At 45.6% G+C, this 72,089-nt stretch overlaps 1 long non-coding RNA gene across 1 annotated transcript; it reads right to left on the bottom strand.

The window, feature by feature from the left end:
- Positions 1-50,191: 50,191 nt before the first annotated feature.
- Positions 50,192-56,824, bottom strand: LOC311426430. The gene is made up of 2 exons (XR_014686747.1): positions 56,337-56,824; positions 50,192-50,831 (listed from the first exon to the last, which is right to left on the bottom strand). It is a non-coding gene; the product is annotated as an uncharacterized lncRNA (long non-coding RNA).
- Positions 56,825-72,089: the final 15,265 nt, after the last annotated feature.

Genomic DNA, 72,089 nt, shown 5'->3' with positions numbered 1-72,089 from the left:
CCACATCCTGCTCCCCATCCCCTTCCACCAGCTCAGGGTACTGGGTATCCAGAGAACAACCGGTATTGCCGCTAAAGACTGAGGCAAAGAAGGCATTAAGCACCTCCGCCTTTTCCTCATCTCTTGTAACTAAGTTTCCCCCCGCATCCAGTAAAGGATGGAGATTCTCCTTAGTCCTCCTTTTTGTGTTGATGTATTTATAAAAACGTTTTTTGTTATCTTTAACGGCAGTAGCCAGATTGAGCTCCAGATGAGCTTTGGCCTTCCTAATTTTGTCCCTGCACAGCCTCGCAACATCCTTATAGTCCTCCCTAGTGGCCTGCCCACTTTTCCAAAGATTATAAACCCTCTTTTTTCTCCTAAGATCAAGCCACAACTCCCTGTTGAGCCAGGCTGGTCTTCTTCCCCGCCAGCTCGTCTTTGGGCACGTGGGGACAGACCTCTCCTGCGCCATTAAGATTTCCCTCTTGAAGAGCGCCCAGCCTTCCTGGACCCCTCTGCCCTTCAGAACCGCCTCCCAAGGGACTCTACCAACTAGTGTCCTGAGCAGCTCAAAGACAGCCCTCCGAAAGTCCAATACAGCGGTTTTACTGGTCCCCTTCCTGGCCTCGCCAAGAATAGTGAACTCCACCATTTTGTGGTCACTCTGCCCAAGACAGCTTCCGACAATCACATCCTCCACCCGTCCTTCTCTGTTTGTGAAGAGAAGGTCTAGCGGGGCGCCACCCCTGGTAGGTTCACTAACCAGCTGCGTCAGGAAGCTATCTTCCATGCTCTCCAGAAACCTCCTAGACTGCTTTCTCTGGGCTGTGTTGTGCTTCCAGGATATGTCAGGGAAGTTGAAGTCCCACACGAGAACAAGTGCTGAAGATTTCGCAACTTCTGTCAGTTGCCTGTAGAACTCCTCATCCGTCTCCTCATCCTGGTTCGGCGGTCTATAGCAGACCCCGACCAGGACACTAGCCTTGTTGTCCCTGCCGATCCTAACCCAAAGGGACTCGACCTTGTCATTCCCAGCCTCGAGTTCTACAACCTCGAAAGACTCTCTAATATAGAGAGCCACACCACCACCCCTTCTGTGCTGCCTGTCCCTTCTGAAGAGCTTATAGCCAGGCATTGCAGCACTCCAGTCATGAGAGTGGTCCCACCACGTCTCCGTGATGGCAACCAAGTCGTAGCCTGCCTGCAGCACGATGGCTTCCAGCTCCTCCTGTTTGTTACCCATGCTGCGTGCATCGGTGTAGATGCACTTCAGCTGGGCCATCGCCTTATCCCCCGGCCTTGCTATTGTTCCCCCTGGCCCAGCTCCAACAATCCTTGCTTCAGCCCCATCCCCCTTCTTACCTAGTTTAAAGCCCTCTCAATGAGCCCTGCCAGCTCCTGGCCCAGGATCCTTTTTCCCCTAAAAGATAGGGACCCGTCTGAGGCCATCAGGCCGGGTGCTGAGTAAAGTGCCCCATGGTCGAAAAACCCAAGATTTCTGCGTTGGCACCAGCCCCTGAGCCACGTGTTTAACAGGTGGGCTTTCTGTGTCCTCTCTGTACCCCTCCCTGCCACCGTAGGGATGGATGAAAATACCACCTGCACTCCCGCTCCATCCACTAACCGTCCCAGCCCCCTAAAGTCTCGTTTGATAGCCTTCAGGCTTCTCTCTTCAGTGTCGTCACTACCTGCCTGGACTATCAAAAGAGGATAATAATCAGAGTGGCGTACCAGGTTGGGAAGCTTCCTGGCAACGTCCCTGACCCTGGCCCCAGGGTTTCTTAAAAGCTTCTTTCTGTATTTTTCCCCAAATAAAATTCCATGCCTTCTGAGCTTCATAAAGGGGCTTAGCTATGAGTCCGTAATCCATTATCCATAATCTGCACCACCCAGCCATTCCTAAGAAGGCCCTTATCTCATGGAGATTTTGAGGTTCCGAGATAGCGCATATAGCTTTTATTCTCTTGATGCCCAGACTTCTTTGTCCCTGAGAAATCTCACCCCCCAAATATGTTACAGTCGAGCAAACTATTTGTGTTTTTTTTTTCTTTTGAATCTTTATAGCCGCCCATTCCTAACTGATTTAAAATCTCGATGATTATTTGGGTGCAGAGCGACTCATTCTCTGTGGCAATCAAAATATCATCTACGTATTGTAACAACAAATACTGACTTCTGGGTACCTGTATTTATCCTTGCGTTGTCCAGATCTCCAGTTCCTTGGTCAGCTGGATTCTGAAGAGGGTCGGGCTATTCTTGAAGCCTTGCGGAAGTCTTGTCCAAGTTAATTGTCTTTCGTCCATTCTGCGGGTTTTCCCATTCAAAGGCAAATAATTTTCTACTATCTTTATCAAGAGGTATGCAAAAGAAGGCATCCTTTAAATCTATCATGGTAAACCATTTATATTTCTCTCTCACAGATGTTAACAGTATGTGAAGATTAGCTACTACCGGGTGAATGTCCTTTGTTATTTCATTTATTGCTCTAAGATCTTGTACCAATCTATATTTGCCATTCGGCTTCTTTACTGGAAAAATTGGAGTATTATATTCCGATTTACATTCTTCCAAAATCTGATATTTAAGAAGTTTGTCAATAATTTTCACTATCCCCTGCCTAGCTTCTATCTTAAGTGGATATTGTTTGATTCGAACAGGTTTGGCTCCTTCCTTTAATTCCACCTTTACCGGTTGTGCCAGCTTTGACTTCCCTGGTACATCTGTTTCCCATACTATTGGTATAACTGCATTTTCTACTTCTCTTGGGATAGTGACAAAGGGTTTATCTTTGATCATCAGGATTTGGACTCAGGTACCTTCATTATTAATTCTCCATCCTTAAAGGTTATTGTTGCATCTAATTTAGCTAATAGATCCTGTCCCAAGAGTGGAATCGGGCATTCTGGTACATACAAAAATTCATGGGTTAGTTCATTACCTCCAAAACGCAAATCAAGGGGTTGTAAGAATGGCCATTCCTCCTCCTTCCCTGTGGCTCCAATTATTGTAGTTGTCTTAGTTCCTAATTGTCCTTTCAAACTATTTAACACTGAATATGTTGCTCCTGTTATAAATGAAGTCTCAACTCAATCTGAATTTAGTAATATTCATAAAAGGAATATTCATAAAAGGTATAAAAGGCAAGTAAACAGCACTGGGTGTGCGGGGAGTCTACGCTCCACCAACAGGCACACACAAACATCAAACATTCTAAATATATAAAACATTGCTTTTACATACTAAACCTATACAATCAGAAAAGGTAACAAACAATCCTTTAAGTTCCATGACTTAACAGTCTCCATTTTTCCATTCCTTTTCTTGATTACAAACAAGTCTCCGTTTTCCATTCCTTTTGAACAATAAGTCTCGCTCCAAGTTGTCAAGCAACTCGGCCTTCAGGCCTTATGTATCCCATTCTTCCCATATCGAAGAAAAGCATATCCATCTCCTTTTCAAGGCCAATAGACCTGGGTCAAAAGGCACATCCAGGTCAGCAGGGGGCGTAACAGCAAAGGCCTTTGATGGCAGTAGCGGCGGGGGGGGCGATGGCGTAGCAGTCGGATCAGTAAAGGAGCCCGCAGCTCCCTCACTGTCTGGTAAACCACACGTTTGTGATTGTGGCCCCACATGGCTCTTTAAGGCCTCAGAGATTGCTCGCCAGTTGCCGAGCAATTCCACTGCAACCTCGTCGTTTTTAGTTGCAGAGTCCCACACCTTGACCTCAGTTTGGTCCCATATTTCAGGCTCATAAACTGTCCAATTGTTAATACAGAGAATAAGCTGTAAGGCTACCAGGACAGTCTTTGTTTCTAAGGACGTATGATTCCCCATAATGCGCAGCTGCTTACCAGCGAGAGGCAGTTGTGTGTGCAGGTCCGCTTCTTTCAGCTTGAGCTTCTCTCCAGCTCCGGTGCGCCTGTTTCCAGCGACTTTCAGTACGAGCTTCTCTGAGCAGTTTGCTGAGTCTGGCCAAACCTATCTTCATGAGGCAATCAATGTGCCTGTTCCCATCCTGGTCTCCATTCTGCTAGCCTGTTCCTCTTCTCATTCCTTCTTTCTGCTTCTTTATTGATCATAACTTCATCATGATATAGTATAAACTCATTTTAGGATAGAATAAAGCTTGTGGTTTGATATTGTATAAACTTACTTTAGGATAGAATAAAACTTGTGATTAAAAGTTAGCAAGGACAAAGTAAACAACATCTTGTTATCCGTAGACCTTCTGTTACGTTTAAGCATTTTGTTATTTGAAAACACCCCATTATCCGTTAACACTCAGTCAGGCTGAGACTTGAGATAACTTGAGTCAACTGTCTGTTATGTCCTGTTAACTGAGACATCCTGTTATCCGCCGACCCCCAGTTAAACCGAAAGACAACTCAGCATTTTTACAGCCTGGAAAACAACTGATTAAGAAAGTGCATTATGAAGAAGACCTACGGCCTTCCTCCCAAAGACCACTGCCCACATCCTGGAGACCCTGGCCCACAATTCTTGGAAGGCTTTGCGCAAGCGCAAGGACTGATAAGCTAATTAGCATACAAAGCGAGGGTAGGCGGGGTTAGGTAATGAATATGTATAGGTGCTAATTGAATATTCATTGTTTCGCTGTATAAATACGAGATAGTTTGTCACTTTGAACATGCACGATAGGCGGAAGTATCCCCCGTGCATCCAGTGCTGCAATAAAGAATATACCACTTAAAGAAATTTCGGCTTTGATCTTTAAATCAATCACAACGTGTTGCCTTTTTGTAATCTTGAGGGCAGGCTCCCCTCTTATACCCTTCTCTCCACAGCAGTCCTTTTCAAAAACAATTTTTCATTGGTCAAACAACTTTGCATATAACAGCAACAGCAAACACCCAGAAACTTCCATGCCTTAACGGCTGGAGAACAAGAAACCAGCTGGAGAACAAGAAACCCCAGACTGCATGGAGTCTCCTGAATCACCCTTCTTTGTTCCCTCTAAACTCTTTTACATTCCTGATGGCCTCATCCTTAAGAGTCTAATATTATCTCAACCACGGGGCTTGCTGACCCCATGGCCGCACTCCCACATCTCCCCCTTCTTTATTAATATCAACCATTTTCTCGACACGAATGACCACTCCATATATAACAATCCCTCCTCTTCTTTTGAATATAATTAATTCTTTTCTTGGCTTCAAATTTGGCCAAGGCCAATTGAACCACAAGAGAATGCCTTCGCAATATTCTCTGCAAGATTTATAAACAAGCTTTTAGCAATGGTTGGAATCCCATATCCAGAATATTTCACCCAACTCATTGTTCCACGGGGTGTATCATAATCGTCACTAGCAGCATCACACACATCAGATTCGATTGATCAAAGTAGATAACCAATCCTCTAGGTATATTTCCCACCTATTATTTCGATTGCTACAATTAGCATCCAAAGGGTAGCTATGCCCTGATATACTTCAAGTTCCTGTTATGGGTCCCTTTTTCACCTGACCCATCCTGGAAGCTTCAAATAAGTTCCGAATCCCTGGAACCCTCAAAGAGGTTCCGAATCTGTGGCTGTGCCTGTGTCTAGAGGTGTCTTGCAAGTGGTTAACCCACCCACGAATTCTTAGCTTTGGAACTAAATTCCATCTCAGTCACACCCCTACACACAGTCACACAACCGAACATACAGCAACTAGTATTAATTACAGTGCATGCTCCTCCTAATGAGGTTCTTAATAAATCTAATATTATTTGATTCTAGAGTACTATTTTTGCAAACTTATCCAACTTATTTTCTAGTTCTTCAATTATAGCTATTTACAATAGTGTTTTCTAATTCACTCACCCCTAACCAAGGTAAAAACTACCTTGCAAAGCTGTGAAATGCCAGAGAATTTTACTAGAGGATTATCTGAAGTCTGCTTAATTCTGCATGTGGTCTCAAGGGGGCTTTGGCTTTGTGGGTCTTCAATAATAGTTACATTTGGAATTATTGCCTCCAGGGTGCAAGCTCCCTTCCATCCTAGGGGCAACACCTTCCTGGCTTTATTGCCATATAGCCAGTACCACCCCTTGCCATTCGGTACAGGCCATCTGGTTACAGGATTCTCATGTTGTATCTGCTGTGCATTATGTATATTAGCATTCCCGTGGCTACCATATTTGGTACAGTATGGATTATTCCCTACTTCATGGATAATATTTCCACACCCAGGGTCAGTAATATCGCCCCTTGAGTTTCTATCAATGTTGTTTAAAAGGCACCTTTGATAACACAGTATATTGTAGCCAGGCCTACGTGTAGTGTGAGAAACACTCCGTAGCCAATAACTTAGGCTCAGGCGAGGATCTCAGTGAAGTAGTAATTTATTCGCGATTGCAATGGCGGGCACCCCACAAGCAGGAGAGCGCACCTACTAGTTCCAAAACACAGTTTATATACTTTTTGATGACAGGACCCTCCCCTGTTTCCCCACTGAGTGGGTAATCCAGGTTCACAATCTATCCGATGCTTCACAAACAATGCATGGCCTTCAGTTGCCGGCCTGTTAAATTTCAAATTTCTTTTTCTTTTGACGTTTTTACTGCTAGAAGTGGTAATGTTTCTTCACTTGACTTAACACCATTTCTGACTTGACTTAATACCGTGATTTTCACCTAATTGTCCTAAGGAGTCTGGTTGTCTGCATTTTACAAGGTCCCCTGCTAAGCTTTCTTATCACTTTAAGTATATCTCAATACCACATTCCTTCCCTCCAAACAATGTAACTCTGCAAAAACAACATTTCTATTCCCACAGTAGGGAGCTCAACTTCAAAATCTATTCCTTCCCGGGACTGAGTATGATCTGTCATTTTTAGAAATCTAGAGAATCCAGACACAGTTGCTGCTGGAAATAGCAATCAGGGACAAGGCCTTTTCAGTCTTTCTAGGCATCTGGGTGCAAATCTGTGATATATGGAGTAATAATTCGTGTCAAGAAGATGGTTGATGTTAATAAAGAAGGGGGAGATGTGGGAGTGTGGCCATGGGGGTTGACAAGCCCCGTTGTTGGTGATAACATCAGACTCCTAACGATGAGGCCATCAGGAATGTAAAAGAGTTTAGAGGGAACAAAGAAGGGTGATTCAGGAGACTCCATGCAGTCTGGGGTTTCTTGTTCTCCAGCTGGCTTCTTGTTCTCCAGCCGTTAAGGCATGGAAGTTTCTGGGTGTTTGCTGTTGCTGTTATATGCAAAGTTGTTTGACCAATGAAAAGTTGCCCCTCGCTAGTAAGCAGTTGCGCATTATGGGGAATCATACGTCCTTAGAAAAAAAGACTGTCCTGGTAACCTTACAGCTTATTCTCTTTATTAACAATCAGACAGTTTATGAATATGAGCCAGCAGTGTGCCCTGGCAGCCAGGAAGGCCAACCATATCCTGGGATGCATCAAGCACAGCATCGCTAGTCGGTCGAGGGAGGTGATTGTCCCGCTCTACTCTGCAGTGGTCCAGCCTCACCTCGAGTACTGTGTGCAGTTCTGGGCACCACAGTACAAGAAGGACATTAAACTGTTGGAGAGTGTCCAGGGGAGGGTGACAAAGATGGTGAAGGGCCTAGAGGGGAAGACGTGTGAGGAGCGGCTGAGGGCACTGGGCCTGTTCCGCCTGGAGAAGAGGAGGCGGAGGGGGGACCTCATTGCGGTCTACAACTTCCTCGCAAGGGGGAGTGGAGAGGCAGGTGACCTATTCTTTGTAAACACCAGTGATAGGACCCACGGGAATGGTGTTAAGCTGAGGCAGGGGAGGTTTAGGCTAGACATCAGGAAGAGGTTCTTCACCGAGAGAATGGTTGCACACTGGAACAGGCTCCCCAGGGACGTAGTGACTGCACCAAGCCTGTCTGAATTTAAGAAGCGATTGGACTGTGCACTAAGTCACATGGTCTAAACTTTTGGGCAGACCTGTGCGGTGCCAGGAGTTGGACTTGATGATCCTTATGGGTCCCTTCCAACTTGGGATATTCTATGATTCTATGATTATGATCCTGAAATATGGGACCAAATTGAGGTCAAGGTGTGGGACTCTGCTACTAAAAACGACAAGGTTGCGGTGGGATTGCTCGGCACCTGGCAAGCAGTCTCTGAGGCCTTATAGAGCCATGTGCGACCACAATCAGAAATGTGTGGTTTACCAGACAGTGAGGGAGCTGCGGGCTCTTCCACCAATCCTTCTGCTACACCATCAGACCCCCCGCCATCGCTGGCCTTTGCTGTTATGCCCCCCGGTGACCTGAACGTTCCTTCTGATCCAGGCCCTCTTGGCCTTGAAAAGGAGACAGATATGTTTCCCTTTGATCCGGGAAGAATAGGATACATAAGGCCCGAAGGCCGAGTTGCTTAACAACTTAAAGCGAGACATATTGTTCCCACGACTAGCCCTGGAATTCTCCGGTGTTTGTAATCAAGAAAAGGAATGGAAAATGTAGACTGTTACATGATCTGAGAAAAATTAATGAAGTCATGGAAGATATGGGATCACTTCAACGAGGATTACCAACTCCAACTATGCTCCCCAGTCATGGACATTAATAGTAATAGACTTAAAAGATTGTTTGTTAAACACTTGCCTTTTAAAACTTTGCCATGTTTATGTTTCAGTTGATACCTTTTCTGATTGTACATATGTATAGGCATACTTGGGTTTAGTATGTAAAAGCAATGTTCTGTATATTTAGAAAATTCGATGTTCGTGTGTGCGTGTTGGTAGAGCTCAGACTCCCCACGCACCCAGCGCTGTTTACTTGCCTTTTATAAATATTACTAAATTCAGTATTCGGAGTTGTATCTTCATTTATAACACTGACAGTAAAAGATCATCCACATATTGTAACAGTAACACCTCCTCTGGAGGTTGGAATTGACTCAAAATTTGTTCTAGAACTTGCACAAATAAATCGGTGGCCCTGTAAACCCCTTTGGCAAAATTGTCCATCTGTATTGTTGCTTCCGCCCCATTTCAGGGTCTTTCTACTCAAAGGCAAATATATCTTTGCTCTCAGGGTCTGAGAGCACCCCATTAATAACGCCGCTATTCCAGCCTAACAATTTATTATTTGAATGCCCAATTTCATTATCAAATCCTTCCCCAGCAAGTTAGTCCCTGCCTCGGGTGCATACAGTGATCATTCTATCCCTAGTCTCAGCTTGGTGTACCCCAAAAGTGGCACTGTTATCCCAGTCCCTTCTACCCCCATCACATTTCGGGTTTCATTAGTTAATTTAAGCCTTAATACTTTACAGGCCAGTAATGACCTAGCTGCTTCAGTGCATTGGGTTCACTTGGCAAGGTTCTGGTAGCGGAGGGGGCTGAAGTGTGGTAGCCCCTGTGAGAAGAATCCAGCAGCTGCCCCATGGCAGACAAGGGCCAGTTTCAGCTGGCTCCAAAGGGGCCCACCGTGGCTCAGAGCCAAGCCATGAGCAATGCAGTTTAAATCTCTGTGAGAGCACATCCAAGAAAAGGGGAAAAAAAAAGCTGCACAACAGCAGCTGGGAGAGTGAGGAGTGAGAAACCTCCCTGCAGACGCCAAGGTCAGTACAGAGGAGGGGGAGTGCAGTGCAGAGGCACTCCAGGTGCTGGAGCTGAAGCCCCCCCGCGGTCCACAGAGAGGCCCCTGGTGGGGAAGGCAGACCCCCGCAGCCCATGGTGTACCACAGCAGAGCAGATCTCCACGCTGCAGCTCGTGGAGAGGAGCCCATTCAGGAGCAGGTGATCGGGGGGATGGAGTGGACCCCAGGGGGTGCTGAGCCAGACCAACCCGCTCCTGATGAACAGACCCCATGGCACACACCCACACCTGGAGCAGCTCCCAAAGAGCCCATTTTTCGCTGCCTGTGGAGAAACCCACACAGGACCAGCCCAGGAAGGTTGGCACCCCACGAGAGGGACCCCACACCAGAGCAGGGGGGAGAGTGACCATGAAGGATCAGTGGAAACGAAGCACCACGGACTGACATCTTCTCAAAGCCTGTCCTTGCTAGGATTTAGGCTGAAACATAGGTAGCTTTCCTTGTCTGCCATTCCTTCATCTCTCTTCCTCTCCTTTTGCATCTTGGGCCCGACTCCTCCCCAAAGTCCCTCTATCTCCAACCCTCTGCCTCACCACCCAGTATGCTGTGAATACTATTTGTTTCACTCTCTGCTTTTCCTTCTCATCTCCCCTCCTGGCATGCACCTTCATACTACCTACACTGTTCACTCCATCCTCCCACCTTCTGGAGCTTTTTCTGTGTATCTGGCCAGGCTTTAATCACAAAATGAACTTTAAAGAGCTCTTGGGCTACCGGGTCCTCAGGATTCATCGCCGAGTACTTTCTAATTCTGACCCCGAGTCTCTCATGTGATTTCTATGCCGTGGGTTGTTATTATCACAGTTAGATGAGCAGATACTTCTGCTCTATCGGAATTACTCTTGGTCGGGGGGGGGAGGGTGTTACTTCTTTCCCATTCTTGCATAGCTGTCTGCCGAATCATTCCCCTCCTAAACATTCTTCTCCAGGGAATAACATACTCAAGACTGACATTCCCCCCCCCCCCCGGAATACAAATTAGGCCTCAGAAAAGGATTTGACTGTTCTGCTAGGCCCTCAATTAAAGACTTCATTTCCTTCTTAAAACTCCTAACCTCTCTGCTGGTAAGGGGGGAGTGGCACCAGCCCCGCATCAGCCCTGCACGGCCCCACTGGGACCCCCACCCCACCCCCCCGCCTCCGCTCCTGCCGCTTCACACTCCCTGGTGCGACTTCTCCAGGGACAGTGTCAATTGCAGTCCCTGCCTCCCCTCCTGGAGCTGCTGCTGCTGCTGCCTCCGGTGCAATATTAGGATTATAGGGAGCATAACTTGATTCCTCCTCTGAAAATGGAACCTTATTGTTCACGTGTAAATTTCATGCCTGAATTGTCATCAGACCCGTATTTTGGCCAAAATACTGAAGTTCCTCTTATTGGCTTTTTAGGACAGACAATTACACAGTCAAACAATGTTTAAATTATATGTATTTTAATATTTTTCCATAGATTTTGGGTTGTTTTTCCAAATCCTTGTCATTCTCTCCAAAGGGCGCAGTCCCGGGGTCTCCACCCCCACCCTGCTGACTCTTGGAACCCTTAATCCCCATCTCTTCCTGACATGCTGCTGTGGACTTTACCACCCACAGGGTACCACACGCCTTCACCTAGGATTGGGGCAGAGGTGGGGTGTACTGCCGAGCACCTCACTTCACTGTGCTCGGGGTACCATACACCTAAGGGCCCAAACTCTCGAGACTCTCTTTTGCTCGTCTCTCTTTCGCTTCGTCCCTCTCCAGCCAAGGGGACTTCCTTCCTCCCCTTGCAGGTCTACAGAACCTTGCAGATCAGGACTCCACACTTGCTTTGCACTAGAAGTGTGTCTCATTCAAGAGTCTCCCCGAACCCAACCCGAGGCAAGGGTTTCCCGGTCCGGGTTATCAGCAGTAATCCCTGTGCCTGTGCCCGATCCGGGTTGGACTATATCTGGACTGTGTCTGTGTATGTCTGTGCTGGCCTCCCTTCTCCCCAGAGCTTTGCAGAGCCTGTCTTCAGATTAACAGTCTCGGTCCTTCGCTGGCCATACCGAGACGACCCACCACCCCTGACAGGACCGCTGAAATCAGCGGGGTGAACCTTCCTGTCTGTGGTGGCGAGAAATCTTTGGCAGGCGACAAGATCCCGGACGAGCCCCCAAACTGTGAGAAAAATCTCAAATAATTTCCTTCAGACAGGATCTTCTGTGAAGCTATTTATTCTGTGAAGCGATTGCAATGGCAGGCATCCTGCCAATTAGGAGCGCATTATAGTAAACAAATCATAACCTTTTCTTCCCTATTACCCGCCGCCTCATCACCTCCCCTGTTTCCTCATTGGCTGAGTACTACAGCTTCACAAGCTACTTGACGCTCCTCTATACCATACATGTACAATTACTCTTTTTCAACCCTTTAATTTATCCTTTTTCCTTTTTTTCCCCTTTCTTTTGTTTTGAGAACTTGTGATCTTTGTTTTACTGTTCTCACACTGCTCATCCTGTTTTTCTCAAGCTTCCACCTTATTTTGGAACAGTGAGGCCTTCTACTGTCTACTTATCTACTTAGCATTTCTCCTTATTATGACTACACAACTACCTTGGAATACAGAAAATTAGTTCTCTACTGCAAAAACACAGCTTAGTTTCTCACAATATGCAGAAGTAAAAGACATACAACTGGCCCTAGAGATTGTCGAAAGAGAAAAATGACCAGTACTGTATCTCTACATTGAGTCATGGAGGGTGGCAAATGCTCTGTGGGGGTGGCTTCAGCAATGGAAACAGAGCAACTGGCAGCGCAGAGGTAAACCTATCTGGGCTGCTACCCTGTGGCAAGATATTGCTGTCCGGGTAGAAAACCTGGATGTAAAAATACGTCATGTAGATGCCCACATGCCCAAGAGTCGCGCTACTGAAGAACATCAGAACAACGAAGAGGTGGATCGAGCTTCAAAAACTGAAGTAGCTCAGGTGGACCTGGACTGGGGACATAAGGGTGAGCTGTTTGTAGCTCTATGGGCCCATGAAACATCAGGACATCTGGGGAGGGATGCCACATACAGATGGGCTCGTGATCAAGGGGTGGACCTGACCATTGAGGCCATCACACAGGTTACCCATGAGTGTGAGACCTGTGCTGCAATCAAGAGAGCCATGAAGGTAAAATCTCCCTGGAATAGGAGGAGTTGGCTAGGGTTTCAATATGGTGAGGCCTGGCAGATTGACTATATTGGACCACTCCCACAAACCTGCCAAGGCAAATGGTACATACTCACCATGGTAGAAGCAACTACTGGGTGGCTGGAAACATACCCCGTAAAGCATGCCACAGCCCGAAACACTATCTTGGGCCTGGAAAGACAAGTGCTGTGGCGTCATGGTACACCAGAGAGAATTGAGTCCGACAATGGGAGTCACTTCTGAAACAATCTTGTCACCTCCTGGGCCAAGAGGCATGGTATTGAGTGGGTGTATCACATCCCTTATCACCCACAAGCCTCTGGGAAGGTTGAGAGGTACAATGGACTGTTAAAGGCTATGTTACGAGCATTGGGTGCCGGGACGTGGAAACAATGGGACATAAATTTACCAGAAGCCACTTGGCTAGTTAACAATAGGGGGTCTGACAGCCGTGCTGGTCCTGCCGAAACAAAACCCCTGCACACTGTGGGAGAAGCTAAAGTCCCTGTAGTGCATGTGGGGAAGTGGATGGGAAGGCGGTGTGGGTTGCTCCTGCCTCGGGAAAAGGCAAACCCACTCGTGGGATTGTCTTCACCCAAGGACGGGGGTATACCTGGTGGGTCATGCAAAAGAATGGGGATATCAAGTGCGTGCCTCAAGGAGATTTAACCTTGGGAGAAAACTAATCTTTAATCCAAGTTATGTGTTGTAGGAAGACACTGCAGGATCAACGACAGGTCAACTTTGCTAGGAACTGGGCAAGTGCAGCAACGACTTGAGTTAAACTGGGGCTGGCATCCTGACATACAACTCCCCCTGCCTTGAGTGACCACTTTGGCAGATAAAGATTAAATCATCACCACTTCTTATGAACATTTTTTGAGAAAGACCTATAGAATGAAAAGATATACCTACCTATCAATCTGTTAAAGGACAAGGAACAATGGTGATGAGAATACTTATATGCTAAAGTATGGGGGACCTGAGAGTGACACAACTGTTATGGAATAAGGGGTGGAGGTTATACTGGGTCTGGCTGGAATGTTAACTTTCCCTGCAGCAGCTCATACAGTGCTGTGCTCTGCACTTGTAGTTAGAACAGCAGTGGTATCACACCAGCGTTGTGTCTGCTGCTGAGCAGTGCTGGCACAGCATCAGGACTCTCTCTAACCCTCCTAGGGGGGGTGGGTAAAAAGTAAGAAAGGAACATCACCAGGGCAGCTGACCTAAACCAACCAAAGGGATATGCCATACCGTATGATGTCACACTCAGCAATAAAAGGTGGAAACAGGAAGAAGAGGGGAGGGGTGGGCTCTCGTTGTGAAAACGTCGGTCCTCCTCCCGAACACCAGCTACGTGCGTTGACGCCCTGCTTCAAGGACGTGGTCAAGCATCGCTCATTTGTGGGAAGTAGAAATTTCTTTCCTCTGCAGTTCCACGCAGCCTTTATTTGTTTTGTTCTGTTGTGTGTTTTTTGTGTTTTTTTTTTTTTTTTTTTTTCCCTTGTCCCCTCCCTTTTCCCCTTTCCTTTTTTTCCCTTTAGTTAAATTGTTTAATTAATAATAATATTTCCTTATTAATTATTTTTCCCTTTAATTAAATTATCCTTATCTCAACCCATGAGTTGTTCTTTCCTTTACTTCTTCCCCTCCTCTTCTAAGGAGGGGTAGTGAGAGAGCAGTTGTGGTGGAGTTCAGCTGCCTAGCACAGTTAAACCACCACAGTTTCAAAGACCCATGTCCTGGTTTCAGTTAGAACTTGTTTTGTCCACTATAGTCCAATCAGCTCTCAACACATATATGTCATGTTCCTTCAGATTGGCGGTTCTTTGTGGCATGGCAGGATGGCTTTAGTTATCTCCCTGGGCAAGGCAAGGTGGCTTCTGTTATCAGGACAGGCTCTGATCTGGCACCATCCTTGGTCAACACATCCCCCCTTCCCCAATGGCACTACCCAGGCCCCTATACAGTGCCTTGTATAGTTCGCTGTTGCTCAATCACCACTGCATACGAGGTTCAGGTGATGCAGAGCTCATACTGTGGCCTAAGGCTTCACTAAATTTACTCTACTAACATGAAACGATAGTTAGCTGAATTCCTTACATACCAGCATCTTGTTTCCCTTTCATTGTCCCCCCTTCATTTTTATGAGTATCCCTGCCTTCTACAATACATATATTTCAAACATTCAGTTTGCCTCTGGATGTTTAGGTATAATCTCCACACACGTACATAGAGGATTATAGCAAGCAAGCACACTAAGACTAACATTATTATCAATGCAATGGTTGGATGTAACATAAGATTTAGAACCCCGGTAATGGTGGGAAACCATCCCAACAGTACTTCCCACCGGTGGTATCCACCATCTTTCTTAACCCTCTCCAGAACACGGTGTATTTCCTTTGTATTATGATGGACAGTGATTAAGATTTTCTGTTTGTTGTCTCATATATGCTCTAATAATTTGTGCAAATCATCGACCATATACGGTCCTTTCCATTTTGGGTCTAGCTTGGTTTTCTGTGAAAACATTTTAATTCCTACCTCATTCCCCGGTTGTATATCATGCACCTGTAATCTGGGTGGTACCAGCTGATACCATGGTGCATATTTATGATTGCTCTCAAATTGTTTTTTGCAAGTACATTACGTATTGGATTACTCATTCATCTCCATCCAACAGGCTGGTCTTAGCTGGGATAAAAGTTCCTAGTGTAGCTAAATGTCTACCAAAGAGAATTTTGGCTTCTGTTAGCCTAAGGGGTTGCCTTGGAGCATTCCAGACATCCCATAGGCCTAAGTTCAGGGACTCCGGACACTTTAATCTATGTATACATTTTTTCTCTATTTTCTCTTTTAACGTTTGATTCATTCACTCCACCTGTTCCAAGGCTTGTGGGTGATAGGGAGTTTGTGGGTCCCGTTCGATCCCTAATACTTTATAAAGTTGTTTTATGAGGCCAACTGTAAAATGAGTCCCCCTGTCTGATTCAATCGTTTGTGGGACTCCATATTGTGGAATCATATCCTTTAACAGAGCCTTAACTACCCCATTTAAGCTGGCCTTTCTTGTGGGGAAAGCTTCCACCCATCCAAACAATTGATCTACTATTACCAGCAGAGTTTTATAACCTTTTTTCTGGTGGCATATCAGCATAGCATAGGAAAGCCAAGGCACTGACAGAACTAAACTTGGCGAGGGGTGCAAAGAATAACAAGAAGGGGTTCTACAGGTACATTGGCTGCAAAAGAAAGACTAGGGAAGGTGTAGTGCCTCTGACAAATGAAGACGGAGAACTGGTAACGACAGATGTGGAGAAGGCAGAGGTACTTAACGAGTTCTTTGCATCATTCTTCACTAAAGGTCAGGCTTCCCATGTCTCTCATTTCCCTGAACCCATAGATGAGGGCTGGGGGGGGCAAGGTCCCTCCCACTATAAGCGAAGAGCAAGTTTGAGACCTCCTGATGCAACTTAACAACTACAAGTCTATGGGCCCCGATGACGTGCATCCCAGGCTCCTGAGGGAACTGGCTGATGTAGTTGTCAAGCCACTCTCCATCATATTTGAAAAATCATGGCAGTCAGACAAAGTCCCCGGAGACTGGAAAACATCAGTCCCATTTTTTAAAAGGGTAGAAAGGAGGATCTGGGGAACTACAGACTGGTGAGCCTCACCTCTGTGCCTGGGAAGATCATGGAATAAATCCTCCTGGAGGCAATGTTAAGGAACATGCAGGACAAGGAGGTGATCCGAGACAGCCAGCACAGCTTCACCAAGGTCAAATCATGCCTGACCAATACGGCAGCCTTCTATGATGGAGTGACTGCATCAGTTGACAAGGGAAGACCGACCGATGTCATCTACTTGGACTTCTGAAAGGCCTTTGACATGTCCCACACGACATCCTAATCTCTGAGTTGGAAAGTTATGGATTTGATGGGCGGACCATTCAGGGAATAAGGAACTGGCTCGATGGCTTCACCCAGAAGTGGTGGTCGATGGCTCTTTGTCCAATTGGAGACCAGTGACAAGTGGTGTACCTCAGGGGTTGGTCTTGGGACCGGTTCTTTTCAATATCTTAATCAACGTAGATGATGGGATTGAGTGCACCCTCAACAAGTTTGCAAATGACACCAAGCTGAGTGGTGCGTTTGATATGAAATAAGGAAGAGATGCCATTCAAAGGGACCTGGACAGGCTGGAGAAGTGGTCCCATGTGAACCGCGTGAGGTTCAACAAGTCCAAGTGCAAAGTGCCGCATCTGGGTCGGGGCAATCCCAGACAGGAGTACAGACTGGGAGAAAAACTCATTGAGAGCAGCCTTGCAGACAAGGACTTGGGGGGTTCTGGTGGACGAAAGAGTCAACATGAGCCAGCAGTGTGTACTTGCAGCCCAGAAGGCCAACTGCATCCTGGGTTGCATCAAAAGAGTTGTGACCAGCAGGTCGAGGGAGGAGTTTGCCCCCCTCTACTCTGCCCTTGTGAGGCCCCGCTTGGAGTACTGCATCCAGGTTTGGGCCCCCTAGCACAAGAAAGATGTGGACCTGTTAGAGCGAGTCCAGAGGAGGGCTACAAAGATGATCAGAAGACTGGAGCACCTCTCCTATGAAGAAAGGCTGATAGAGCTGAGGCTTTTCAGCCTGGAGAAGAGAAGACTCTGGGGAGACCTCATTGCAACCTTTCAATACTTAAAGGAGTCTTATAAAAAAGACGGAGAAGGACTCTACTCAGGTAGATAATGATAGGACAAGGGGGAATGGTCTTAAACTAAAAGAAGATAGATTTAGACTAGACATTAGGAAGAAATTCTTCATTGTAGGGGTAATGAGGCACTGGAACAGGTTGCCGAGAGAAGCTGTGGATGCCCCATCCCTGGAGGTGTTCAAGGCCAGTCTGGAGGGGGCCTTGGCCAGCCTGACCTAGTGGGTGGCAGCCCTGCCCATGGCAGGGGAGTTGGATTTAGATGATCTTTAAGGTCCCTTCCAGCCTGAGCCATTTTATGATTCTATGGAAGTCCACTTCAACTTTCAAGGTGAAAGATCGGAGTTTAAAAGGAAAATCTCAAAATACAAAAGAGCCTTCTCCACCCCCCAGACCCCCTGTAGTGGGTTTACGTGACGAGATTTTGGTAGGGGGGGGGCCATAGGGGTGGCTTCTGCGAGAAGAATCCGGAAGCTGCCCCATGTTAGATAAGGGCCAGAGCCGGGCCAACAAGCAATGTTGTTTGCGCCTTTGTGAGAGCATATCTAAGAAAGGGAAAAAAACAAACAAAACCAAAACCAAACCAACCAACCAAACAAACAAAAACAAAAACAAAAACAAAAACAAAAACAAACAAAAAAAAAAAAACAACAAAAACAAAAACAAAAACTGCTGCTCAACAGCAGCTGGGAGAGAGAGAGGAAGGAGAAACAGCCTTGCAGACACCAAGATCAGTGAAGAAGGGTGTCCTGGTTTCAGTTAGAACAGAATTAATTTTCTTCCTAGTAGCTGGTGGAATGCTGTGTTTTGGCTTAGGATGAGAAGAGTGCTGATAACACCCCGATGGTTTAATTGTTGCAGAGCAGTGCTTATACCAAGCCAAGGACATCTCAGCCTTTCGCTCTGTCCTGCCAACAGGCAGGCTGGGGGTGCAGTAAGAGCTGGGAGGGGACAGACCCAGGACAGGTGACCCAAACTAGCCAAAGGGGTATTCCATACCATCTGACGTCATGCTGAACAATATATAGGGGTGGCTAGCCGGGGGGAGGGGGCCGGACTGCTCGGGGTTAGGCTGGGCATCGGTCAGCGGGTGGTGAGCAATTGCATTGTGCATCACTTGTTTGTACATATTATTATTATTTTCCTATTATCACCATTGTATTATTTTTATTGTTATTATTTTATTATTATTTTGTTATTATTATTTTCCTGTCTTATTAAACTCCCTTTATCTCAACTCACGGGCTTCACTTTCCATTTCTCTCCCCCGTCCCAGAGAGGGAGGGGGAGGGGGAGCGAACGGCTGCGTGGTGTTTAGCTGCCGGCCGGGTTAAACCACGACAGTCTTTTTGGCGCCCAACGTGGGGCACGAAAGGTTGAGATAATGGCAGATCTGACCAGAGTGTGTTAAACTAAAATTGGTGTAAGTATTAGACCTGCTTAATAGTCACTTGTCATAATGCTGATTGCTTTAATCTCAACTCTGCTGCGCCTGTTTTCCAAATTGAGTATTATAGTACATTATTTTCCGTATGTGCTCTCTGTCATGTTGTTTATCCTCTCCGGGCCCTGGTTTCAGATCATTATGGTACTGAGTGTTGTAGCAATGGCTTATGAGACGATGAGATATCTGGTCATGACTCTAACTTGGTATTTGTACTCAGTAACATCGTCGACTCTGTATTTTGGAAACTGTATCTTGGAAACTATTAGCAATTATACCTGTTGTTTTTTTCCATTAGGGTGTCAATCTGTGGAGGGGAAAGAGGAAGATATTTTTTCTTACTTGATTACTCTCCCTTTCTCCTTCACCACCCCTGTATCCTCCTGGATCACTCTGCCTTCCTCCTTCACCACCCTCTTACCCTCCGAGCTTGTTACAATAGCTCTCCAAGATATTGAATATTCTTGGGATACTCAGACCACCATAGTCTTGTTGTTCTGCCTCCTGAATGCACTTCAGATTCTGCTTAAAGTTAAACAACTACTTAGGAAGCTCATCCGGAGATCTGCCCGGAGGCAGTATAGTTGTGGGTGGCAGGGAGTATGGGAGGATATGGGCAGGCATCTAGAGCAGTTGGCACCCCCAGTGTTTTGGAAATTCACCCCTGAACAACTGCAAAATCCTCAAAAACTGGCAGAATGCTTGAGAAAAAGGTTTCACGATTCTGGCAGTTCCAAAGTAACACAAATCATTGTAACATGCTGGGGCCTGGCTCATGCCTATCGAGCTGCCATGGATACTGCTATCAACTTAGTGACAGACCCTGCGGCCACTCCAAGCCCTGTGACAGATCCAACGGCCACTGTGACCCCTACGGTGGACTATGCAGACGCTCCAGTCTCAGCTCCTGCAGCCGCTCCAGTTCCAGCTCCTGCAGCCACTTCAGTCCCAGCTCCTGCAGCTGCTCCAGTCCCAGCTCCTGCAGCCGCTCCAGTCCCAGCTCCTGCAGCCACTCCAGTCCCAGCTCCTGCAGCCGCTCCAGTCCCAGCTCCTACAACTGCTCCAATTCCAGTTCCTGCAGCCGCTCCAGTCCCAGCTCCTGCAGCCGCTCCAGTCCCAGCTCCTGCAGCCGCTCCAGTCCCAGCTCCTGCAACTGCACCAGTTCCAGCTCCTGCAGCCGCTCCAGTCCCAGCTCCTGCAGCTGCTCCAGTTCCAGCTCCTGCAGCTACTCCAGTCCCAGCTCCTGCAACTGCACCAGTTCCAGCTCCTGCAGTTGCTCCAGTTCCCGCTCCTGCAGCCACTTCAGTCCCAGCTCCTGCAGCCGCTCCAGTTCCAGCTCCTGCAACTGCTCCAGTTCCAGCTCCTACAACTGCAACAGTTCCAGCTCCTGCAGCTGCTCCAGTCCCAGCTCCTGCAGCCGCTCCAGTCCCAGCTCCTGCAGCCACTCCAGTCCCAGCTCCTGCAGCCGCTCCAGTTCCAGCTCCTACAACTGCTCCAATTCCAGTTCCTGCAGACGCTCCAGTCCCAGCTCCTGCAGCCGCTTCAGTCCCAGCTCCTGCAGCCGCTCCAGTCCCAGCTCCTGCAACTGCACCAGTTCCAGCTCCTGCAGCCGCTCCAGTCCCAGTTTCTGCAGCCGCTCCAGTCCCAGCTCCTACAGCCGCTCCAGTCCCAGCTCCTGCAGCCACTCCAGTCCCAGCTCCTGCTACCGCTCCAGTTCCAGCTCCTACAACTGCTCCAGTTCCAGCTCCTACAACTGCACCAGTTCCAGCTCCTGCAGGTGCTCCAGTTCCAGCTCCTGCAGCCGCTCCAGTCCCAGCTCCTGCATCCGCTCCAGTCCCAGCTCCTGCAACTGCTCCAGTTCCAGCTCCTACAACTGCACCAGTTCCAGCTCCTGCAGCCGCTCCAGTCCCAGCTCCTGCAGCCGCTCCAGTCCCAGCTCCTGCAGCCGCTCCAGTCCCAGCTCCTGCAACTTCTCCAACTCCAGTTCCTGCAGCCGCTCCAGCTCCGGTTCCTGCAGCTGCTCCAGCTCCTGCAGCTGCTCCAGCTCCTGTGGCTGGGTCAGAGAAAAGAGCTATAGCAGTGCAAGCTGACCCTGCAGAGGGTATTCCAACCTCTGTGGCAGACCCTGTAACAAGGTCAGAGAAAAGAGCTGTAGCAGTGTAAGTTGACCCTGCAGAGGGTATTCCAACCTCTGTGGCAGACCCTGTAACAAGGTCAGAGAAACGAGCTGTAGCAGTGCAAGTTGACCCTGCAGAGGGTATTCCAACCTCTGTGGAAGACCCTGTAACAAGGTCAGAGAAACGAGCAGTAGCAGTGCAAGCTGCCCCTGTAGAGAAGGTGAAAAAATGGTATAGAGATTCAGGTCGTTTAGAACGCAGAGAGTCTTCTGCCAAATCTAGGTATAGAGACGACGGAGACGAGGACGACGCTGGGCCATCAAGGATTCCGGAGGAGGAAGATGAGGATGCTGAAAAATCAACAGTAACTACCCGAAGCCTAAATGAGCGTGAGTTACGAGATGTGCGGAAAGATTTTGGTCGCTGTATAGGTGAGCAGCTTGTCACCTGGCTGCTCTGATGCTGGGACACTGGAGCCAATTGTGTGGAATTAGACGGCAGGGAAGCCAGACGACTGGGATCCCTTGCTCGAGACGCTGGCATTGACAAAGCAATTTCAGATGGAGCACAATCTCACAGCCTCTGGAGGCGTCTCCTCTCAGCTGTGAGGGAAAGGTATCCCTTCAAGGAAGAACTTTTATGTCTACCAGGCAAGTGGACCACTATGGAGAAGGGAATCCAGTACCTGAGGGAATTAGCCCTACGGGAAGTGATTTATGAGGATCCAGACCTCAGACAAACATCCAAAGATCCAGATGAAGTCAGGTGTACACGACCCATGTGGCGGAAGTTTGTACGGAGTGCACCATCATCATATGCCAGCTCATTGGCAATAATGGCCTGGAAAGAGGATGAGGAACCCACAGTGGATGAAGTGGCTAAACAACTCCGGCAGTACGAAGAAAGTCTCTCCTCTTCCTTACAGGCCTGCGTCTCAGCTGTGGAGAAACTTTCTGAAGAGTTCCACCAACTGGAAGAGAATCTATCTTCTTCCCCACCTGAACCAACCAGTGTCCAACGACCAAAAGAGAACACTTGGGAGAAACTTTCTGAAAAGGTTCACCAACTTGAAGAGAGATTATTCTCCTCCGCACCTGTACAGAGCAGTGTCTCAGCGATCAGGGGTAGGCGTTCATCCACACAAGGAAGACGATATGGTGGGTACTCACCCCGTGCCACCCTGTGGTTTTACTTACGAGACCATGGAGAGGACATGAGAAAATGGGATGGAAAATCTACCGCGACCCTGGAGGCACGGGTACGTGAGTTGCAAAAGAAAACAATCAAGAAAAAGGGATTCTCTGAAAAGTTTGCTGCTCCAACTTCCAGCAGACAGTCCTTCAAACACAGAAACGAAGAAGATTCTGACCAGGATTAGGGGGGCCCTGCCTCCAGCCAGGGGGAGGAAAGGGACAATCGAGTTTATTGGACTGTGTGGATTCGATGGCCTGGCACGTCAGACGCACAGAAGTATAAGGCTTTAGTAGACACCGGTGCACAATGTACTATAATGCCATCGAGATATAAAGGACCAGAGCCCATCTATATTTGTGGAGTGACAGGGGCATCTCAGCAGTTGACTGTATTGGAGGCTGAAGTGAGTCTGACTGGGAATGAGTGGGAAAAGCACCGCATTGTGACTGGCCCGGATGCTCCATGTATCCTTGGCATAGACTATCTTAGAAGAGGATATTGCAAGGACCCAAAAGGGTTCCGGTGGGCTTTTGGTATAGCTGCCTTAGAGACAGAGGGCATTAAACAATTCTCTACCTTGCCTGGTCTCTCAGAGGACCCCTCTGTTGTGGGGTTGCTGAGGGTCAAAGAACAGCAAGTGCCAATCGCTACCACAACTGTGCACCGGCGGCAATATCGCACTAACCGAGACTCCCTGATTCCCATCCATAAGCTAATTCGTCAATTGGAGAGCCAAGGAGTGATCAGCAAGACTCATTCACCTTTCAATAGTCCCATATGGCCAGTGCAAAAGTCTAATGGCGAGTGGAGACTAACAGTGGACTATCGTGGCCTGAACGAAGTGACGCCACCACTGAGTGCTGCAGTGCCGGACATGCTGGAACTTCAGTATGAACTTGAATCGAAGGCAGCCAAGTGGTACGCCACAATTGATATCGCTAATGCATTTTTCTCCATCCCTCTAGCAGCAGAGTGCAGGCCACAATTTGCCTTCACTTGGAGGGGAGTCCAATATACTTGGAATCGGCTGCCCCAGGGGTGGAAACACAGCCCTACCATTTGCCATGGGCTGATCCAGTCTGCACTAGAGCAGGGGGAAGCTCCTGAACACCTGCAGTACATCAATGACATTATTGTGTGGGGTGACACAGCAGAGGAAGTTTTTGAGAAAGGGAAGAAAATAGTCCAAATCCTTCTGAAAGCCGGTTTTGCCATAAAACAAAATAAAGTCAAAGGACCTGCACGAGAGATCCAGTTTTTAGGAATAAAATGGCAAGATGGACGTCGTCAAATCCCAATGGATGTGATCAACAAAATAACAGCTATGTCTCCACCAACTAACAAAAAAGAAACACAGACTTTCCTAGGTGTTGTGGGGTTTTGGAGAATGCACATCCCAAATTACAGTCTGATTGTAAATCCGCTCTACCAAGTAACCCGTAAGAAGAATGAGTTTGAATGGGGCCCTGAACAACGACAAGCCTTTGAACAAATCAAGCAGGAAATAGTCCATGCAGTAGCCCTTGGGCCAGTTCGAACAGGACCAGATGTAAAGAATGTGCTTTACACTGCAGCCGGGGAGAACGGCCCCACCTGGAGCCTCTGGCAGAAAGAACCTGGGGAAACTCGAGGTCGGCCCCTGGGGTTTTGGAGTCGGGGATACAGAGGATCTGAGGCCCGCTATACTCCAACTGAAAAGGAGATATTGGCAGCATATGAAGGAGTTCGATCTGCTTCGGAGGTGGTCGGTACTGGAGCGCAGCTCCTCCGAGCACCCCGATTGCCAGTACTGGGCTGGATGTTCAAGGGAAGGGTCTCTTCTACGCATCATGCAACTGATGCTACGTGGAGCAAGTGGGTTGCACTGATTACTCAGCGGGCTCGAATAGGAAACCCCAGTCGCCCAGGAATATTGGAAGTGATTATGGACTGGCCAGAAGGCAAATACTTTGGGATATCATCCGAGGAGGAGGTGGGTCGTGCTGAAGAAGCCCCACTGTACAACCAGTTACCAGAGAATGAAAAGAAATATGCCCTGTTCACTGATGGGTCCTGTCGTATTGTGGGGAAGCATCGGAGATGGAAGGCTGCTGTATGGAGCCCTACGCGACGAGTTGCAGAAGCTGCTGAGGGAGAAGGTGAATCGAGTCAGTTTGCAGAAGTGAAAGCCATTCAGCTGGCTTTAGACATTGCTGAACGAGAAAAATGGCCAGTTCTCTATCTCTACACCGATTCATGGATGGTAGCAAATGCCCTGTGGGGATGGTTACAGCAATGGAAGCAAAACAACTGGCAGCATAGGGGCAAACCCATCTGGGCTGCTGCATTGTGGCAAGACATTGCTGCTCGGGTAGAGAACCTGGCTGTGAAAGTACGTCACGTAGATGCTCATGTGCCCAAGAATCGGGCTACTGAAGAACATCAAAACAACCAGCAGGTGGATCAGGCTGCTAAGATTGAAGTAGCTCAGGTGGACCTGGATTGGCAGCATAAAGGTGAATTATTTATAGCCCGATGGGCCCATGACACCTCAGGCCATCAAGGTAGAGATGCAACATACAGATGGGCTCGTGATCGAGGGGTGGACCTGACCATGGACGCTATAGCACAGGTTATTCATGACTGTGAAACATGTGCTGCAATCAAGCAAGCCAAACGGTCAAAGCCTCTTTGGTATGGAGGACGATGGCTGAAATATAAATATGGAGAGGCCTGGCAGATTGATTACATCACACTCCCTCAAACTCGCAATGGCAAGCGCCACGTACTTACAATGGTGGAAGCAACCACCGGATGGCTGGAAACATATCCTGTGCCTCATGCCACCGCCCGGAACACTATTCTGGGCCTTGAAAAGCAAGTCCTATGGCGACATGGTACCCCAGAAAGAATAGAGTCAGACAATGGAACTCATTTCCGAAACAACCTTATAGACACTTGGGCCAAAGAACATGGTATTGAGTGGGTGTATCACATCCCCTATCATGCACCAGCCTCCGGGAAAGTTGAACGATACAACGGACTGTTAAAGACTACATTTAAAGCAATGGGCGCTGGAACATTCAAAAATTGGGATACGCATTTGGCAAAGGCCACCTGGTTAGTCAATACTAGGGGATCTGCCAACCGAGCTGGACCTGCCCAATCAAACCTGTTACGTACTGTAGATGGGGATAAAGTTCCTGTAGTGCATGTAAGAAATATGCTGGGTAAAACAGTCTGGGCTACTCCTGCCTCAGGAAAAGGCAAACCTATTCGTGGAATTGTTTTCGCTCAGGGACCTGGATACACTTGGTGGGTGATGCAAAAGAACGGAGAGGTCCGGTGTGTACCTCAAGGAGATTTAATACTGGGTGAGAATAGCCCATGAACTGAATTGTACCACGTTAATCACTATATAATACCGTATGTTATCACTACTATGACTACTATAGGTGACTAATTAGAATGTATGGAAAAGAGTGTAACCTGAGCATGACATAAATGGTATGGAATAAGGGGTGGATAGATGTCCTGGTTTCAGTTAGAACAGAATTAATTTTCTTCCTGGTAGCTGGTGGAATGCTGTGTTTTGGCTTAGGATGAGAAGAGTGCTGATAACACCCTGATGTTTTAATTGCTGCATAGCAGTGCTTATACCAAGCCAAGGACATCTCAGCCTTTCGCTCTGTCCTGCCAACAGGCAGGCTGGGGGTGCAGTAAGAGCTGGGAGGGGACAGACCCAGGACAGGTGACCCAAACTAGCCAAAGGGGTATTCCATACCATCTGACGTCATGCTAAACAATATATAGGGGTGGCTAGCCGGGGGGAGGGGGCCGGACTGCTCAGTTAGGCTGGGCATCGGTCAGCGGGTGGTGAGCAATTGCATTGTGCATCACTTGTTTGTACATATTATTATTACTTTCCTATTATCACCATTGTAACATTATTGTTATTATTGTTATTATTATTTTGTTATTATTATTTTCCTGTCTTATTAAACTGTCTTTATCTCAACCCACGGGCTTCACTTTCCATTTCTCTCCCCCGTCCCAGAGAGGGAGGGGGGAGGGTGAGCGAACGGCTGCGTGGTATTTAGCTGCCAACCGGGTTAAACCACGACACCCTCTTTTGATAGTCCACGCAGGTAGTGACGACACTGAAGAGAGAAGCCTGAAGGCTATCAAACGAGACTTTAGGGGGCTGGGTCGGTTAGTGGATGGAGCGGGAGTGCAGGTGGTATTTTCATCCATCCCTACGGTGGCAGGGAGGGGTTCAGAGAGGACACAGAAAGCCCACCTGTTAAACATGTGGCTCCGGGGCTGGTGCCAAAGCAGAAATCTTGGTTTTTTTGATCATGGGGCACTTTACTCTGCACCTGGCCTGATGGCCGCAGATGGGTCCCTATCTTTTAGGGGAAAAAGGATCCTGGGCCAGGAGCTGGCAGGGCTCATTGAGAGGGCTTTAAACTAGGTAGGAAGGGGGATGGGGCTGAAGCAAGGATTGTTGGGGCTGTTCAAGGGGGGAACAATGCAAAGGCTGGAGGATAAGGCGATGGCCCAGCTGAAGTGCATCTACACCGATGCACGCAGCATGGGTAACAAACAGGAGGAGCTGGAAGCCATCGTGCAGCAGGCAGGCTACGACTTGGTTGCCATCACAGAGACGTGGTGGGACCAGTCTCATGACTGAAGTGCTGCAATGCCTGGCTATAAGCTCTTTAGAAGGGACAGGCAGCACAGAAGGGGTGGTGGTGTGGCTCTCTATATTAGAGAGTCTTTCGAGGTTGTAGAACTCGAGGCTGGGAATGACAAGGTCGAGTCCCTTTGGGTTAGGATCGGCAGGGACAACAAGGCTAGTGTCCTGGTCGGGGTCTGCTATAGACCGCCGAACCAGGATGAGGAGACTGATGAGGAGTTCTACAGGCAGCTGACAGAAGTTGCAAAATCTTCAGCGCTTGTTCTCGTGGGGGACTTCAACTTCCCTGACATATCCTGGAAGCACAACACAGCCCAGAGAAAGCAGTCTAGGAGGTTTCTGGAGAGCGTGGAAGATAGCTTCCTGACGCAGCTGGTTAGTGAACCTACCAGGGGTGTCGCCCCGCTAGACCTTCTCTTCACAAACAGAGAAGGACGGGTGGAGGATGTGATTGTTGGGAGCTGTCTTGGGCAGAGTGACCACGAAATGGTGGAGTTCAGTATTCTTGGCGAGGCCAGGAAGGGGACCAGTAAAACCGCTGTATTGCACTTTCAGAGGGCTGACTTTGAGCTGCTCAGGACACTAGTTGGTGGAGTCCCTTGGGAGGCGGTTCTGAAGGGCAGAGGGGTCCAGGAAGGCTGGGCGCTCTTCAAGAGGGAAATCTTAATGGCGCAGGAAATGTCTGTCCCCACGTACCCAAAGACGAGCTGGCGGGGAAGAAGACCGGCCTGGCTCAACAGAGAATTGTGGCTTGATCTTAGGAGAAAAAAGAGGGTTTATAATCTTTGGAAAAGTGGGCAGGCCACTAGGGAGGACTTTAAGGATGTAGCGAGGCTGTGCAGGGACAAAATTAGGAAGGCCAAAGCTCATCTGGAGCTCAATCTGGCTACTGCCGTTAAAGAAAACAAAAAACGTTTTTATAAATACATCAACACAAAAAGGAGGACTAAGGAGAATCTCCATCCTTTACTGGATGCGGGGGGAAACTTAGTTACAAGAGATGAGGAAAAGGCGGAGGTGCTCAACGCCTTCTTTGCCTCAGTCTTTAGCAGCAATACCAGTTGTTCTCGGGATACTCAGTACCCTGAGCTGGTGGAAGGGGATGGGGAGCAGGATGTGGCCCTCACTATCCACGAAGAAGTGGTTGGTGACCTGCTACGGCACTTGGATGAGAAGAGTGCTGATAACACCCCAATGGTTTAATTGTTGCAGAGCAGTGCTTATACCAAGCCAAGGACATCTCAGCCTTTTGCTCTGTCCTGCCAACAGGCAGGCTGGGTGTGCAGTAAGAGCTGGGAGGGGACAGACCCAGGACAGGTGACCCAAACTAGCCAAAGGGGTATTCCATACCATCTGACGTCATGCTAAACAATATATAGGGGTGGCTAGCCGGGGGGAGGGGGCCGGACTGCTCGGGGTTAGGCTGGGCATCGGTCAGCGGGTGGTGAGCAATTGCATTGTGCATCACTTGTTTGTACATATTATTATTACTTTCCTATTATCACCATTGTATTATTATTATTATTATTGTTATTGTTATTATTATTTTGTTATTATTATTTTCCTGTCTTATTAAACTTTCTTTATCTCAACCCACGGGCTTCACTTTCCATTTCTCTCCCCTGTCCCAGAGAGGGAGGGGGGAGGGTGAGCGAACGGCTGCGTGGTATTTAGCTGCCGGCCGGGTTAAACCACGACACTCTGTATCCCCAAAGACAGTACACAATTATAGGTTTGGTGAAAGTAAAATTGTACCAGCAATCAAAATTTGGTTCAGTTATTTTGGAAACTGTCTTAATTTCAGTCGGCCGATTATAAGTGGATCGGTTAGTTGTTCGGCAACCAATTTGTATTGCCTGTCCAGACATGGCTTGAAGTTCAGCCATTCTTAGAGAATCGTTCCATCTCCATTCATCTTTTGAAAATATTTTGTTTCCATGTAGAACTAAAGTAGAGAGATTTAGGTCCTTTCTGTTTTGATATGTTCCAGTGATTGTGCTATACTGTGACAATACATGGTTAGATGCCATGGTGAAACACCTCAGTTCCATGCACAGCCACAGTAGCTAACTTTCCTTTAAGGCCTGTAATTGCATCAAGGTCAGGGTAAAGCATAGCATTATTAATCCAAACTGTTGATTCGTCATCTTCCAGCTGTCCATATAGAGTTCACTCAGGGTTCCTGTGAACACAAAAGAAAATAAAATATGCTCGGTTGTATTCAACCGGCAGGGTTAGAAAGAGGGTGAAATAGCAATCTTTGATTTCCCATGCATAGAAATATTTGGGAGTAGTTAGCACTATTACTATTGTTAGATACACAGAGGGCTTTCACTATCTCTGCCATGTTTGGAACTGTGGCAGTCAAAGGTGTAGTGTTAGCATCCAACTGTCTGTAATCCACTATAAAATGCCATTGCCTGGTTGGTTTCTTTACCACACTGGTGAATTGTAAGGTGAGTGGGTCCTTTTAATAATGCCTCTTTCTTCCAATTCTGTTACCACCCCGTCAATCCCCATAAGTGCTGCTGCTGACAACAGATATTGCCGAACATTAATGATTTTAGCAGGGGATAAGGGTATGGATGTTTGTAACAGGCTCAGTCTCATGGTGCCTGAACCCCTTTGATGTGTCGCGAAACTCCACACAGTTCCATCAGGGAGTTTCCGCATACAACCATGCAGTATGTCAAATCCTAAAATATTAGTGTATGCAGCACCAACTAATACTTCTACCCTGGTTAATTTTTGTTCCTCCGGCAACCAGAGTGAAATTTTTGCAGTGGGGCATTGTTTTTCCACACCATTGATTCCCGTGAATTTAACCCTGTGTCGACCAGGTGTTATGCTCAGGGTTTGTGCTGTCTCATGTGTAATTACTGACATTTGGGTCCTGGTATCAATAAGAAAATTTACCAATATATTTTGGGGTTCAACAGGAATGGCAATGATAGGATCAGAGTGTTCATTAGAGAGCCATTGAATTGCTAATACCCGCCAAGCAGGGTGGCTCATTGCCCTCCCCGGGGACAAGAGTTTTTTTGCTGACACCACAACTCACCTCGTTCCCTATTAGGTTTGAACCTCTCTTTGAATTTGGGGTATCTGGGATTTTGAGTGTGGATTTGGCGGACTCACCGAATGGTCTTGGGACTTAATACTGGATGAATTAATCCAGCCCTTTCGGCGTCCGTACTTATCTATGTCTTGTACCAATTCACTTCAGGTGGGAATGGGGGAGTTAGGATTTCGCCTACAACCACTATCATCACCCCTACAAGCAGCTAGCATGTGATCCTGGCTATTTGCTACAAACATCTTAAGACAATCAGGGAGTCCACGGATGAGAGGGGTTAATTGAACCGGATCAGTAGGAGCTAACATCGGGGATTCCCTTAATTCATCTCTTTCATATATCGCCTGAATGCAGGCTGCTTTCTGTACTGCTACAACCAGGTCAGCTCCTGGTGTGGTGGTTAAAAATACTCCAGGTCTCCAAAAGCCTCCTGCCTCTTCCTCACACAACATCATTCGATCTCCTCCTTTAAGAGAAACTCGACACACATACTCAACTTCCGATTCCCCTGACCGCCTTGAGAACTTCTGTATTTTAACCAACTCTGCCGGTGACAACAGAATCGTTCGCACAGTAGTGCAGATTTCATCATTATCATCAACAGCAGTCTCAGTCTTAACCAAAGGTCTCAAGGAAATCGATTGAGGTTCAGAATCAGAAATCTCTTCAACACCATCATCACTGTCAGACCAGAAATCACTATCCCAGCTTTCAGGTTCTGCACTGTGCAGCACTCTACGAATCTGCTTGACCGGAGCAGAAGGCTGTACTTTATTTAACATATGACTAACCCTCTCCAGCAATTGTTTAAGATGATTATTCTCACTCACAAGTTTATCATTTTCAGTCACAAGTTTGTCATTTTCATCCAAAAGTTTATCCACTATGATTCCTAATGTTTTTCCCGTCTCCCTTTCAAAGGCCAATGATGACTTCAATACTTCATTCTCTGATTTCAAAGCGGTATGTTCCGCATCAGAGATCAGTTTGGGAGCAGGAGTTTCCTTAGCTTCTTGCTGAGCACAAGACAAACAGGCTCCTAACACAGCACAAATCGCACCTTTACCCTTACTTTGACCAATCTTTCATGAAGCCTGACACTGCTCAATGCATTCTACCACTTTCTCTTCATCTTTCCAAAACTTTTGGGAAAACTCCTTCCCTGCCTGGGAAGGGGCCACATTTGTATTTTTGCAGCAGTATATCCATAGCAATCCTGCCGACTACGCCAATTTTACTGTCGCGTTAAGGGGTGTAGCTGATTAACCGTTACGGGCCCGGTCAGATTCAGGGTACTGAACCAGTCGGACATTCACCAACAACGCGTTAACCGTCTGGGGGTTCAGTCGGACATTCACCAACAACGCGTTAACCGTCTGGGGGTCTGGTTGGATTCAGAACACTGAACTATCACGGATAACCACCCTTACCCTATAGTTGCACTTAATGAGAGCTACCACAATGCAATCAAGTATGGTTTATTACAGCAACAGATAATCAGGTTCTTTTGGATTGCCAGTGATAGTGACTGTCTTCAAAAGCAAGCTAGCATGCATGAAATACAGGTGTTACAGGTGTTACAGGTGCGCAGCCTAGAAATAAACGCGTTAAAAGGATCAAAGACTCTATAGAGATTTATAAGCAAGTATTCAGATCTCACCCAAAGGCGTCCCAATGGGGGGGGGGGAAGAGAGGCTCAGCCCGTCGACTGATCCCAGGAGTCAGGAGGTCCTAAGGATGTTGTATTTCCTCGGGATGGTATCTCCCCTGACGGTGGTATTTTCCCTGACATCCCCTCTCTCTTGGGCCAATTTATATTATTTTCTATCTTTTAGGTGGAGCTTGAGTGGCTCTAGTCAAGCATATCTTAGTTATGATTGGTGTAAAGTTTTCCCGTCTCCGTTTAAAGTAATAGGCTCCGAGAAATTCAGGGTGCATGCTCAGTGAGGGGTGGTCGCACCTTGGAGGTGGGTAGCTTTTGGGATGGAGGTGTGTTTTGGTATTATAATGATATTATAATGAGCAAAAAGTACACTAAGGTACAGCATTTGTCAAAACATGACAGGTCTTTGGCTCAGGGTGGCAAAAAGTGCAGCTTTGTGCACAAGAACAACCGAGTCCCCACCTGGTTACAGAGCCTAGCCGTGGTGTCTCCACTCCACTCTACGCTCCGTGCTGTTCCTTAGGGCTAGCACACCAAGTTTCCCCAGCACGATAGCATCTAAGGTTGGAAGCCCAGGGAACGCTCAGGTAATGCAGCTATGCCCTACCCTGAAAGCCTCTTCAATGCTGTACATTTTCCTTAAAAATGTGAATGTTAGTTTTATTTTCCTAGTTACTTCAGGCAATTACACCACAGTCATTTAATAGGATCCCCATTTCTTTCTTAAAATTCCTTACATCTGTGGTAATTAATGGGACTGCCACGAACCCGATGCCTCCCTGATTGCCTCCGAGGGGTACTTCTCTTAATGGATATAGAGAAGCTTTCTCAGATACGACAGTCCTACTTCTTGTACATGCAGCCAGAGGCAGGTCTAATTCCAGTGCTGTTAGTGGTGGAGGCAGGGACAACGGTGGTACTGCTGGAGATATTACGGCCACTGGAGGGGGAGTCACAGGGAGTGTTTTATTAGGATATAGAGGTGGCAAATTATCCAATGGCTCCCATTCATCATTTTTTGCTTTCTCCTGTTTTTCTTCTTCTTCAGAATTCTCATTTGTTTTTAGTTTAAATATTGAGACTGGACTTGAAGTCCTAATTCATAATTTTGCATAATCACTTTCTTCCCGGCAAAAAGTTTTTTTTGAATTAACATAGATATTTAAAGTTTGGCAGATCCAGTCTTCAAAAGATCCAAAAGCAGGCCAGAAAACATGTGGTCTTAAAGGCTCCTTTGGCCATTCTATCATACAATACTGAACCATTTTTAGTTTACTTTTTCCTTTTCTGGGGCCCCTATTGTTCCAATTTCCAATCATTATTCCTAACGGACTTTCTGGTGGTATATCTGGTATTTCGCTCCCTTCCTTCTGGTCCTTGGTCTTTGACTTAATCTGACACATCTAGGAATTTTACTACAGCAATTCCCACAGCCCTTGGTTACCTTAGTAAGAGTGTCTTGCAGGGGGTTTAGGACCTATCACCCACCCACGGATCCTATAGGAATCGCTTCGTTCCTTCACCGGCCAAGTCCCTTGCGGGAGATTGGAACCGCAGTTAGAAGACCTCCACACTCGCTTCGGAACTACATTCCATCTCAGTCATACTCTTACACACACACAGGCAACCGAATCCCACCCAACCGAACGGTATACGCCTTAAACACTTACGACTCTGTCATCTTTGTCTGGATCTTCGCGCGCAGAATTACAGGCAAAAACAATTCTGCATCTGGCAAGGGAGCTCATAAAAATCAAAATCTTTGCTTACCTTTATTCAGGTTCAAGATGGCATTGGTTCCAGACAGAAACCACCAAATGGTGTGGCGCCTCTCCTAGATTAAAATCCAGGAACCAAAACCATCTCAGACGAGGCCCCAAGTTGTTATAAATAGCTCAGTCCCAAAATAGGATTATAATCAAAGTTTACAATTTATTAAAAGAATAGAGGTAAGCAAACAGCGCTGGGTGCGACTAGGTGGAGCAGAGAATCCCAGCGCATCCAGTGCTGTTTGCTTACCTCTATTCTTTTAATAAATTGTAAACTTTGATTATAATCCTATTTTGGGACTGAGCTATTTATAAAAAGGAGTAGAAAGAAGGAATGAAAAGGAACAGGCTAGCAGAATGGAGACCAGGACGGGAACAGGCACATTGATTGCCTCATGAAGATAGGTTCGGCCAGACTCAGCAAACCACTCAGAGAAGCTTGTACTGAAAGTCACTGGAAATAGGCGCACTTGAGCCGGAGAGAAGCTCAAGCTAAGAGAAGCGGACCTGTGCACACAACTGCCTCTCGCTGGTAAGCAGCTGCGCTTTATGGGGAATCATACGTCCTTAGAAACAAAGACTGTCCTGGTAACCTTACAGCTTATTCTCCGTATTAACAATTGGACAGTTTATGAGCCTGAAATATGGGACCAAACTGAGGTCAAGGTGTGGGACTCTGCAACTAAAAACGACAAGGTTGCAGTGGTATTGCTCGGCACCTGGTGAGCAATCTCTGAGGCCTTAAAGAGGCATGTGGGACCACAGTCAGAAACGTGTGGCTTGCCAGACGGTGAGGGAGCTGCGGGCTCCTTTACTGATCCGACTGCTATGCCATCGGCCCCTCCGCTGCTACAGCCATCAAAGGCTTTTGCTGTTTTGCCCCCTGCTGACCTGGATGTGCCTTTTGACCCAGGCCTATTGGCCTTGAAAAGGAGATGGATATGCTTTTCTTCAATCTGGGAAGAATGGGATACATAAGGCCTGAAGGCCGAGTTGCTTGACAACTTAAAGCAAGACATATTGTTCAAAAGGAATGGAAAATGTAGACTTGTTTGTAATCATGAAAAGGAATGGAAAAATGGAGACTGTTAAGTCATGGAACTTAAAGGATTGTTTGTTACCTTTTCTGACTGTACGTATATATAGGCGTACTTGAGTTTAGTATGTAAAAGCAATGTTCTGTATATTTAGAATATTTGATGTTCGTGTGTGTGTGTTGGTAGAGCATAGACTCCCCGCACACCCAGCGCTGTTTACTTGCCTTTTAGAAATATTTGTTTTATAAATACTACAAAATTCAGATTGAGTTGAGACTTCATTTATAACAGGGGTATTCCATCCCATCTTAATCATGTTAAAAACACATAGGGGTGGATAGCCAGGGTTGGGGGGGACCGGCTGCTCGGGGATAGGCTGGGCATCGGTCAGCGGGTGGTGAGCAATTGCATTATGCATCACTTGTTTTGTACTTATTATTATTATTATTATTATTATTATTATTATTATTATTATTTCCCTTTCTTTTCTGTCCTAATAAACTGTCTGTATCTCAACACACAGGCTTCGTTTCCCTGATTCTCTTCCCCCATCCCAGAAAGGGAAGGGGGAGGGTGAGCGTAGGCTGTGTGGTGCTTAGCTGCCGGGTGTCGTGGTTTAACCCGGCCGGCAGCTAAACACCACGCAGCCGTTCGCTCACCCTCCCCCCTCCCTCTCTGGGACGGGGGAGAGAAATGGAAAGTGAAGCCTGTGAGTTGAGATAAAGACAGTTTAATAAGACAGGAAAATAATAATAATAATAATAATAATAATAATACAATGATGATAATAGTACTACTACTAATAATATGTACAAACAAGTGATACACAATGCAATTGCTCACCAACCTCCTGACCGATGCCCAGCCTAACCCCGAGAAGTCTGGCCCCCTCCCCCCGGCTAGCCACCCCTATATATTGTTTAGCATGACGTCAGATGGTATGGAATACCCCTTTGGCTAGTTTGGGTCACCTGTCCTGGGTCTGTCCACTCCCAGCTCTTACTGCACCCCCAGCCTGCCTGTTGGCAGGACAGAGCGAAAGGCTGAGATGTCCTTGGCTTGGTATAAGCACTGCTCTGCAACAATTAAACCATCGGGGTGTTATCAGCACTCTTCTCATCCTAAGCCAAAACACAGCATTCCACCAGCTACCAGGAAGAAAATTAATTCTGTTCTAACTGAAACCAGGACACCGGGTTAAACCACAGCAGTCTTTTTGGCACACAACTTGGCGAACAAAGGGCTGAGGTAACGACAGATCTGATCAGAGCATGTTAAAACAAAATTCTTATAAGTGTTACATCAGTTTAATAGCTGCTAACCACAATGCCAAGTTTTGTGAAATAAAAATTGGAAAAAAATATACGTATTTCCTTATACGATTTATCATTCTTTACGGAAAAATAAAAAAAAAAAATTGCACACAGTCATGAAAACAGTTTGTAAATTCCAGCCAGGAGACAGTTTAAATTTATTCTTTCAACCATACAGGGAGAAAAAAAAAATCGAAAAAGAAAGCAAACAACAACATTATGCTTTTTATTTTCTTTTTTAACACGTTATTTTCAGCTTTCAGTAGGCTCTTCCATACAAGAGGGAAAGCTAGATTTTTTTCATATTTTTGAAAGGGAAATTGGATATATAAAATCTTGTTTCTGCTAATTTAGAAGCCTTGTAAAAGTTCTTGTAGCTGTGCAACTACTTCTGTATCCATGGTTTCCCTAAGTGCATGGAAACCTTGTTCTCCCAGTAATTCCTGCTGTGCCTTTAACTTCTCATAGACAAACTGCTGCAATGGCACAGTGTGTACAGGGTCCTTCAGTGCAAGATGTGGAAAATAAGAAAAAATATATGTAGTAATGCACTTAAAAAATACTCTGCGAATATTCATCTTTTTTATAACCTGATCCCAGGGAAGAAATCTCCTTTTCTTTGTACTTATTTGAGAAACAAGAGGAAAAACGGTAAAACAAAGATCAAATTAATTATCATCAATAGCAAATGTTAGTTTAAAAATATTTGAAACAACAGCCTCAAATCATGAACCCAGTCTGTTGTAAGATGTCACCCTTCTATAAAACTATTTCAAAGCTGTTTTGTTAATTACTTCTGACTGAGTTTCCCATAATTCCTAAGGAACACATCAGATATTACCATGATAAGCACTTTAGATATTTCATGAATTATGATCAGTTATATTTTATTAGTAAGAAAACAAAACTGAAAAAGTTGAAATGGTTTAGATTTCCTTATACAGAAAAACAACAGATGGAAATAAAAATCAGTTTATGATCAGCATAACTCCATAGCTGAAACAAACTGTTCCTATGCATAAGGAATAGACATACTTCTTCAGTAGCAGTACCTATATAACAATCTGTACAGCCAAATTATGCAATTTTCTTTTAGGTGGGGAGAGAATATGTGTCTATTTTCCACATTAACTGCTTGAAAATAAAAGCAAAACCGGTAAATGGAAGGGCTACATTGACAGAGTAGTCAGTGGGAACTTCACTAGACTGCCATAACTTCTCAAATATGATGGATAGTGGCTTAGCAACTACATCTGCCAGTTCCCTCAGAACCTGTGGATGCATATCATTTGGTCTCATTGATTTCTGCACCTTTAGCTTCCTTAGCTGGTCTCATTGACAGAGGACCTATTCATAATTTTAAAATAAGAAGAGAGCTGTGGGAAGGCTAGCGACATGGATAGTTATACAATGTTTGTCTCTCAGTCCACCAAGCTAGATGAAGAGGAGGAGAGGACACCTAGAGCATCACAAAGTAGGATGTATAAATAAATAGGAAGTTACTGCAGATGCATGATCTTCTGCTTGTCTTAGTGTCAATACCAAACAACACTACTATTTATGCTGAAAGGTCAGGAAACAAGATATAATGCTATGTCTCAAAGCCCACTGAAATAGAAGACTTCCAAGCTTGTATACCTTGCTATATTGCTATTTACAAATAAATGGGGGTATATTAACCTTGCACAACTACACTTTCTTTATTCCTTCTCATTCTTATTTCACACAATTTATAGCACGTCTGATACATTATTAAAACATTATCTTAGCAGCCGCTATGTACAAACCCAAAGTGAAAACTATAGTGGATTTTTGCTATAGACAAAGGATATATCTGATCTCATTCAATTTCAGTAATGTACATTTTTTGATCAAATTGTCTTGTTGGGTTGAATCAGAACTAGTAAATACAGCATTTAATTGTTCTCTGACTAGAAGCTATGGGATTTACTTACCAAGTGGTAATGCACTATAGAAAGTATTCCTTAAAAAACTACCTGGTCTGACAAATGGGGTTGAACATCAACACATAAGTAATAGCATAGATGTCTACTGCCTAAGACAGCTTTCAGTTTTAATTGGAGTACTAATCATAGGTTACTCTCACCAAATGAGCTGCATCATTTTTCTAACATTAATGGATTAATTTTCTAACAAAAAGTTTATTTAAAGAAAAATATCATATTGCACATTCATACATAATTCTTACATGCCATAATGTTGCATAGTTTGTGATAGAATGGATTCTCTTCATGTTTTCTTGTAGTTTTCTATTTTGTCAAGATACCAAAAAATATATATATATTTGAATTTTAATATATAGTTGGTCATTAAACTTTAAGATTTACTTGGGGGGAGTGCCAAGTGAAACAATCACATAAAGATAAAACTTCTTATACTGCAAATACTTCTGTTTGCCTATTAGTGGTTTATTACAAAAATAAAAGCAAAGAAAGATTAAAACACCCCAAAACATCACAATTATCACAAAAGAGAAGTGCAAGCTCTTTGTCTTTCTTATTATGGACTGTCATGGTTTTGGCTGGGACAGAGTTAATTTATTTTTTTTTTGTAGAGGCTCATACAATGATGTGTTTTGGGTTTTTGATGAAAACAGTGGTGATGACATACTGAAGTTTTTAGTTGCTGCAGAGCACTTGTGCACCTTCAGATTCCTTATCTGGTCTCTGTGGGGGTTTGTTCATTGTCTTTGAGGAATTTGGAGAATCTGCTGAGGAGATAAGGTTGTACAATTTAATGGCCTTGATAAGGGGGAGGATTAAGCAAGTAGATAGCAGGAGGGGGTGTTGGGTAAACATCCTTGAGTGAAACCAGACTCTGTGAAATTCCTTACCACAAGACATCCTTTTTGCCGCTTCACTTCCCCCACCTGAACACGAAGCAGAGGAACAATGACCCCCCTCTCAACAATAGACTGCGCAGCCTCAGCCAGTTCAACAAGTCCTGATAAGCCGGAATTCGACTGCTATAAAACAGCAACCCTGGAAAGGGAAGTTGCGTGCTGTTGCGGAGCGGAGACTCCCCAGCCGCCCAGCGCTGTTTTGCTTGTGTCTGCTTACTTGATTAATAAAATAATTTCAATAGACCAGTAAATTGTGTGGTCTAATTTATAACAGTCTCAAACCTGATCTTCTCCTACAGTGAGCAGTTCATCATTCTCCCAGTCCCTGCCTTTGCTTTCTGGGACTTGGGCTTTGTGGCTAGAACTCTTGCCGGCAAAAACTGAGGCAAAAAAAGTCATTGAGTACCTCAGCCTTCTCTGTATCCCAGATAGCCAGGTCTCTAGTTTCCTTCCAGAGAGGGCCCACAATTTCCCTAGTCTTCCTATTATCACTGATGTACCTGTAGAAGCTTTTCTTGTTGCCCTTGATGTCCCTGGCCAAATTTAATTCTAACAGGGCTTTAGCTTTCCTAACCTGATCCCTGGCTGCTTGGACGATTTCTCTGTATTCCTCCCAGACTATCTGTCCTTGCTTCCACCCTCCGTAGGCCTCCTTTTTCTGCTTGAGTTTGGCCAGGAGCTCCTTGTTCATCCATGCAGGCCTCCTGGTGTTTTTGCCCAACTTCTTCTTTGTTGGGATGCATCCTTCCTGGTCTTGGAGGAGGTGATCCTTGAATATTAACCAGATTTCTTGGGCTCCTCTGCCCTCTAGGGCTTTGTCCCATCGTACTCTACCAAGCAGATCCCTGAAGAGGCCAAAGTCTGCTCTCCCGAAGTCTAGGGTAGTCTTTCATCCCTTATCTCCCTTGCTTCTGCTAGTTCAAGGCTACCAATCTCCCTGTTTTCTTCAAGGTTTCCTTGTTTTCTTCAGCTCAAGACTTCATGAGAGCAGAGAAAAACAAACAAACAAAACCTTCTCAGTAAGGAGATTAGGCTTTAGATTGCAAAAAAAAGTAATTAAAAAATCCAGGCATTTTCAGCTAACGTTGCAAAAATGTTCTCCACTGGTAGCAACTCAAGTTCCTGTTCTCATCCCTTTGTCCAAATGGCACACTAAGTTCTCTTATGCAAGGAAAAGGGCAAATATAATCCAAATCTATTTGTTATTTTAATACCACTGTTATTTTACACAGAGGACAGAGATCAACTTCACATTCCTATTCTACTGCTGCTGCTGGGCCTGACAGCAATGATCCTTTCCTGAAATCCCTGTATATGATGCATATAATCAGAATCATAGAATCATAGAATCATAGAATCTGCCAAGTTGGAAGGGACCCATAACAATCATCGAGTCTGTCCTGGTTTCAGTTAGGACAGAGTTAATTTTCTTCCTAGTAGCTGGTAGAATGCTATGTTTTGGCTTAGGATGAGAAAAGTGCTGATAACACCCCGATATTTTAATTGTTGCAGAGCAGTGCTTATACCAAGGCAAGGACATCTCAGCTTCTTGCTCTGTCCTGCCAATGGGCAGGCTGGGGGTGCAGCAAGAGATGGGAGGGGACAGACCCAGGACAGGTGACCCAAACTGGCCAAAGGGGTATTCCATACCATCTGACATCATGCTAAACAATATATAGGGGTGGCTAGCTGGGGGAGGGTGCCGGACTGCTCGGGGTTAGGCTGGGCATTGGTCAGCGGGTGGTGAGCAATTGCATTGTGCATCGCTTGATTTGTACACTTTATTATTAGTAGTGTTATATATGGAGTGGTAATTCGTGTCAGAAAAATGGTTGATATTAATAAAGAAGGGGGAGATTTGGGAATGTGGCAATGGGGGTCGGAAAGCCTCGTGGTTGGTAATAACATCAAACTCTTTAACGATGAGGTCATCAGGAATGTAAAGAGTTTAGAGGAAATAAAGAAGGGTGATTGAGGCAACGCCCTGCCATCTGGGATTGCTTGTTTTCCCCTCTGTTAAGGCATGGAAGTTGCTGGGGGGGTTGCTGGTTAAAACTGTTAACATTTATTGTTTAGTGTGGTTTCAAGTGTTAACGAAAGGGGCAAAGCAATCACGTTTTGTTGCTTTTGGGAACCTTGTGGTGGGCAGAGCACGTGCAGAAGAAGAGGGAGACAGTCGAAGCCGCTCCTGCAGTCTGGAACAAAAGGTTGCTAATGGTGATGGGGAAACCGTGAGCCTTTCACCCACAACGACCACCACAAAGAGAATTATAATATGAAGCGGGGATAGGATATCCATATGTATAGGCATACTCGGGTTTCTTGTAAATATGTAACAGCAATGTCCTATATATATTTGGAAAGTTCGACGGTTGGGTGTGCGTGTTGGTAGAGCATAGACTCCCCGCGTGCCCAGCGCTGTTTACTTGCCTTTTATAAATATTCTTTTATGTTACTAAATTCAGAGTTGAGACTTCATTTATAACAGTAGTACTATTATCATCATTATTGTTATTATTATTATTGTTATTATTATTTTCCTGTCTTAATAAACTCTCTTTATCTCAAATCACAGGCTTCACTTTCCCATTTCTCTCCCCCATCCCAGAGAGGGAGGGGGGAGGGTGAGCAAATGGCTGTGTGGTGTTTAGCTGCCGGCTGGGTTAAACTACAACAGTCAGATAATACTAACAACTACTTAAATCTACCTACTTGAGGTAATTCAGTAAGATATACTTGTATGCTCTGAAAAGGTCAAAGTCCTGGGTCCCGTCCACCCAGAGGTTGTTTCCACAGAGCCTTCGTATTCACTCATTGGCAGGTTATGCAAATATTACACACCCGCTTAGCTATGATATACATGCCTACACATATATATTTTCTTAATACAGCGTCACACATTGCCTGGACTCCCCAGTGGCTTCCTTGGTGTAGAACAGATAAAATTTCCCTCATTATTTATTGACCCAGTAAATGCTTTTCTGTTGAACATCAATTTAGTACTTGCCTTTCTCCGCCTTCCCCCCCCCCTAGTACATTGGGCATTCCCAAGAAGCAGCGAGTCTGGTACTTCCTATGCTTATGTTACCAATTCTGGTGCAAAAATAACATTTTTTGTTCCCACATGCATAATTTCATGAATTTTTAAGCTGATGCTCTATGTCGTTGTGGTTTAACCTGGCCAGCAGCTGTTTGCTCCCCCCCTCCCCGGCCCAGTGGGATGGGGGAAGAGAACTGGGGAAAAAAAAAGTGAAAGCTTGTGGGGTGAGATAAAGACAGTTTCTTAGGATAGAAAAGAAAGGTAAATAATTGAAGAATAATAATTGAAAGAATTGTAGGGGTTGGAAGGGACCTCAAGAGATCATCGGGTCCAACTCCCTAGAGCAGGTTGCCCAGGTTAGCGTCCAGACAGGCCTTGAATATCTCCAGAGGAGACTCCACAACCTCCCTGGGCAGCCTGTTCCAGTGCTCCGTCACTCTCACCGTGAAGAAGTTCGTTCACATGTTGCTGTGCAACTTCCTGTGCTCCATTTTGTGGCAGTTGTCCTTTGTCCTATCCCCACAAACTGCTGAAAAGAGGTTGGCCAAATCTCTCTGTCTCCCACAATTAAGGTTCGTAAACAATAAGATCCCCTCTCAGTCTTCTCTTCTCCAGGCTGAACAGACCCAGGTCTCAGCCTTCCTCATAAGGAAGATGCTCCAGGCTCTGTATCATCTTTGTGGCCCTCCACTGGACTCTGTCCAGGAGATCCCTGTCTTTCTTGTACCAGGCAGCCCAGAACTGGACACAGTACTCCAGGTGGGGCCTGACCAAGGCAGAGTAGAGGGGGAGGATCACCTCCCTTGACCTGCTGGCAACGCTCCTTTTAATGCACGCCAGGATCCCATTGGCCCTCTTGGCCATGAGGGCACACTGCTGGCTCATGGTCAACCTGTTGTCAACCCCCAGGTCCTTCTCCTCAGAGCTCCTCTCCAGAAGGTCATCCCCCAGCCTGGACTGATATGTGCGGTTGTTCTTTCCCAGGTGCAGGACTCTACAGTTGATCTTGTTAAACCTCATTTGGTTTCTTCCTGCCCAGCTCTCGCTGAATGGCAACAAAGCCTTCTGGCATGTCGGCTACTCCTCCCAGCTTTGTGTCTTTATTGTACTTGCTGAGTGCAGACACTATTCCCTCTTCATGGTCGTCGATGAAGATGTTGAACAAGACCTGACCCAGCACCGACCCCTGGGGAACACTGCTAGTCACAGGCCTCCAGCCGGACTCTGTGCCACTGATCACCACCCTCTGAGCTCGGCCACTCAGCCAGTTCTCAACCCACCTTGCCGTCCACTCATCTATCCCACACTTTCTCAGCTTTGCTAGTAGGATGTCATGGGAGACAGTATCAAAAGCCTTGCTAAAGTCAAGGTGGATGACATGCTCTGCTCTCCCCCCATCTACTCAGCTGGTGATGCCATCATAGAAGGCTATGAGGTTGGTCGAGCATGACTTCCCTTTGGTGAATCCATGCTGACTACTCCTCATAACCTTCTTCTCTTCCAATTACTTGGAGATGGCATCCAGAACAAGCTGCTCCAATACCTTTCCAGGGACAGAGGTGAGACTGACTGGCCTGTAGTTTCCCGGATCCTCCTTCTTGCCCTTTTTGAAGACCGGAGTGACATTGGCTATCCTCCAATCTTCAGGCACCTCTCCTGTTCTGCAGGATCTTCAAAGATGATCTATCAAAGATGATAGAGAGCGGTTCGGCAATCACCTCTGCCAACTCCCTTAGCACACGTGAATGCATCCCATCAGGGCCCATAGATTTGTGTGCGTTGAGCCCACTCAGACGCTCCCGAACCACTCCCTTGTCAACAAGGGGGGAGAGCTCCACTTCCAGACTCTCTCTCCTCCCTCCAGCGTCCAGGAGTCCTGGGGGAGAGGCCTTGAAGCAAAGACTGAAGCAAAGAAAGTGTTTGGTATCTATGCCTTCTCAGCGTCTCCCGTGACCAGGACACCCCCCTCATTCAGCAAGGGACCCACATTATCCTAGTCTTCCTTTTAGCGTTTACATACTTTAAAAAAACCTTCTTATTACCTTTTCTCTCTTTCGCAAGCCTCATCTCTAGGTGGGCTTTAGCCTTCCTCATCGCGTCCCTGCAGGCCCTGACAACACATCTATACTCCTCCCAAGAGGACAGGTCCTTTTTCCACATTTCATAGAACTTCTTCTTCCTCCTTTTGATTTTGCTGATGAGCTCCTTGCTCATCCACACAGGTTTCCTACCCCCTTCCCCGATTTCCTACTCTTAGGGATGCACCGATCCTGAGCTTGGAAGAAGTCCTGTTTAAATGTAGCCCAGCTCGCACAAGCACCCTTGCCTTCTAGGAACCTAGCCCATGAGATACTCCCAAGCAGGTCCTGGAAGAGGTCAAAGTTGGCTCTCTGAAAGTCCAGGGTTGCAATCCTGCTTTTAGCCTTACTTCTTCCACTAAGTTCCATCTTGAACTCCACCATCTCATGGTCGCTGCATCCCAAGCTGCCGCCAACCTTCACATCCCTAACAAGCTCATCCCTGTTGGTAAGGACAAGGTACAGAAGCACCCCCTGCCTTGTCAGCTCCTCCACCACCTGCGTCAGAAAATTGTCTTCAACGTATTTCTTCCAACCTAGAAATTCTGTGATTCTGTGATTCTGTGTATTGTAGGAACCATTTGGACTGCACGTGCCTGGCTGAGTTGCTTACCGAGCAGATGTCTGGAACATTGAAGTCCCCCGTGAGAACCAGTGCCTGTGATCATGAGGCTATACCAGCTGCTTGTAGAAGGCCTCATCTACCTCCTCCTCCTGATCTGGTGACCTGTAGTACACCCCCACAACAGTATCCCCCATACCAGCCCACCCCTTAATTCTCACCCACAAGCTCTCCACTTGTCCTTCACCCTCCCCCAGGTGGATCTGGGTACACTGGGCTCCCTCACATAAAGGGCAACCCCACCCCCCTCACTTCCCCAGCCTGTCTTTCCTAAAGACGCCATGGAGGGCGTCTGAGTGCCCTCCATGACAGTGTTCCAGTCATGTGAGCTGTCCCACCACGTCTCTGTGATTGCAACGAGATCATGGCCCTGCGACCAAACAGATCTCGAGCTCATTCTGTTTATTTTCCATGCTTCGCGCATTGGTATATAGGCACATTAGGGAAGCAGCAGGCACAGTTACCCCTAGAGGGATGCAAGAAGAAGATACTGGACGGGGGATCGGGATCATTACCTTCTCTGAGGAGCCCTTGGACATTCCTATAGGACAACTCAGAGTTTTTTCCCTACTGTCTTCAACAGTGACAGCAATGACAACTTCCCCCAGCCCTTCTCTGTCACTTCCCTCCTTTCCCCTGTTAAACCTAGTTTAAAGCCCTGGTAATCAGTCCAGAGAGCTTTCTCCCCAACACCCTTGTGCCTCACTTGCTGAGTTGATGTCGGTCAGCAGCCCATATACCCGGCTTCTCAAAGGGCTGCCCAAGATCAAAATGCCCAAAGCCTTGGTCCAGACACCACCCACTCAGCCAGTCATTCACCTGTCCCGTTCTCCTCCTTCTTTCTGGGTCCCGGTCACCCAGAGGGAGGACAGAGGAGAACACTACCTGCATCCCCAATCCCTTCAACAACCTTCCCAGGGATGCAAAGTCCTTTTTAATATTCCTCATTTTTCTAGTTGCAGCTTCCTGGGATCCAACCTGAATGACACCAAGAGGATAGTAGTCCTCCGGTTTAATGAGTCATGGCAGAGCCTTCCTAACGTCTCTGACACGTGCCCCAGGAAGACAGCACACCTCTCTGGATAGGTTATCTGGGTGACAAATGGGAGCCTCAGTGCCCCTCAGCAAGGAGTCCCCAATCACCAGGACTCTCTGCTCTTTTTATGTAGCATTGGTTGTGATGCAGTGCTCCGCCCAGCCCCAATCCCTATGCTCAGTACTTCCCCCAGTCTTGACACGCTTTGCAGGGTTGCTTCCCGGGTTTGGACTACTGTCCAGACCCTCAACCTCATCCTTTTCCCGCTTTAGAAGGGAGTCGCCTACAAAATTTGTTTATAATAATTGCTCAATAATTGCTCAGTGATCATTTTATCCCCTAGTCTCAGCTTGGTATCCACCAAAAGTGGTACTGTTATCCCAGCCCCTTCTACCCCCACCACTTTTTAGGGTTTCATTAGCTAATTTACTCCCTGATACTTTACAAGCCAGCAATGACCTAGCTGCCCCAATGTATTGTGTTTGGTGGCAAGGTTCGTGGAGGTGGGCTGCTGTGGCAGCCCCTGCAAGAAAAACCCAGAAGCCTCCCCGTGGCAGATAAGGGACAATTTCATCCGGCCCCAAAGAGGCCCTCCGCTGCCCAGAGCCAAGCCATGAGCAACACAGTCCGTGCCTTTGTGAGAGCACATCCAAGAAAACAAAAACAAACAAACAAACAAAAACCTGCTGCTCAACAGCAGCTGGGAGAGCGGGGAGCAAGAAACCTCCCCGCAGACACCAAAGTCAGAGCAGAAGCAGAGGGGAGGAGGCACTCCAGGCGCTGGAGCCGAAGCCCCCCTGTGGCCTATGGAGAGGCCCCTGGTGGAGGAACAGGCTAGCAGAACGGAGACCAGGACGGGAACAGGCACATTGATTGCCTCATGAAGATAGGTTCGGCCAGACCACTCAGAGAAGCTCGTACTGAAAGTCGCTGGAAATAGGCGCACCGGAGCTGGAGAGAAGCTCGAGCTGAGAGAAGCGGACCTGTGCACACAACTGCCGCTGATGGGGAATCATACGTCCTTAGGAACAAAGACTGTCCTGGTAACCTTACAGCTTATTCTCCTTATTAACAATCGGACTGTTTATGAGCCTGAAATATGGGACCAAACTGAGGTCAAGGTGTGGGGCTCTGCAACTAAAATTGACAAGGTTGCAGTGGAATTGCTCGGCACCTGGCGAGCAATCTCTGAGGCCTTAAAGAGCCACATGGAGCCACAATCACAAACGTGTGGCTTGCCAGACAGTGAGAGAGCTGCGGGCTCCTTTACTGATCCGACTGCTATGCCATGGGCCCCTGTGCTGCTACAGCCATCAAAGGCTTTTGCTGTTTCGCCCCCTGCTGACCTGGATGTGCCTTTTGACCCAGGCCTATTGGCCTTGAAAAGGAGATGGATATGCTTTTCTTCAATCTGGGAAGAATGGGATACATAAGGCCTGAAGACCGAGTTGCTTGACAACTTAAAGCGAGACTTATTGTTCAAAAGGAATGGAAAACGGAGACTTGTTAGTAATCAAGAAAAGGAATGGAAAATGGAGACTGTTAAGTCATAGAACTTAAAGGATTGTTTGTTACCTTTCCTGATTGTACGTATGTATAGGCATACTCGGGTTTAGTATGTAAAGCAATGTTCTGTATATTTAGAATGTTTGGTGCCTTTCATACCTTTTATAGCTTTTATACCTTTTAGAAATATTTCTTTTATAAATATTACAAAATTCAGATTGAGTTGAGACCTCATTTATAACAGGAGGGTCCCCAGTGACTGTTCACTACATCCCCCCACCTTGTGGAGCTTTTTCTGTGTATCTGGCCAGGGTTTAATCACAAAATGAACTTTCAAGAGACCTTGGGATACCGGGTCCTAGGGATTCATCCCTGAGTACTTTCTCATTCTGACCCCAAGTCTCTCTTATGATTTCTGTGTTGCACACTATTAGTATTCCAGCCAGGATTGGCAAGTTGGTATTTCTGCCCTGCTGGTATTACCCCTGGTCCTGGAGGATAAGTTCTTTCCCACTTTTGTATAGCAGCTCTCCTCCTGATCATTCCCCTTTCTTCCCCTGTAAACAACATACATATAGAAATAATTCCCCCCCCCCCCCCAAGAGTATAAGTTAGGTCCTAGGAACTGGTCTAATAGTTCAGCTAGCCTGTTGGGGTCCTCAGTTAAAGACTTCATCTCCTTCTTAAAAGTCCTAACCTCTCTGCTGGTAAGGAGGGGGGATATTTCACCTAAGAGGATGCACAGTTAGTGTTAGTACTGTTAGTATCAGGGAAGGCAAAATTCTCAATATATCTTCTACCTTGTTCTAATTCTTGTCAGAGCCTAGAGTCCGCTTCTTCTCTAGGGACAGTGTTAATTATATTCCCTGTCTCCCTTCCTGGAGCAACTGCTGCTGCCACCAGTGCAATATTAGGATTATAGGGAGCATAACTTGGCTCCTTCTCTGAAAAAGGAATCTTATTGTTTACACATAAATTTAAAGCCTGAATTGTCATCAGACCCATATTTTGGCCAAAATACTGCTGTTTACTTAATTGTTTTTTTGTCCAGACTAATACACAGTAATTAACCTTTTTTTTTTCTTTTTTTTTTTTCTTTTATCATCTTCTCTAATTTTGGGATTATTTTTCCAATTTTCTTATCATTCTTCTGGAAGGACTGTCGGCACTCCCCCAGGGATATCTCCCTGTCCCCAGGAACTCATATTTCCCATTTTCCTAGCCCTTGTCAGTGTGCTGCTACAGAAATTTCCCTCCTGCAGGGTACCACACACTAACGTTCCGATTCTGGAAAATGGGGGTGTACTGCCAAGCACTTTACTGTTATAAATGGCTCAGGATTCAAATTAGAATTAAATGAAAAATAGGATTTATTAAAGGATATAAAGGAATAGAGGTAAGCAAACAGCGCTGGGTGCACCGGGAGTCTCCGCTCCACCAGGATGCACCCCAATTACATCAAGCAACTGATTTTTATGCTCCTAGACTAATACATATTCATTACTACTTCTAAAAAAATAGATTATTAAAATTAGCTTCCGGGGTGCAGTCCCTCCTACTGGAGCATGCGCAGTCTCCTCTGGGGTCTCTTCTGGGGGTCTCTAGGGGTCTTCCATGCTGAAGGCTCGCAGTCTTCCTCTTCCCCTTTGTACTTACTGGGCTCCATCCCAAGTTTACGGAACACCTTCTTCAAAACACCTTCTTCAAATCTTGTCTCCCAGCCGCCTTTCAGCTTCTTTCTCGGCCCCCCCCTAACCAGATACCAAAGGTCCACATAGTATCCCATAACAGTCACTAGTTGTTATCAGTTGTTCTGAAACTCCCAGACACACGGGTAATTAAAACATTCTTCCCCAGCCATTCACAGACACATCTATAGCAGTGTTAGAAATAGAAGTCCGGAATAACAAAAGCAAACAGGTTCATAAATTTAAGAAGTGATAAATTGGCTAGAATGAGGAATGAGGGGGAGACTGGGACACACTGCAGCTGTGGTTCAAGCATTGAATTGCCAGTGCAGGGCCCAGAGGCAGACAGGATTCAAACATTTCAAACAGAATTGTTCTTTATGGACACGAATTGTTAAAACATTCCTCACAATCCCTTATCTTCTTTTTAATATCCCCAATTCGTGTCTGTTCTGTTATTAATAATTGGATTTCATCAGTTTGTTCTTGGAGGGTCCAATTCTTAAGCATCATAATTGACATATTCCCTTCTTTTTTTAATGAAGTTATTACCAATGTACTATTTATCACCCGGCGTATTAATAGTGTAAGACAAGGTATCATACAAGGTACAAATAATAACGTCATTATACCACATAATAATAAAAATAACACCATTTTAACTCATGGTCCACCAGGCAGCCATGAAAATAAATCCCATTCCATATCCTTCCAGGTTTGTGTTGGGACGTGGGCTAATTTTCTAATTTCCTTGGTTATCTTTTTAACTACTTTCCCATTATCGTCAATTTGTAAGCAACAATTAGAATAATTTAGTTTACCACACACACCCCCTTCTTCTGCTAGTAAATAGTCCAAGACCATTCTATGTTGGAAAATAGCATTCCTCATCTGGGTAGATTGGTCAGCTAGGAGATCCAGAGCTGTTGCTGTTTGATTAGTTATTATTTCGAGAACTGCTTGTAACCTAATTATGCGATTCAAATTATAAATAGGTTCTCGAGCTCCAGATATTACTTCATTCGGATTCCATGTAGCTGGTCCATAATACTGTATGATTCTTTCAGGGGGCCATTCATTTTCTCTCCATTTTTGAGCACTACCTCCAGCTAAAGAGGTATCAATATGTCGTTTCTCCCTATTGAGATCATCATATAATTTTACTCCTAAGTGATTCCCTTGTATTTGAGATAATAAAAAGAATAAAGGTCTTATGTATCCCACGTAGCATATTCCTGACCAATCTTTTGGTAACCTTTTATAGGCCCGTTTGCCACATATCCAATAATGTCCTTTTAAAGCCCACGTCCCATTTGGAAAAGGACCATCCCAGTTTTTTCTATTCCTTGGGGCATGAAAATACAAGGTGTTCTCGTTACCAAGTGGCCCCGTTACAATGTTTGCTTCCTTAATACTCGTATATATACACTTCCAAGCCCCTACACTAGATTCCCACTCACAATTACAGCTAATTTCTCCTTCACGACTTGTCATATTATTGGCTGACCAGAAATGTTTAAAAAACACTTGCGTCCCGTTCTCATTTTGCCACCTCCAGTGATAGATTTTTACCACATGCTGTTCCCTAGTGGTGTTATCACGCTGACAACTCAAGATTTGAACATCGAATTGTCCTTTTGATTGTGCTCTTGCCATGGCTTTACACCCAGGTCCAAAGAATTCCTTAGATGAGCATTTCAGCCAAGTCCCATTTTTTAGCTGGACATGTGTAGCATTCCATTTTCCTTTACTTGCTGTACAGTTTATAGGTCTACATTCAGGATCAGTACATTCATATCCAGGGGACAGAGTCCATTTACAAATGCTTTCTCCCACCTTTACTGTCCCTGTTCTGTTTAAACAATATATACCTTTTTCTGATGAATACAATTGCCACGGGCCTTCTTCCTCTTTCCAGAATTGTGTTCCATTATGAACTTCACTTAAATTACTAACCCACCATTTAGGTTCAACTGGGCCAGCTACCCAAGGCCAACTTTCAGCTCCTCTTGGTCCCCCACAAACCCAGCAATTGCTAAGATTAAAAGTCTTAGCCACTTCCTCCCCCAGAATAAAAAAGTTATTCCCATGGCTCAATTGCCCTTGTAAGAATAGTACCAGGAAGTATAGCATCCTTCTCATCCTTCTACGTCGTCCGGGGGGGGTATGTAGGGGTGTGAGAAATGTCCTCAATCAAGGGGTTGGATCCACTTCCAGAATCTACTTAAACTGGTGTCACTGTTCAGCCTTCGAGGGTGGTTCAGCTCCTGGAAAACTAATTACAATAGGTTAAAAAAAAAAAAACTCTTACTACATACATACATTTTTCGTCTGGTCGCTTGTTTCTTTTTCTGGGACAGCTTGATTTCAGTGCGGGAGAAGTCCGGTCGAGGCCCTCACACTCGGCAGTCAATACCCATAGGGGTTGCCTCCCTCGGTAGACTATACACACTATACACACCGCAGTGGAGAGTCCTGTCCCGGTCTTGCCTTCTCCCCTTTCTTCATTGCAGGCTTGTCCCCTTCTTCTGGTATTTCATGCAGAGCAGGCCCTATTTCCGGAACATTAGTTCTTTTTATTTTTAACTTCAGTTCCCCAGGAGCGGACTCAACCTTCCAGGTTTTGGGTATTTATTGGTCCTTTCACTCTGGATGCATGGGTCCAACCCCTTTCTGCTGTTCTCACAGCTGTTTCAGTGGTAAGTAAAACAAGATACGGTCCCTCCCACCGGGGTTGTAAGGATTCTTCTTTCCAAGTTTTTATTAAGACCTTATCCCCTGGTTGTATTTGATGGGTGGTAAACCCTAAAGGTGGTGTCTGAACCAGTATTCCAATTTCTCTTAGTTCTTGCAACCTCTTCCCAATAGTAATTATATATTTCTGGATACTTCGATCCTCAACTACATTATCCCCCAGGGGCATTCCCTGTGAGTAAGGCATACCGTATAACATTTCATATGGTGATAATCCAGTCTCACTGTGTGATTTAGTTCTTATGTTTAAAAGTGCCAATGGTAAACATCGAGTCCAGGGCAATTGTGTCTCAATCATTAATTTAGCCAATTGATGTTTTATTGTTTGATTCATTCTCTCTACTTTCCCTGAGCTTTGTGGGTGCCATGGAGTATGATATTCCCACTGAATACCTAATGATTGACATAATAATTTTATTATTTTAGAAGTAAAGTGTGTGCCTTGGTCAGAATCAATGTACTGGATTATCCCATATCTAGGTATCAGATGTTCCAATAAAATTTTTGTCACCGTTTGCGCCGTAGCTCGTGCCACAGGATAAGCTTCTACCCATTGTGTTAAATGATCAACAATTACCAATAAATACTTGATTCTCCCTACTTTAGGCAATTCAGTAAAATCAACTTGTACTCTCTCAAAAGGCCGATATGCTGTTTTTCTTCCTCCCGCTGCCACCTGTCGAAATATTTTCTTATTTATTTTCTGACAAGTTAAACAACCTTGTGTGATTTGCTTTGCTATTTCAAAAACCCCTATACAACCAAATTGTTTAAGTGATTACTTAATGCTCTTGTACCCCAGTGTGTTTGGGTATGCAAACGTTCCAATATTTGTCTTGCATAAGCTTTTGGTAACATTTCTCGCCCATCTGGCAATGTCCATTTTCCTTGTTCTAATTTAGCACCTATTTTCTCCAGTTTTGTTTGTTCTTCAGGAGTAAACTTCTTTTCTTCTTCTTGTTTTTCTTCTTCTTGTCTTACTTCTTCCTGTACTATATTAATTTTAGCAGCCTGAATTCTTAAAGCTGCTTCCTGAGCTTCTTTATCTGCTAGATTATTTCCCCTAGTGTGGTATTCCAATCCTTTCTGATGCCCTCTTACATGTACTACTGCTATTTCTTTAGGTTCCCTTAAAGCTTTTAAAATTTTCCTTATTAATTCTTGATGTATAAGATTCTTCCCTTGAGTATTAATTAAACCTCTTTCCTCCCAAATTTTTCCAAAGGTGTGAACCACTCCATATGCATATTTAGAATCTGTATATATAGTTCCACTTTTTCCCTTTAATAGTTCCAGGGCCCTGTATAGGGCATACAGCTCACAAGCCTGAGCTGACCATGATGGACTCAGGGGGCCTGATTCCACAGATTCCAGGTGTTTATTAATTATGGCATATCCTGATTTTCTTTTTCCCTCTACTACTCGAGAGGAACCATCTATGAATAGTATCTCTCCCTTTTCTAATTCAGTATCTCTCAAATCGGGTCTCACTTTAGTCTGGGTCTCGATTACCTCCAAACAATTATGTTGTAGTTCCTCTGAGGGTTTTCCAAATAAAAATTGTGCTGGGCTCTGAGCAGAGGTTACCTTCAGTTCTAAATCAGGGGAGTCAATTAGTATAGCTTCATACTTTAGGATCCGGCTGTCTGTTAACCATTTCTCCGCTCTCTGTTGTAAGACACTTCTGACATTGTGTGGAGTATACACTTTTAAGGGAGCACTAAAAGTAATCTTTCTCACTTCTTCTATCAATAATGCTGTAGCAACCAAGGCTTGAAGACAAGCAGGCCACCCCCTACTTACTGGATCAAGTAATTTGGAACAATACCCCACGGGTTTTTTAATTCCTGCCCAATCTTGAGTAAGGACTCCATATGCTGTCTGGTTTGATGTGTTCACAAAGAGATAAAAGGGTTTCTCTAGATCTGGGAGACAATACAGGTGCTTGTATTAATGCTTTTTTTATTTCTTCAAATTTTTGATCATCTTCTGTGGACCACTTGAATCGATTATCAATTAGTTTTTCATATAAAAATTTAACTTTTTCACTGTAGCCTTCAAGCCACGGTCTACAATATCCTAATAATCCCAATACTTGCCGAATTTCCTTTTTAGTTTGTGGGGGTCTTAAGGAGAGGATCCCAGATACCCTGTCAGGATCCAATTTCTTTTCTCCCCTGCTTAACCAGTGTCCTAAGTATTTTACCTCCTGTTCCACAAATTGTAACTTTGATCGGGACACTTTTAATCCCTTTTCCCCCAGAAAATTTAACAAATTAATAGTGGCTTTTCGGGTTCCTTCTTCAGTCTCTCCAGCTATTAACAAATCATCCACATATTGCAATAACTTTACCTCCCCAGGTAATGTAAAATCTTGTAGAACTTTTTCCAAAGTTTGTCCAAATAGATTCGGTGACTCAGTAAACCCTTGTGGTAGCACAGTCCACCTTAATTGTTGTTTTCGTCCTGTCTCCGGGTCTTCCCACTCGAAAGCAAAGTAATCCCTGGAATTTTCATCTAAAGGACAGGTCCAAAAAGCATCTTTCAGATCTATTACACTATACCAAGTATATTTGGGAGAGACATGACTCAGCAGGGTGTAAGGATTTGCTACCACAGGGAATTTAGTGATTGTTCGCTGATTTACAGCTCTCAGATCCTGTACCAGTCTGTATGACCCATCCGATTTCTTCACAGGGAGGATGGGTGTATTATGAGGTGACATACACGGTTCTAAAGTCCCTTCCTCCAAAAGTCTATCAACTATAGGTTTTAATCCCCTTCGACCCTCCATTGGTATAGGGTATTGTTTAATTCGAATAGGACGATGTGGATCCATTATCTGAACATTTATGGGGTCCATTTCCATTTTTCCAATTTCTCCCTCCTTATACCACACTAAAGGGTTAATAACTTCTTCATCTTTTTGGGTTAAAGTGTATAATTTGATTTGCAACTTATCCCCTTGACTCTGAATGCTTAAGTTCAATTTTAAAATCAAATCCCTTCCTAGTAAATTGTACCCCGCTTCAGGAAGCAAAAGTAAATCATTAAGACAAATCTTTTGATCAGTTTCTATTTCTACATCTTTTAAAACAGGAACCTGAAAGGGCTCCCCTCTTGCCCCTATTACAGACGTATAACTCTTCCCTTCTTTTATTCCCTCTGGGAGCTTTTGAATAGTGGATCTTTCAGCTCCTGTATCTACTAAAAATAGTACTTCTTCTTTATGGGGACCAATTAATAGTTTTATCAAGGGCTCTGTTGATATTGAAGTCCCCAGAAGATATAGCCCCTGACACCCCTATTCTTCTTTAAACATTTTCTCGTCTTGTTCCCGCTTACGACAATTCTTCTGTAAATGTCCTCTTTTTTGACAATAGTAACAAGCGGGGATCGCTGAATTCCCTTGAGAAGGCTGACCTCTAGGGGTTTCTTCTATACTTCTTCTCTTCTCCCTCTCTCCTAACAAGGGCTTTTTCTGACTTTCTTTTACTGCTGCTACAAAGATCTTGGCTTTTGTTTTTTGTTTCTCCTCATCTCTCCTGACATATACTTTTTGCGCTTCTCTAAGTAACTCTTCTAATCCTCTCTCTTGCCAATTTTCTAACTTTTCCAATTTCTTTCTTATGTCCACCCAGGATTTGGCTACAAATTGTGTTCTAAGGAGTGCGGTTCCAATTGCTGTATTCGGATCGATCCCCGAATACATTTGTAAACTTTTCTTTAATCTCTCCAACCATTCTGTTGGAGATTCCTCTTTTCCTTGTTGTTCATTGAATGTTTTATTAATGTTTTTTCCTCGTGGAACCGCTTCTCTGATCCCTTGTATAATCATTGTTCTCAAATCTCTCATGTTTTGTCTTCCCTGGGGTTGCTGGTGATCCCAGTGGGGATCCACATTTGGCCATTTTTGATCTCCTGGGGGTCCTGCTTGATTTTGTCTTTCCCAAATCCTCATTCCAGCTTGCCTAATCATTCCCCTTTCCTCAACAGTAAATAAGATTGCTAAAATGGATTGTATTTCTTCCCAGGTATAAGTGTTAGGACCCAGTAATTGATCTAGTCTTTCGGCTACTCCGAGGGGGTCATTTAACAAAGTCCCCATTTCTTTCCTAAAAGATCTCACCTCTGTGGTGTTTAAAGGGACTGCCACGAACCCAAATCCTCCCTGATTGCCTCCAAGGGGTACTTCTCTTAATGGATATAGAGAGGTTTCTTCAGGTACGGCAGTCTTACTTCTTGTGCATGCAGCCGGAGGCAGGTCTAATTCTGGTGCTGTTTGTGGTGGAGGCAGGGACCATGGCTGCACTGCTGGAGAGATTACCAGAGGGGGAGCCGGGAGAGCCGGGAGTGTGTTATTAGGACCCAGAGGTGGTGGTGGTGGTGGTAAATTATCCAGCGACTCCCATTCATCATTCTTTCCTTTTTCCTGCTTTTCCTCCCCTCCAGAATCCTCATTTGTTTTTAGTGCTAATATTGAGGCTGGACGTGGAGTCCCAATCCACAATTCTGCATACTCACTTTCTTCCTGACAGAAAGGCTCTTTTGAATTAACGTATATATTCAAAGCCTGACAAATCCAATCATCAAAAGATCCAAAAACAGGCCAGAAAACACACGGTCTTAAAGGTTTTTTTTGGCCATTCTATCATACAGTAATGAACCAATTTTAATTTATTTTTTCCTTTTATGGGGCCCCTATTGATCCAATTTCCAATCATTATTCCTAATGGACTTTCTGGTGGTATATCTGGTATTTCGCTCCCTTTCTGGTCCTTGGTCTTTGATTTTATCTGACCCATCTGGGAATTTTACTAGTGGCAATTCCCACAGCCCTTGGTTGCCCCGAGTGAGAGTGTCTTGCAGGGGGCTTAGGACCTGTCACCCACCCACGTATCACTCCATTCACCAGCCCAGCCCCCCCAACAGGAGATTAGAACCAGTGAGAAAACAAAAAGACTTCTACGCCTCAGACTTTAGAAGCCTCAGTTACACTCTCACACACAAACACGGGCAACCGTACCTTTACCCAACCGGACGGTATCTTACGAATCAGTCGTCTTCGTCCAGAGTCCAACCGGACGGTATCCACAAGCGTCTTCGTCTGGGATCGAACCAGACGGTATCCAAACGACTGTCGTCTTCGTCCGGTTCGATCCCGGACACCGGAACCCAACCAGACAGTATCCAAACGACCCTGTCGTCTTCGTCCGGATCTTCGCGCGCAGAATTACGGGCACAAAAACACAGCCGGCAAGGGAGCTCAAAAAAAATCAAAATTCTTTGCTTACCTTTATTCAGGTTCAGGATGGCATTAGTCCCGATCTGACTCAAACAGGAGCCACCAAATGGTGGGGCGCCCCTCCTAGAGTAAATCAGAATTCAGGAACTATAGCCATCCCGGACGAGCCCCCAAATTGTTATAAATGGCTCAGGATTCAAATTAGAATTAAATGAAAAATAGGATTTATTAAAGGATATAAAGGAATAGAGGTAAGCAAACAGCGCTGGGTGCACCGTGAGTCTCCGCTCCACCAGGATGCACCCCAATTACACCAAGCAACTGATTTTTATGCTCCTAGACTAATACATATTCATTACTACTTCTAAAAAAATAGATTATTAAAATTAGCTTCCGGGGTGCAGTCCCTCCTACTGGAGCATGCGCAGTCTCCTCTGGGGTCTCTTCTGGGGGTCTCTAGGGGTCTTCCATGCTGAAGGCTCGCAGTCTTCCTCTTCCCCTTTGTACTTACTGGGCTCCATCCCAAGTTTACGGAACACCTTCTTCAAAACACCTTCTTCAAATCTTGTCTCCCAGCCGCCTTTCAGCTTCTTTCTCGGCCCCCCCCTAACCAGATACCAAAGATCCACATAGTATCCCATAACAGTCACTAGTTGTTATCAGTTGTTCTGAAACTCCCAGACACACGGGTAATTAAAACATTCTTCCCCAGCCATTCACAGACACATCTATAGCAGTGTTAGAAATAGAAGTCCGGAATAACAAAAGCAAACAGGTTCATAAATTTAAGAAGTGATAAATTGGCTAGAATGAGGAATGAGGGGGAGACTGGGACACACTGCAGCTGTGGTTCAAGCATTGAATTGCCAGTGCAGGGCCCAGAGGCAGACAGGATTCAAACATTTCAAACAGAATTGTTCTTTATGGACACGAATTGTTAAAACATTCCTCACAGGTACCACACACCTATGAGTTTACCAGATTCCCTGGTGAACTGCCAAGCACTTCCCCATGCAAGGGCTTACTGTACACCAAATTTCCTGATACTCTTCCTTTCTCTCTCTTATCTCATGCTTTTACCATCTCCGGCCGTGCCCCTCGCGGAGCTACAGAACCGCGGATCAGGACTCCACACTCACTTTGTACAAAAGTACGTCTCAATCACACATCACACAGAGTCTCACACGACCCCCAAGGCAATACTTAATACTTTCTTACCTTGGTTTGTGCAGAGTTACTGGATCAATTCTTAAACCCAGAGTGCCTACCTTCTTCCCTCAACCTCAGCCGCAAAACTCAGTCAAAACTGGTTCTTGCTTAACAGAGAATGTGCTATCTTCCCATTTTATTGCTTTTCTTGTCTTGCTAATTGGTGTTTACAATGGTCTGGGCTATAGATATCCCTTATCTTTCAGGGCTATCTTGTCTCAGTCCTGTCCTTGTGGTTAGTTTACGATACACATCTCTGTCAGATAAAATTTGCAAAATCACTATGGGGTGACTTCTCTAGACCTGCTATAGTTCTATAGTTAACCCTTCAGCATCTATTTCTTACTTCACTGGGAGGGGACAGACCCAGGACAGCTGACCGAAACTGGGCAAAGGGGTATTCCATACCATCTGACATCATGCTGAACAATTAATATGGGGGGGGCTGGCTGGGGTACGGGGACTGGCTGCTCAGGGATAGGCTGGGTATCTATTGGTTATCAGGTGGTGAGCAATTGCACTGTGCATCACTTGTTTTGCACACATTATTTTAGTAGCACTGTTATCATTATTGTAATTATTTTCCCTTCTTTTCTGTCCTAATAAACTGTCTTTATCTCAACACACAGGCTTTCATTTCTTTCTGATTCTCTCCCCCATCCCAGAGAGGGAGGGGGGAGGGTAAGCAAATGGCTTTGGGGGATGACCTGCTGGAGAGGAACTCTGAGGAGAAGGACCTGGGGGTCCTGGTGGACGACAGGTTGACCATGAGCCAGCAGTGTGCCCTCGTGGCCAAGAGGGCCAATGGGATCCTGGCGTGCATTAAAAGGAGTGTGGCCAGCAGGTCAAGGGAGGTGATCCTCCCCCTCTACTCTGCCTTGGTCAGGCCCCACCTGGAGTACTGTGTCCAGTTCTGGGCTGCCTGGTACAAGAAAGACAGGGATCTCCTGGACAGAGTCCAGTGGAGGGCCACAAAGATGATACGGGGCCTGGAGCATCTTCCTTATGAGGAAGGCTGAGACCTGGGTCTGCTCAGCCTGGAGAAGAGAAGACTGAGAGGGAATCTCATCCATGTGTATAAATACCTGAGGTGTGGGAGACAAAGGGATTTGGCCAACCTCTTTTCAGAGGTTTGTGGGGAAAAGACAAGGGGCAATGGTCAAAAAATGGATCACAGGAAGTTCCGCACCAACATGCAAAAGAACTTCTTCATGGTGAGAGTGACAGAGCACTGGAACAGGCTGCCCAGGGAGGTTGTGGAGTCTCCTTCTCTGGAGATATTCAAGGCCCATCTGGACGCCTACCTGGGCAGCCCGCTCTAAGGAACCTGCTTTGGTAGGGGGGTTGGACCCGATGATCTCTCGAGGTCCCTTCCAACCCCTACGATTCTGTGATCTTGCCACGATGCAGCAGCCTATGATCACTACGATATGCTCTATCAAGTAACCTGGAAGAAAGAAGGAAGAAAAAAAAAGGAAAAGGATAAATTAACAGTTGGTCAAATAAAATCGTACATCTGTGTTATAGTAATAAGCATTGAGTAGTTTGTGAACCTGTAGTACTCAGCCAATAAGGAAATGGGAGGAATCAAGTGTCAGGTAACACGAAATATAAGGTTATGACCTACTTTTTCTGCACACTGCTGCTTGCAGGATGCCTGCCATTGCAATCGTGAATAAAAATGCTACTTCACTGAGATCCTCGCCTGACCCTGTGTTATTGGCTGCAGCTTACTTCTCACGTGTGCTAAACAACATAATTCAGTAAACAAGCACAGTAGAATTGAGATCAAAAAAATTAACCTTGTGATTATCAACTATTAAACTGATCTGATGCTTATAACAATTTTGTTTTAACACGCTGTACTGGGTCTGGCTGGAATGTTAACTTTCCCGGCAGCAGCCCATACAGTGCCGTACTCTGTACTTGTAGCTGGAACAGCAGTGTTATCACACCAGTGTTGTGTCTACTGCTGAGCAGCAGTGGCACAGCATTGGGCCTTTCTCTAACCCTCCTAGGGGGTGGGCAAAAAGTGAGGAGAGAAACATCACTAGGGCAGCTGACCTAAACCAATCAAAGGGATATTCCATACCATGTGATGTCACACTCAGCAATAAAAGGTGGAAACAGGAAGAAGAGGGGAGGGTTGGGCTCTCGTTGGGAAAACGTCAGTCCTCCTCTCGAACACCGGCTGCGTGCGTTGAGGCCTTGCTTCAAGGACGTGGTCGGTCATCACTCATTTGTGGGAAGTAGAAAGTAATTTCTTTCCTCTGCACTTCCATATAGCCTTCATTTATTTTGTTTGTTTGTTTTCCTCCCTTCTTTTTATTTTCCCTTTTCCCCTCCCTTTTCCCCTTTCCCTTTTTATTTCCCCTTAGTTAAATTGTTTAGTTCATGGTAGTCTTTATTTAATTATTATAATTATTTCCCTTATCCTTTCCTAATTATCCTTATCTCAACCCGTGAGTTGTTCTTTGCTTTACTTCTCCCCCTCCTTTAGAGAGCAGTTGTGGGGTTTAGCTGCCCAGCACGGTAAAACCACCACCAATTGCTTCTGCTTTATTGCTTCATATCCTTCTGTATACCTATCTTCAGGGGAATGATATTAATCCCTCCTCTATTTCCTTCCTTGACTCACACCACGGGGTCTATCTCTTTTTCATCAACCTCTGTCAGTAACTTCATTGACACCATTATTCCAGTCTTACAACTTGCTATTTGAATGCCCAATTTCATCATCAAATACCTTCTGAATAAGGTAGTCCTTGCCTCGGGTACATACAATAATTTCCTGTGATCATTTTATCCCCTAGTCTCATCTCAGTGTCCCCCAAAAGTGGCACTGTTATCCTACTCCCTTCTACCCCCGTCACCTTTAGGGTTTCATTAGTTAATTTAAGCCCTGACACTCTATGAGCCAGAGATAACCTAGCTGCCCCAGTATCTACTAAAAACATTGCTTCTTCTTCATTAGATCCCACCACTATATTTATCAAGGGCTTTCGGAGGAACTGTCTGATGTGACTGTCCCAGCCATGCTTAAAACATCTTCTCAAAGCCTGTCTGTCCTGGTTTCAGTTAGGACAGAGTTAATTTTCCTCCTAGTAGCTGGTAGAATGCTATCTTTTGGCTTAGGATGAGAAGAGTGCTGATAACACACTGATGTTTTAATTGTTGCCGAGCAGTGCTTACACTAAGCCAAGGATGTTTCAACTTCTCACTCTGTCCTGCCAACGGGCAGGCTAGGGGTGCAGCAAGATCTAGGAGGGGACAGACCCAGAACAGCTGACTCAAACTGACCAAAGGGGTATTCCATACTATCTGACGTCATGCTAAACAATATATAGGGGTGGCTAGCCGGGGTGGGCCGGCCGGACTTCTCGGGGTTAGGCTGGGCATTGGTCAGCGGTTGGTGAGCAATTGCATTGTGCATCACTTGTTTCGTACACATTATTAGTAGTAGTACTATTATCTTCATTATTTTTATTATTATTATCATTATTATTATTTTCCTGTCTTAGTAAACTGTCTTTTTCTCAACTCACAGGCTTCACTTTCCCATTTCTCTCCCCCATCCCAGAGAGGGAGGGGGGAGGGTGAGTGAATGGCTGTGTGGTGTTTAGCTGCCGGCCAGATTAAACCACAACACTGTCCCTGCTGGGATTTAGGCTGCAACACAGGTAGCTTTCCCCATTTGTCATTCCTTCAGCTCTCTTCCTCTCCCTTCCATCCTGGGCCCGATTACCCCTTAAAGTATTTTTCCTCTATCTCCAGCCCTCTGCCTCTCTACCCGGTCCACTGTGAATACCATTAGTTTCGCTCTCTGCTTTTCCTTCTCGTCTCCCCTCCTGACGTACACCTTCTGGTCTTCCCTCAGCAGGGTCTCCAGTGACTGTTCACTCCATCCTTCCACCTTCTGGAGCTTTTTCTGTATATCTGGCCAAACTTTAGTCACAAAATGAACTTTCAAGAGCCCTTGGGCTACTGGGTCCCCAGGATTCATCCCCAAGTAATTCTTGCATAGCTGCCTGCTGAATCATTCCCCTCCTAAACATTCTTCTCCAGGGAATAACGTACTCAGGATTGACATAATTTCCCCCCAGGAATATAAATTAGGCCTTAGAAACTGATCTAACAGTTCTGCTAGTCCTGTAGGGTCCTCAAGCAAAGGCTTCATTCATTTCCTTCTTAAAACTCCTAACTTCTCTGCTGGTAAGGGTGTGTGTGTCTGGGGGCATGGGGGGTTCACATAACTTATCTGTCCTTTTCCCACTGGGATCTTCCTAAGAGGATACATAGGAGTGTTAGTACTGTTAGTATCAGGTAAGGGGAAATTCTCAATATCTCTTCTTCATTGTTCTAATTCTTGCCAAAGCATAGAATGCACTCCTTCTCTAGGGATGGTGTAAATTGCAGTACCTAGCTCCCTTTCTGAAGCATCCGTTGCTGCCACTGGTGCAATATTAGGATTATAGGGAGGGGGGAAATTATCCAAGGGTTTCCATCAACCCATCCTTCCCTCTGACTCCTCTTTCTCTTGATCCTGACCCTTTTTCAATTGTGAGCAGTATCTGAATAATTTTCTCAGACAGGGTCTTCTGTAAAGCTAATTTACTCACAATTGCAATGGCAGGTGTCCTGTGCACAGGAGTGCACAGTAAAAGTATATCATAACCTGATAGTCCCTATTACCCGACGCTTAATTTCTCCCATTTCCTCTTTGGCTGAGTAATACAGGTTCACAAACTACTTGATGCTTTATGTACATACCATATGCTTTGTGTACATACTTTATACTTTGTGTACATACATGATGCTTTATGTACATATTATATACATGTACAATTTTATTTGACCAACCTCTCATTTCTCCTTTTCTCCCATTTTCCCCTTCTTCTTTCGTGATTAAAGAGCCTGTGATTTTTGTTTTACTGATTTTGCACTGCTCGTCCTGTTTTTCTTACCCATCCTCCTCATTTTGGACCAGCGGGACCTTCCGCTGTCCCCTTAGCTGCTTAACATTCCCCTCTGTTATGACTGCACAATCAGTTTTGAATATACAAGGTTAATGGAATTTTCTACTGCAAAAACACAACTTTGATTCTTACACAGTAAAAACTGACTTATCCACTGCACCCAGCAAGCAGCATAACTTGACACCTCCTCTGAAAAAGGAGTCTTATCATTTATGTATAAATTCAAAGTCTGACAAACCTAATTTTCATCAGACCCGTTTTTTGGCCAAAATACTGCTGTTTCCTTAATTGGTTCTTTTGTCCAGATTAATGCACAGTATTTAATCATTTTATTATTTCCTCAAGTTTGGGGATTATTTTTCCAATTCTTCCTAAAGGATTGTCATTAGGCACTGCCCCAGGGTTATCTCCCTGTCCCCTGAAACCCATATTTTCCCATTTTTCCTAGTCCTTGTTAGTGTGCTGCTACAGAAATTTTTCCTCCTGTAAGGTACCACTCACTAATGTTCCGATTCTAGAAAATGGGGATGTATTGCTGAGCACTTTACCACACACAGGGTACCACACACCTATGGGTTTACCAGATTCCCTGGTGTACTGCCAAGCACTTTACCATGCAAGGGGGAACCATACACCAGATTTCCCCAAGACTCTTCCTTTCTCCTTTCTACCTCTCACTTCATCCATCTCTGGCCACGCCCCTCATGGAGCACTTCATCCATCTCTGGCCATGCCCCTTGTGGAGCTATGGAACCATGGACTGGGACTCCACACTTGCTTCGTACAAAAGTACTTCTCAATCATACATCATAGAAAAGTCTTACCTGACCCCCAAGGCAATATTTAATATTTCTTACCCTGGTCTGTGCACAGAGTTACTGGGTCAGTTCTCAAAAACGGAGTGCCTGCCTTGCTTTCCTCCCTAATTCTTCACCGATCCTGTCTTCTTAACCAATCTCAGTTCCCTTGTCAGCTCTCTGCAGTGAGGCATGCCTTCCTGCTGCAGTGGTAACGGGGCTCCCCAGAAGGCGACTGGATACCAGACAAGCCCCCGAGTTTGTGAGAAACAATCTGCAGCCAATAACACAGGCTCAGGCAAGGATCTCAGTGAAGTAGTATTTTTATTCACAATTGCAATGGCGGATGTCCTGCAAGCCGGAGTGCACAGCAGAAGTGTATCATAGCCCTACATCCCCTATTATCCAATGCTTGATTCCTCCCTTGTTTCCTCAATGGCTGAGTACTACAGGTTCACAACCTACCCAACACTTATTTCTATGCCCTTTATATATAGTTTTATTGGACCAACCTTTAATTTCTCCTTTTTTTTTTTTTTTTTTTTTTTTTTTGGACCTAGAGGGGCACATGATTTTGTCGTTTCCAGTTCTTGCTGATTCCGCAACTGCTTGTCTTGTTTTACTTAGCCATCCTCCTTATTTTGGGACAGCGGGACTTTCCACTGTCCCCTTATCTGCTTAACATACTCCCTACTGTCATGCCTGCACAATCACTTTTGAATATTCAAGGTTAGAGGAATTTTCCACTGCAAAAACACAACTTTAATTCTTAGAAGAATACCCACTCTGGCTTAACTAGTGTGGTGGATTAGCCCTGGTGTTGTGGTTTAACCTGACAGGCAGGTAAACACCACCACACAGCTGTTCACTCACCTCTCTCCAGGTGGATGGGAGAGAGAATGGGAAAAAGGTAAAGGTTTGAGATAAAGACAGTTTAATAGGACAGAAAAGGAAGGGAAAATAATAATAAAATAATATACAAAATACAATGCAATTGGTCACCACCCACTGACTGATGCCCAGCCAGTCCCCAAACAGTGGCCACCACCTGCCCCAGACCCCCCGCCCCCCAGTCATGCTTATGGTTCAGCATGATGTCATATGGTATGGAATATCCCTTTGGACAGTTTGGGTCAGCTGTCCTGGTTTGGTCCCCTCCCCCTTCCCAGCTTCTTGTGCCCCCCCAGCCTCCTCACTGGCAGGGTGGTATGAGAAGCTGAAATGTCCTTGACTTAGTCTAAGCACTGCTCTGCAACAACTAAAAACATTGGTGTGTTATCAGCATTATTATCATCAAAAATTCAAAACAATGCATCATATGAGTCCTTAAAGAAACTTAACTCTATCCCACCTGAAACCAGGACACAGCCAGCAACCAAGCTTCCACCCAGTTGCTTGTACACTCCACACTGTGGGACTTGAAGAGAAAATAAGAACAGAAATGAGAAAGTTTGTGGATCAGGATAAAGACAGTAGGATTGCTCACCCACTGTTGTTGCAGGCTAAACAAACTTGACTTGGGTAAGATTAACTTTTATTATTGCCAATTAAAAATAATTAGTAATTTGGGTACTGGGAAACAAAAAGCAAACATCAAAACAACACCTTTTCTCCCCACTTTCCCATGTTCAACTTCTTCACTCCAGACTCCTCTATCCACCCCCTGAGTGGCACATGTGGGGGGGGCAGGGAATGAGTGCTGAGGCATTATGATCAGCCCATTATAGTTCCTCTGCTGCTCCTTCCTCTTCCCACTTTTCCTTTGCTCCAGCATGGGCTCCTACATGTGCTTGAGTCCTGTTAGAAAAAATCTACTCCAGCATAGGCTCTCTACAGGTGGCAGTTCAGAAATATCTGTTTGCTCTGGCATGGAGTCTTCTGTGGAATACAGGGAATATCTACTCTGATGTGGTCCTCCCCACAGTCTTCAGGGAATATTTGTTCTGCTATGGAGAACTTCCTCCTCCTTTCTCTGACCTTGATGTTCCATCTCTTGTTTCTCACTCTTTTTCTTCCCTCCTCTCTCTCTGTGGTGTTTTCTGCCCTGTTTTAAATAAGATTTCAACAAAGTGCTACATGCTTGGCTATTGGACTCAGCAGTGTCCTGCAGTGGGATTGTTGTGGAGCTGGCTGGAACTGTCTGTGCCCAGCATGGGGCAGCCCTTTACCATCTCCCATATAGGACAACCTGCAGCCCCCATGACTACTAGAACCTTGTCACCTCCATCCAATACAGTTAGTCTTACTTAAGGATACAGTGGAGTGGGTTTGAATAAAATTTGCTGTACTCAAATTCATAGAATCATAGAATGGCTCAGGTTGCAAAGAACCTTAAGGATCATCTAGTTCCAAACCCCCTGCCACAGACAGGGATGCCACCCACTGGATCAGGTACTCAGGGACTCATCTAACCTGGTCTTGAACACCTCCAGGGATGGGGCATCCACAACATCTCTGGGCAACCAGTTCCAGAGCCTCACCACCCTCTGAGTGAAGAATTTCCTCCTAACCACTAATCTGAATCTCCCCTCTTTTAGTTTAAAACATTCCTCCTTGTCCTGTCATTATCTGATTGAGCAAAGAGCCACTCTGCATCTTTTTTTATAAGCCCCCTTTAAGTGCTGAAAAGTTGCAGTGCCATCACCCGAGAGCCTTCTCTTCTGTAGGCTGAACATTCCCAACTCTCTCAGCCTAGCTTCGTCCTCCTGGGGCTGCTCTCTAGCATCTCACCCCCCAGTCTGTATGTATAAACAGGGTTGTCCCTTCCCAGATGCAGAATCTGGCACTTGCTCTTGTTAAACTTCATATTGTTGGTGATTTTCTAACAAAAGTGAAGAAGGAGAGGGAGGAGGTCTGGGCCCCTCAGTTCAAGAAGGACAGGGAACTGCTTGAGAGTGCCCTGTGCAGAGCCACGAGGATGATTAAGAGAGTGGAGCATCTCCCTTACGAGGAAAGGCTGAGGGAGCTGGGTCTCTTTAGCTTGGAGAAGAGGAGACTGAGGGGTGACCTTATTAATAAGTATGCAAAGGGTGAGTGTCAGAAGGACGGAGCTAGGCTCTTCTCAGTGGCATCTAATGATAGGACAAGGGGCAATGGGTGCAAGGTGAAACATAGGAGGTTCCATTTAAGTATGAGATTAAACTTTTTCACGGTGAGGGTGACAGAATACTGGAACAGGCTGCCCACTGGGGTTGTGGAGTCTCCTCTGGAGACATTCAAAACCTGCCTGGATGCGTTCTTGTATGACCTGACCTAGGTATTCCTGCTCTGGCAAAGGGATTGGACTAGATGATCTTTCAAGGTCCCTTCCAATCCCTAACATTCTGTGATTCTGTGATTCTGTGAGGTACTCCAGGCACTGGAGCAGAAGTTCCCCTGTGGCCTATGGAGAGTACCATGGTGGAGCAGGTTGTCCCCCTGCAGCCCATGGTGTACCACGGTGGAGCAAATTTCCATGCTGCAGCCCATGGAGGAGCACACGGTGGAGCAGGTGGATCTGACCTGAAGGAGGTTTCAGCCTGTGGAGAACCCCCACTGGAGCAGATTCTGGGCTGGACCTGCAGTATAGATCCCCGGTACTGGAAGGATGGAGGAAAACACTACCTGTGCACCTTATCTTTCAACCAATTGCCCCAAAGCCCTAAAGTCCCTTTTGATTGCTCTTGGATTTCTCTTTGCCACCTCATCACTTCCAACGTGAAAAACAAATAAAGGGTAATAATCAGAGGGACGTACCAGGCAAGTGATTTTTCCGAGTGATGTCTCTTACCAGGGAGAAAGCAGACTTTCTCCAGGGAGAAAGCAGACTTCCCTACGAGTCAGGTCTGGATGACAAAGCGGGCCCTCTGTTCCCTTCAGAAGTGAGTCCCCTATGACTATAACCCTTCTTTATTTCTTGGTGGGGGTTGTTGTGATGCAGGGTGTAGGTTGACTTGTCCTGGGCAACTCCCCCAGTGTGGATAGACCTTTGTCCACATGGCCATCTGTCTTGCCCATCCAGTTCCAGAGCCTCATACCTGTTGTATAGGGGCACCTGGAAAGGTGAGGTATGCAGCAGGGGGGTTTGCCTGCTGCACCAAACAGGAACCTTCTTTCACTCCCCCCTGTCTCTTAGATCCCTTCCCTCTACCTGGCAGCAAGGGGGTAGGGGAGCCTTCATTTCCTGCACAGTGATTGTGGTTGGCTGAGGAGCCTGCCTCAGGGATGGCAGAGCTCTACCCCACCAGTCAATCTCCTTCTCTGACCCTCTGATGATCCTCAGCCTGCCCACCTCCTCCCAAAGCTCTGCCACCAGGCAAAGCAGTTCTTCAACCTGGGCACACCTCCCACAGCTGTGCTCGCTACTGCCATCCTGTACTGACATAAGAGTAGGGTGCACCCAACAGCCTGACACCTGGGTGGCAGCATGTTCCCCACAGAACTCTGTCTGGGAGGTTGCATCAGCTATGGTGGGTGCTGAGCTCCTTGAGGCCATGGCCATCTGCTGGGTGGATACCATCGCTCCCTGGTCAAGCTGGCTGTTATATATGGAGTAGTAATTCGTGTCAAGAAAATGGTTGATATTAATAAAGAAGGGGGAGATTTGGGAATGTGGCCATGGGGGTTGGAAAGCCCCGTGGTTGAGATAACATTAGACTCTTAACGACAAGGCCATCAGGAATATAAAAGAGTTTAGAGGGAACAAAGAAAGGTGATTCAGGAGACTCCATGCAGTCTCAGGGTTTCTTGTTCTCCAGCAGGTCTCTTGTTCTCCAGCCATTAAGGCATGGAAGTTGCTGGGTGTTTGCTGTTGTTGTTACATTCAAAGTTGTCTGACCAATGAAAAGTTGTTTTGAAAAGGACTGCTGTGGAAAGAAGGGTATAAGAGGGGAGCCTGCCCTCAAGATAAAAAAGGCAGCACGATGAAGTTACATCAATAAAGAAGCAGGAAAAAGAAGTGAAGAGGAACAGGCTGGCAGAATGGAGACCACAACGGGAACAGGCACTTTGATTGCCTCATGAAGATAGGTTCGGCCAAACTCAGCAAACTGCTCAGAGAAGCTCGTACAGAAAGTCGCTGGAAACAGGCGCACTGGAGCTGGAGAGAAGCTCGAGCTGAGAGAAGCGGACCTGCGCACACAACTGCCCCTCGCTGGTAAGCAGCTGCGCATTATGGGGAATCATACGTCCTTAGAAACAAAGACTGTCCTGGTAACCTTACAGCTTATTCTCCGTATTAACAATTGGACAGTTTATGAGCCTGAAATATGGGACCAAACTGAGGTCAAGGTGTGGGACTCTGCAACTAAAAATGACAATGTTGCAGTGGAATTGCTCGGCACCTGGTGAGCAATCTCTGAGGCCTTAAAGAGCCATGTGGGGCCACAATCACAAACGTGTGGTTTACCAGATAGTGAGGGAACTGCGGGCTCCTTTACTGATCCGACTGCTACACCATCGCCATGGGCCCCTCTGCTGCTACAGCCATCGAAGGCTTTTGCTGTTACGCCCCCTGCTGACCTGAACGTGCCTTTTGACCCAGGCCTATTGGCCTTGAAAAGGAGATGGATATGCTTTTCTTCAATCTGGGAAGAATGGGATACATAAGGCCTGAAGACCGAGTTGCTTGACAACTTAAAGCGAGATATATTATTCAAAAGGAATGGAAAACGGAGACTTGTTAGTAATCAAGAAAAGGAATGGAAAAATGGAGACTGTTAAGTCATGCAACTTAAAGGATTGTTTGTTACCTTTTCTGATTGTACGTATGTATAGGCATACTCGGGTTTAGTATGTAAACTGTATATTTAGAATGTTTGATGTTTGTGTGTGCATGTTGGTGGAGCATAGACTCCCCGCACACCCAGCACTGTTTACTTGTCTTTTATACCTTTTAGAAATATTTGTTTTATAAATATTACAAAATTCAGATTGAATTGAAACCTCAATCATAACACTGGCCAACCTTCAGCACCCTTCCTGCTCTCCCTGCCTGCATGAACTGCAGTGCCATGCCCTTACTGCCGCGACACACCCTGTTCATTGCACTCCTGGTCTCTTGTGCTCCCTAGGGGCTGCCTTTGTATGACAGAGGAGGGGCACTCCTGGCTACACCCAAGAATCATCAGCTGCCCTGTCGAGGGCAGCTGGGTCCTGGCGGATCCCTCATCTGCCTTGAGGGGCCTCAAAGCAGGAAACCCCCTGCATGCCACAATCATCCCCTCCACTACAGAACACATCTGCACCAGACCAGATCGCCTCGAAGAGTCTTTTCATCAAATATTTCCTTGAGATTGCTCCCTTCTCATGTCTACCGAGACACATGCACAGAAATAAACCAAAGCCTGTCTTATATTGGCTGTGTCTATTTTCTTACTCCAGAATATGTCCAAGCATTTTCTTCCTTGATGTCACTGAAATCACTGGTGGAAGGTACATCCTTTCTAGGCAACGTGTGGTCTCCTTTGTTAGAAATAATCATGCATCTCAAATACAAGAATTAACATGTTTTAGTATGCAGTAATTATTTGAATTGAACTACAGTAGAACTGTATCTGCACAAAATTATATGATTTTCCTTAAAACACAGTTCCTAAGTTTTCTTGACAAAAGAGCTGGACTTAACATTTTGACTGGACCCTGGATCTTTGGGGCCCAAGAAGAAGGAGACGAGCAGACCAAGTGAATGACTGGCTGTGAGGCTGGTGCCATACTCAAGGTTTTGGGTTCTAGGATCTTGAGTGATCTCCCTGCCCTTATCTCAGCCCTTGAGCCCTTTTCATCGTATTTTCTTCTCCTTTCCCTTTGTGGAGAGGGAGTGAGAGAGTGGTTGTGGTGGAGCTCAGCTGCCCAGCTGAGTAAAAACATCACACAAGGAAGACTACTTATGTTTGTACACACCAATGAAAACTGTTAAGAACCACAGTAGTGGTAAGCTGGTTTAAGAATGCTTAAGCAAGCAAAAAATGCAGCCAAACTAGAAAAAAAAAAAAAAAAGAAAAAAGATAAATTGGGAAAAGACTGAGGGATGAAAAGATATCATGCTGGAATTGGTAAAAAGGTGTTAGGAATGTTTTAACAATTCGTGTCCATAAAGAACAGTCCTGTCTGCCTCTGGGCCCTGCACTGGCAATTTAATTCTTGAACCACAGATGCAGTGTGTCCCAGTCTCCCCCTCATTCTAGTCAATTTATCAAGTCTTCAGAAAATACTCCTCAAATTTATGAACCTGTTTGCTTTTGTTATTCTGGACTTCTATTTCTAACAGTTACAGCCTTTTTTCTGTCTTCTTCGAGAATTAACTTAACACTGCTATAGGTGTGACTGTCCCCGTGAATGGCTGGTGAAGAATGTTTTAATTACTGGTGAAGTGTCAATAAGAAAGCTATTGTCCTGGTTTCAGTTAGAACAGAGTTAATTTTCTTCCTAGTAGCTGGTGGAATGCTGTGTTTTGGCTTAGGATGAGAACAGTGCTGATAACACCCCGATGTTTTAATTGTTGCAGAGCAGTGCTTATACCAAGCCAAGGACACCTCAGCCTTTTGCTCTGTCCTGCCAACAGGCAGGCTGGGGGTGCAGTAAGATCTAGGAGGGGACAGACCCAGGACAGGTGACCCAAACTAGCCAAAGGGGTATTCCATACCATCTGACGTCATGCTAAACAATATATAGGGGTGGCTAGCCGGGGGGAGGGGGCCGGACTTCTCGGGGTTAGGCTGGGCATCGGTCAGCGGGTGGTGAGCAATTGCATTGTGCATCACTTGTTTGTACATATTATTAGTAGTAGTACTATTATCATCATTGTATTATTATTATTATTATTATTATTATTGTTATTATTTTCCTGTCTTACTAAACTGTCTTTATCTCAACTCACAGGCTTCACTTTCCATTTCTCTCCCCCGTCCCAGAGAGGGAGGGGGGAGGGTGAGCGAACGGCTGCGTGGTGTTTAGCTGCCGGCCAGGTTAAACCACGACAGCTATTTGTGTTTGTATGAAGTCTTTGATGTCTGGGGGTTTCAGAACAACTGATAACAACTAGTGACTGTTATGGGATACTATGCAGGCCTCTGATATCTGGCCAGGTGGCCAAGAGATTAAGAAGAAGAAAAAAAAAAAGAAGCTGAAGGACGGCTGGGAGACAAGACCTGCAGGGAATGTTCTATAAACTTGATACGGTGCCAAGGGAGTACAAAGGGGAAGGACGAGAAAAAAACTTGGAGAGGAAGACTACGAGCCTTCAGCATTAAAGACCCCTAGAGACCCCCAGAGGGACCACCGGAGACTGATGCGCATGCTCCAGTAGGAGGGACTGGACCCCGGAAGCTAATTATAATAACCTGTTTTTTTTAGAAGTAGTAATGAATCTGTATTAGTCTAGGAGCATAAAAATCAGCTACTTGATGTAACTGGGGTGCGTCCTGGTGGAGCGGAGACTCCCGGTGCACCCAGCACTGTTTGCTTACCTCTATTCTTTTAATAAATCCTATTTTTTTATTTAATCCTATTTTGAAGAATGAGCCATTTCTAACAAAGGGACAAAGGAAATTGGGTCCCACCTGCTGATTCATTAC

The sequence above is a fragment of the Aythya ferina genome (genome assembly GCF_964211825.1).
Source record: "Aythya ferina genome assembly, chromosome: W".
Lineage (NCBI taxonomy): Eukaryota > Metazoa > Chordata > Aves > Anseriformes > Anatidae > Aythya > Aythya ferina.
The sequence above is the reverse complement of the archived record's forward strand: the minus strand, read 5'-3'. Positions and strand labels throughout refer to the sequence as shown.